General features: G+C 46.5%; 1 protein-coding gene and 1 long non-coding RNA gene across 5 annotated transcripts; one reads left to right on the top strand and one right to left on the bottom strand.

Moving 5' to 3' along the window:
* Positions 1–18,559: 18,559 nt before the first annotated feature.
* LOC125551257 (3-oxoacyl-[acyl-carrier-protein] synthase II, chloroplastic) lies at positions 18,560–32,681 on the bottom strand. Of its 4 annotated transcripts, XR_015600728.1 has the most exons (14): positions 32,177–32,681; positions 31,306–31,511; positions 31,005–31,208; positions 30,804–30,914; positions 30,624–30,719; positions 30,508–30,553; positions 30,306–30,385; positions 30,012–30,080; positions 29,813–29,897; positions 29,557–29,711; positions 29,388–29,468; positions 24,824–25,088; positions 20,067–20,126; positions 18,887–18,973 (listed from the first exon to the last, which is right to left on the bottom strand). XR_015600728.1 is itself a non-coding variant. In XM_048714430.2 (13 exons), exons 1-13 carry the CDS (start codon positions 32,337–32,339, stop codon positions 18,860–18,862), a joined length of 1,470 nt encoding a protein of 489 aa, XP_048570387.1. In that variant the 5' UTR covers positions 32,340–32,678; the 3' UTR covers positions 18,560–18,859. The 4 variants fall into 4 exon arrangements, 3 of the variants coding, with proteins under 3 accessions (XP_048570387.1, XP_048570389.1, XP_087374267.1); XM_048714430.2 differs by lacking the exon at positions 24,824–25,088 and having other exon boundaries at positions 18,560–18,973; positions 32,177–32,678; XM_048714432.2 differs by lacking the exons at positions 20,067–20,126; positions 24,824–25,088 and having other exon boundaries at positions 18,560–18,973; positions 32,177–32,680.
* Positions 32,682–32,830: 149 nt separating this feature from the next.
* LOC147975397 (uncharacterized) lies at positions 32,831–37,823 on the top strand. Its single transcript, XR_015600729.1, has 3 exons — positions 32,831–33,576; positions 33,815–33,891; positions 34,136–37,823. It is a non-coding gene; the product is annotated as an uncharacterized LOC147975397 (long non-coding RNA).
* Positions 37,824–72,089: the final 34,266 nt, after the last annotated feature.

The following is a 72,089-nucleotide window of genomic DNA, read 5'->3' as shown; positions in this document are numbered from 1 at the left end:
AAGGCGTCATACCAGGTGTAGAGGCCCATTGCACAGGCTCAGTCACACTGGAAGTGGTCTTCGGATCCCCGGATAACTTTCGAAGCAAAGAGTTAATCTTCGACATAGTCCCATTCCGCAGTGGCTACCATGCACTACTCGGGCGAACCGCATTTGTGAGATTCAATGCGGTACCGCATTACGCATATCTCAAGCTCAAGATGCCAGGACCTTGGGGGGTCATCACAGTCAATGGAAACACATAACGCTCTCTCCGAACGGAGGAGCACACTGCGGCCCTCGCAGCAGAAGCGCAAAGCAGCCTCTTAAGGCAATCCACTAGTTCGGCGATTAAGGACCCGGACACCTTCAAGCGCGCCCGGAGTAATCGGCAACAGGACCGCCTTGCACGTTCCGAGCTCGCATAGCAATGCGGCCCCCACCCCGGTCCCAGCCAAACGGCGAAATCCGTGCCACGCGTACATAATTACGCATTAAAAATACCATGGGCACATACAGGGAGGGGGGCACGACTGCGGCATGCTCCAAGTCGCGGCTTAAACTGCACTAGGGGCTTCCCGCTTTGTTATTTTTCTCTTTCAGGACTTTACTCTCTGGAAACCCTGTCCGGCAGCATGATTGCCGAACACATGATGCAGCAACCAAGGAGGCAGAAAGCTACGTCACACCACGGAACTCCCAGGTGGATTACGATAACGAGTGAAATATTTGCTTTAATACTATTCCTCAACTTGCCCTTGGAAGGGACATGTCAACAGTCCTACTTTTTTCTTATCGCACTACTTGTATCATTCTGATTTAACGCATCTTTTTGAATAAACAATGCATAGCATTAAGACTATTATTGCATTCTTCCTTTATATATATATATATATATATGTTCATTCATGACATCTAGCATCCGTACACTCTGGTACGGCCAATATGCTAGGGGCTTAAGCATACCCCATAATGCGGCGTGAGAAGTCCGAACACTTTCGACAGTGCGGCACCCCGAACTTATAGCATTATATGCATCAGCTCCGAATCATGTCTTGGGTCAATAGTTGGGTTTGCCCGGCTCCCATGTTTTGGTACCTTACGTTCTGCTATATCGGCTAAGGTAGCACTGGGAGAACTACTGCGATTGTGCCCCGGTTCTGCTGGGCTAAGCACCTCAGTAGAGAAAGCTAAAACTCACTGTCATGATAAGGCGAGAGACTGGTCGCTATTCGAGAGGTTTCGAGTCCCTAAAGACTTATGCCGCTTAGAGCGAGGAGTTGGCCCTGTCCGGCTTAAGGCGTGTATTGCGCCCCGAATTCGGCCTTCCGAATACTAGGGGTTTCGCCGAAATTTAAAATTATAGAATTCTATGGCTAAGTGAGAGTGATAACGCATTATAGTCTGATTGCCTTGTTCGTTGTGCTGAGCACCTCCCTCAAAGGACCAAAAAATGGGAACAAGAGTGCTCAGGTTTATCCCGAACACCCCAGCACTCGTGGTGTAGGGGCAGAAGCCGACGACTAGCCATCTCTCAGATTTGATAAACAGCCGAATAGAAGGTAATATTTTAAATTCAAACAAGCGTTGCATAGCGCATATGAACAAGTTTTCATAATACAGGATTACACGAGCAAGTTTACTCAAATATTACATCTTTCGTACACTCGTCCGCTACGAGACGGGCACCCTTCAGGACACCCTCATAGTACATCTCGGGGTGGCGATGCTCCTTGCCCTGCGGCGGCCCTTCCTTCACCAGCTTCACGGCGTCCATCTTGGCCCAGTGCACCTTCGCACGGGCGAAAGCACGGCGTGCACCTTCGATGCAGATGGACCGCTTGATGACTTCCAATCGTGGGCAGGCATCCACAAGCCGCCTCACCAGGCCGAAGTAGCTATTGGGAAGGGCGTCGCCAGGTCACATCTGAACTATAAAGCCCTTCATGGCCTGTTCGGCCGCCTTGTGCAGCTCGACCGTTGCTTCAACTGGTCACTCAGAGGCATCGGGTGTTCGGTCCCAGTATACTGAGACCAGAACAGATTCTCCGTTGAGCTTCCCTCCTCGGCCTGGTAAAACTGTGCGGCATCCGACACGCTGCGGGGCAAATCTGCGAATGCTCCTAGAGAGCTCCGGGTTCGGGTAAGTAACAAGTAATTTACTTTCACATGCTTGCTTTGCATATAGAATGCCTTACCCGCCGCTATCTTCTTCATCGCATCAATCTCCTGGAGGGCCTTTTGGGCTTCGGCCTTGGCACTCTTTGCACTCGGCCGCGGCAAGCTCGGACTCTCGCGTCTTCAAGTCAAGCTCCAATGCCTCGTGCTTCGTCATGAGAGCGTGGAGCTCTTGCTGCACCTCGCCCACCCGTGCCTCTTATTTTTCCCGCTCGGTGTGCTCCTGGGCCGCTTTGTTTTCGGCTTTAGGGTCGCCACCTCGGTCGTGACCCCTGGAAAATTTACGATGATCCTGTCATTTTGCAATCGCATTCTTTATATATATATATATATCCATAGACTAGGTACTACTTACCTTTGTTCTCCTCGAGCTGCCTCTTGGCAAGGCCGGGCTCTTCCTTGGACCCTTCGAGGTCCTGCTTCAGTGCGGTGACCTCCGCGGTCAGTGCGGCAGAGGCCAGCAGCGAAGCCTGCATACGCATATAGACATACTTATATTAGACTCCTGCGATATTGTTTGATCCTCTGTTCGGGTTTTCTTTGCGAACACCAAACAGAGCATCAGGGGCTACTGTCTATGCGGTAATATTTTTCCTATATTTCAAATACTTACCTCAAAGCCTGTTAGAAGGCTGGCACAGGCTTCAGTCAGTCCGGTCTTGGCGGACTGAACCTTCTGGATCACCGCACTCATAATAGTGCGGTGCTCTTCGTCGATGGAAGCGTTGCGAAGCGCTCCCAACAGATTGTCCGGTGCCCCTGGATGGGCAGAGGTCACCGGCACAGGCGTCTTGCCCCTTTTGGAAGGAGGCCGTCTGCCCGAGTCCGGAACCACTGGGGGTTCCGGCGCGGTGTTCGGCTGAGGGCCGAACTCGGAGCCCTCGGGAGCCTTACTCCCTCTGCTCCTAGAGTCTGGAAGGTCGCCTTGAGGCACCTCCGGGATTGTCTCCCCTCGACCCGGCGCCTCTTGAGACAATACCTAGTCATTTTCCGTAGGGCACGGGGAGGTGGCGATCGTAAGTGGATCGCTATCCATATCCGACGAGTCCAAGGAGCCGCCCGACGAAGACATGTCGATACGGGCTTGGGGCGGTCTGCATAATCATATTCGACGTTAGGGGAAGCAGTGCGACGAAGGTATGCTATGAGTTACTCTGGTATCCGAATATTTACAACTTCGCCAGGGGCTTGGCCCTGAGCAGCCACTCGTCTCCGCCTTCGGCGGTGGTGGTGGAGTAGTCCGGAAGGAGAGTCCTTCCCTTCTTGGACCCTTCGCCCCCTCCCCCCCCCCCCCCCCGGTTGGGGCAGCCTTCCTTTTCTTGTCTCCCCCGACTGGAGGGGGAGCATCTTCATCTTCCTCCTCATCCTCGGGGGAGGAGTGCGTCGCGGAGTCATCAAACGATGAGTCCGATAACACCTGGCATCGGGAACTCTTTCGGGTTCCCTTGGCCTTCTTGGTCTTCTCCGGCACCTTGTAAGGAGCTGGAGTCAGCATCTCCGTCAGGAGAGCGTCCGCGGTGTCTTCGGGCAGAGGGGCCGGACAGTGGAGCTCAGACCCGGGCAGATGGACTGAAGTCCTGGCGGCCGAGGAATATAAACTCGAACGCCCCTCCAAGAGTTACCCAAAGTGCAGGCTGCTACCCCGACTAGAGGAGGAAGCACCGAAACCTACATCCCCGGCGTATGACGCGGCTGATCGGCCACCTCGTGGCCGCGACAAAGAGGCATTCCAGCCAAAAGCTCAGCATGCACCCCAACGCCATTCAAATAAAAAGGCATGGGGAAATACGCCAGACCTGCGAGATGTATTGGAGGACAAAGCAAAACATGCAAGATCAATCTACGGATCACGAGGGTGCGCCACTATGAGAGACGATAATCGTCACGCCGGATACAGTAAAAGTAAGTCCGGCCGGGCCGAACACAGCGGGCAAGACTCATTCGAGCTGCGTCGCGACATAGCCCAGTACAGAGGCGCCACACACCCCCTATGCTTCACAGACGAAGTAATGGATCATCAAATCCCAGAGGGTTTCAAACCCGTAAATATAGAATCATACGACAGCACAACAGATCCTGCGGTATGGACCGAGGATTTCCTCCTGCATATCCACATGGCCCGCGGTGATGATCTACACGCCATTAAATACCTCCCACTCAAGCTCAAAGGACCAGCTCGGCATTGGCTCAATAGCTTGCCAGCAGAGTCCATTGGCTGTTGGGAGGATCTGGAAGCCGCATTCCTCGACAACTTCCAGGGCACTTACGTGCGACCCCCAGATGCCGATGACTTGAGCCACATAATTCAGCAGCCAGAGGAATCGGCCAGGCAATTCTAGACACGGTCCCTAACAAAGAAAAATCAAATCGTCGACTGTCCGGATGCAGAGGCCCTAGCAGCTTTTAAGCACAACATCCGCGATGAGTGGCTCGCCCGGCACCTTGGCCAGGAAAAGCCGAAATCTATGGCAGCCCTCACGACACTCATGACCCGCTTTTGTGCGGGAGAAGACAGCTGGCTGGCTCGCAACAATAACATATCAAAGAACCATGGTACTTCAGATACCAAGGATGGCAATGGCAGGTCATGTCGCAACAAACATAAGCGTCGCATTAACAGCAAGGATACGGCAGTCAATGCCGGATTCAAAGGCTCTAAACCCGGTCAGTGGAAAAAGCCATTCAAAAGAAGCACTCCGGACCCGTCCAGTTTGGACCGTATACTCGATCGCTCGTGCCAAATACACGTCACCCCCGACAAGCCAGCCAACCACACCAATAGGGATTGTTGGGTGTTCAAGTAGGCCGGCAAGTTAAATGCCGAAAACAAAGATAAGGGGTCACATAGCAATGACGAGGAGGAGCCCCGGCAGCAGAACACCGGAGGACAGAAGAGGTTCCCCCCACAAGTGCGGACGGTGAACATGATATACGCAACCCACATCCCCAAGAGGGAGCGGAAGCGTGCGCTCAGGGACGTATATGTGTTGGAGCCAGTCGCCCCAAAGTTCAACACATGGTCCTCCTGTCCAATCACCTTCGATCGCAGGGACCACCCCACTAGTATCCGTCATGGCGAATTCGCCGCACTGGTCCTAGACCCAATCATTGACGGATTTCACCTCACTCAAGTCCTAATGGACGGCGACAGCAGCCTGAACCTGCTTTATCAGGACACAGTGCGCAAAATGGGTATAGACCCCTCAAGGATCAAACCCACTAAAACGACCTTTAAAGGCGTCATACCAGGTGTAGAGGCCCATTGCACAGGCTCAGTCACACTGGAAGTGGTCTTCGGATCCCCGGATAACTTTCGAAGCAAAGAGTTAATCTTCGACATAGTCCCATTCCGCAGTGGCTACCATGCACTACTCGGGCGAACCGCATTTGTGAGATTCAATGCGGTACCGCATTACGCATATCTCAAGCTCAAGATGCCAGGACCTTGGGGGGTCATCACAGTCAATGGAAACACATAACGCTCTCTCCGAACGGAGGAGCACACTGCGGCCCTCGCAGCAGAAGCGCAAAGCAGCCTCTTAAGGCAATCCACTAGTTCGGCGATTAAGGACCCGGACACCTTCAAGCGCGCCCGGAGTAATCGGCAACAGGACCGCCTTGCACGTTCCGAGCTCGCATAGCAATGCGGCCCCCACCCCGGTCCCAGCCAAACGGCGAAATCCGTGCCACGCGTACATAATTACGCATTAAAAATACCATGGGCACATACAGGGAGGGGGGCACGACTGCGGCATGCTCCAAGTCGCGGCTTAAACTGCACTAGGGGCTTCCCGCTTTGTTATTTTTCTCTTTCAGGACTTTACTCTCTGGAAACCCTGTCCGGCAGCATGATTGCCGAACACATGATGCAGCAACCAAGGAGGCAGAAAGCTACGTCACACCACGGAACTCCCAGGTGGATTACGATAACGAGTGAAATATTTGCTTTAATACTATTCCTCAACTTGCCCTTGGAAGGGACATGTCAACAGTCCTACTTTTTTCTTATCGCACTACTTGTATCATTCTGATTTAACGCATCTTTTTGAATAAACAATGCATAGCATTAAGACTATTATTGCATTCTTCCTTTATATATATATATATGTTCATTCACGACATCTAGCATCCGTACACTCTGGTACGGCCAATATGCTAGGGGCTTAAGCATACCCCATAATGCGGCGTGAGAAGTCCGAACACTTTCGACAGTGCGGCACCCCGAACTTATAGCATTATATGCATCAGCTCCGAATCATGTCTTGGGTCAATAGTTGGGTTTGCCCGGCTCCCATGTTTTGGTACCTTACGTTCTGCTATATCGGCTAAGGTAGCACTGGGAGAACTACTGCGATTGTGCCCCGGTTCTGCTGGGCTAAGCACCTCAGTAGAGAAAGCTAAAACTCACTGTCATGATAAGGCGAGAGACTGGTCGCTGTTCGAGAGGTTTCGAGTCCCTAAAGACTTATGCCGCTTAGAGCGAGGAGTTGGCCCTGTCCGGCTTAAGGCGTGTATTGCGCCCCGAATTCGGCCTTCCGAATACTAGGGGTTTCGCCGAAATTTAAAATTATAGAATTCTATGGCTAAGTGAGAGTGATAACGCATTATAGTCTGATTGCCTTGTTCGTTGTGCTGAGCACCTCCCTCAAAGGACCAAAAAATGGGAACAAGAGTGCTCAGGTTTATCCCGAACACCCCAGCACTCGTGGTGTAGGGGCAGAAGCCGACGACTAGCCATCTCTCAGATTTGATAAACAGCCGAATAGAAGGTAATATTTTAAATTCAAACAAGCGTTGCATAGCGCATATGAACAAGTTTTCATAATACAGGATTACACGAGCAAGTTTACTCAAATATTACATCTTTCGTACACTCGTCCGCTACGAGACGGGCACCCTTCAGGACACCCTCATAGTACATCTCGGGGTGGCGATGCTCCTTGCCCTGCGGCGGCCCTTCCTTCACCAGCTTCACGGCGTCCATCTTGGCCCAGTGCACCTTCGCACGGGCGAAAGCACGGCGTGCACCTTCGATGCAGATGGACCGCTTGATGACTTCCAGTCATGGGCAGGCATCCACAAGCCGCCTCACCAGGACGAAGTAGCTATTGGGAAGGGCGTCGCCAGGTCACATCCGAACTATAAAGCCCTTCATGGCCTGTTCAGCCGCCTTGTGCAGCTCGACCAGTTGCTTCAACTGGTCGCTCAGAGGCATCGGGTGTTCGGTCCCAGTATACTGAGACCAGAACAGCTTCTCCGTTGAGCTTCCCTCCTCGGCCTGGTAAAACTGTGCGGCATCCGACACGCTGCAGGGCAAATCTGCGAATGCTCCTAGAGAGCTCCGGGTTCGGGTAAGTAACAAGTAATTTACTTTCACATGCTTGCTTTGCATATAGAATGCCTTACCCGCCGCTATCTTCTTCATCGCATCAATCTCCTGGAGGGCCTTTTGGGCTTCGGCCTTGGCACTCTTTGCACTCGGCCGCGGCAAGCTCGGACTCTCGCGTCTTCAAGTTAAGCTCCAATGCCTCGTGCTTCGTCATGAGAGCGTGGAGCTCTTGCTGCACCTCGCCCACCCGTGCCTCTTATTTTTCCCGCTCGGTGTGCTCCTGGGCCGCTTTGTTTTCGGCTTCAGGGTCGCCACCTCGGTCGTGACCCCTGGAAAATTTACGATGATCCTGTCATTTTGCAATCGCATTCTTTATATATATATATATATCCATAGACTAGGTACTACTTACCTTTGTTCTCCTCGAGCTGCCTCTTGGCAAGGCCGGGCTCTTCCTTGGACCCTTCGAGGTCCTGCTTCAGTGTGGTGACCTCCGCGGTCAGTGCGGCAGAGGCCAGCAGCGAAGCCTGCATACGCATATAGACATACTTATATTAGACTCATGCGATATTGTTTGATCCTCTGTTCGGGTTTTCTTTGCGAACACCAAACAGAGCATCAGGGGCTACTGTCTATGCGGTAATATTTTTCCTATATTTCAAATACTTACCTCAAAGCCTGTTAGAAGGCTGGCACAGGCTTCAGTCAGTCCGGTCTTGGCGGACTGAACCTTCTGGATCACCGCACTCATAATAGTGTGGTGCTCTTCGTCGATGGAAGCGCTGCGAAGCGCTCCCAACAGATTGTCCGGTGCCCCTGGATGGGCAGAGGTCACCGGCACAGGCGTCTTGCCCCTTTTGGAAGGAGGCCGTCTGCCCGAGTCCGGAACCACTGGGGACGCTCTGCCCCGACGTCTCCACCCAGTCCTATCAAAGGCATGGAGCTTAGACCCCGCACATGGTTAAGCTAGGGGAAATAAATATCCTACCGGATGTATAGAACTCACTGAATGCGCTAGGCGCTTCGCGCTTAGCCCACGGTCCTCGGTGAGAGAGGGAGGGACCTCGGCGCCCTTGAACAGCACCCACCAGACGTCCTTGTGCGTCGTGTCCAAGAGCTCGCTCAGAGTCTGGTGCTGGGCCAGGTCGAACTCCCACAAGTTGAAATCCCGTTGTTGACACGGGAGGATCCGACGGATGAGCATGACCTGGACTATGTTGACAAGCTTGAGCTTCTTGCTTGCCATATTCCGGATACATTTCTGGAGTTCGTCCAGCTCCACCGATGAACCCCAGGATAGGCCCTTCTCTTTCCAGGAGGTGAGCCGCGTGGGGATTCCGGATCGAAACTCGGGGGCAGCCACCCAGTTGGTGTCGCGTGGCTCGGTGATATAGAACCACGCCGATTGCCACCCCTTTATGGTCTCCACGAAGGAGCCTTCAAGCCATGTAACATTGGGCATCTTGCCCACCATGGCTCCGCCGCATTCCGCTTGTTGGCCTCCCACCACCTTCGGCTTGATATTGAAGGTCTTTAACCACAGGCCAAAGTGGGGCCAGATGCGGAGGAAAGCCTCACACACGATGATGAATGCCGAAATGTTGAGGATGAAGTTCGGGGCCAGATCATGGAAGTCCAGCCCGTAGTAGAACATGAGACCACGGACGAATGGATGGAGGGGAGACCCCAGTCCGCGGAGGAAGTGGTGGAGGAAAACTACCCTCTCGTGAGGTTCCGGGGTAGGAATGATCTGCCCCGCAGCGGGCAGCCGATGTGCGATACTCGCGGCTAAGTATCCAGCTCCGCGCAGCTTCTTGATGTGTCCCTCCGTAACGGAGGAAGCCATCCATTTGCCTCCCGCTCCGGACATGTTTGGAGAAGGTTGAGGGGAAGGATGTGGACTTGGGCGTTGGTGCTCGAGTGCGCAAGAATGGATGAGCAAGGAGGAAGAAGGCGTGGGTAGAGAAAGGTTAAACCTTATCCCCTTATAGGGGCGGCCGAAACTATGCGCCCCCACTAGCCTGGTAAAACTCGCTTATCCCCCAAGCACCGTAATCGATGGCGCGGTTGGGTTACCCACGCCCATATTGATGAGAATCCCGTAATAAGGGAGACATGATCTCTGCTTTGACAAGACGTGTCAAGAAACTGCCTCGCGTTATGTGCGGGGCTAGTTAAAGGAAACTGTACGAATAATCACCGGGCCATGGCATAATGTCATGTTGCCAAAACGTGTCAGCAGATTAGATTTGTGGAAATAGTATTCTGTCTACGGTGGTATGTGGAACTTATTTTGCAGGGTCGGACACTATCCTTTTATTCGAACTCTTCAGTGGTGTATCCGGAGGAGGAACCCGCCTTGCAATGCAAAAGACAACACTGCGCGCCGGACTCATCGTCATTGAAGCCTGGTTCAGGGGCTACTGAGGGAGTCCTGGATTAGGGGGTCTCCGGACAGCCGGACTATATCCTTTGGCCGGACAGTTGGACTATGAAGATACAAGATTAAAGACTTCGTCTCGTGTCCGGATGGGACTCTACTTGGCGTGGAAGGCAATCTAGGCAGTACGGATATGGATATCTCCTCCTTTGTAACCGACCTTGTGTAACCCTAACCCCCTTCGGTGTCTATATAAACCGGAGGGTTTTAGTCCGTAGGACAACATACAATCATACCATAGGCTAGCTTCTAGGGTTTAGCCTCTCCGATCTCGTGGTAGATCAACTCTTGTAATACTCATATCATCAAGAATAAATCAAGCAGGACGTAGGGTTTTACCTCCATCAAGAGGGCCCGAACCTGGGTAAAACATCGTGTCCCCTGCCTCCTGTTACCATCCGCTTTGGACGCACAGTTCGGGACCCCCTACCCGAGATCCGCTGGTTTTGACACCAACAGAGGTCGACGGTGGAAGAACAGTAGCCCGTGGAGGCTAGAGGAGGTCGACGGTGTAGATGAACAGTATCCTATGGAGTCCCGTATTGCGGTACGCCACACCCCTCCCGATGAACAGGACCCCCGTTCCGACCGTAGCGCTCCAACACAAGTCTGCTTCCTCCGTTTTGCGATACGCCACACCCCTCCCAATCAACAGGACCTCGTTTTAACCGTAGAAGGTCCAAGAGAAGTCTGTTTCCTCCGTTTTGCGGTACGACAGACCCCTCCCGATGAACAGGATCCTGTTTCAACCGTGGCCGGTCGAACACAAGGCTGTTTCCTCTGTTCTGTGGTACGCCATGCCTCGTTTCGATCGGCTGTTCCATCCAAGCCGGTTGGCTCCCGATGAACACGACGCATTTTGTTGCCTCCCGATGAACACAACGACGCAGTTTCTCCGTTCCGACCCAGCCATGTACACGAGACCTGCTCGTACGTATGCACGAGTAGGCGTTCGAAACCCCGCCCATAGTACGTGGTCGTGTTTACTTTCTTGCATCCTGGCCGCTGTACGTACATGTACACGATATTAACGGGACTGCATGACATGCTACGTGCGCGCCTATACTATGACACGTGCCCTTCCTTACATGGCCATGGTTCATCGCTACAGCCTGCAGACAGACCGATCAACCAGTATGTACGTACACGTTCGCGACCAGAATGACAACGCTACGTACGCTTCAACCAGGTGGGTCCCAACTATCAGGCACTTCCTTGCGTGCAAAGATGTAGCTGGTGGGTCCCAGTAGTCAGGGGGAAACATTTTTTTCACGAAATATGGTGGCCCGTCCGGTGGGTCCCTGCTGTCAGGTGGAGGATTAATTATTTTGCGCATAATAAGGAGGCACTTCCTTGCTGTTGCCGTGGACCCAACTGTCAGCCTCTCCACGTATGGTACTCTTCCGATGGAAGTCGTTCCTTGACCACGTTGACCACGCCGCACCGAGAGCACCAGGGCAGTGGACGACGGCGAGGCCTAGGAAGGGGACGACGCGGAGCCGGGGAAGACGCGGTAGTGGATGCCCACGCGGAGGGGAGTATGTGGGTTGACTGCTTCGGCTGCGGTATGAGGCTGCCATCGCCGGAGAATAACAGGAGGTGTGGGTGAGTATAAAGGGATGGCATGGCCAGTGGTGGTAGCACAGCCGGACACGGGAGGAAGGAGTAGGCGACATGGCCGACGCTGGTTTGGGCGGCTGGAGCAAGAAGGCCAGAGGTTGAAGAAGCACTACGGCCGTTGGATTGACATCGTACGGTCACTAGAGCTAGAATCGTTCATATTGACTAAGTTGACAAAGTCCTCCGTCCCCGTCATCTTAGTAGGCCCACAAGTCAGCCTTCCACTATGGTGGGTCTCATCTAGCAGGGGGAGTATTCATTTTTTTGTGCGTAATAAGGAGGCACTTGCTTGCGTGCGTAGATATAGCTGGTGGGCCCGACATGTCAGCAGGGGGAACGTTTTTTCGTGAAATAAAGAGGCCCTTCTGGTGGGTCCCAGCTGTCAGGTGAAGGAATCATTATTTTGCGCGTAATAAGGAGGCATTTTCTTGCATGCGGCCGTGGACCCAATTGTCAGCCTCTCCACATACAGTCCACTTCCGATGCATGTCGTTCGTTGACCACGCCGCACCGAGAGCACCAGGACGGTGGACGACGGCGAGGCCTAGGAAGGGGATGACACGGAGCCAGGGAAGACTCAGCAGTTGTTTCCCACGCAAAGGGGAGTACGAGGGTTTACTGGTTCGTCTGCAGTCGCCGGAGAATAACAGCAGGTGTGGGTGAGTAGAAGGATGGCTAGGCCAGCGATGGGAGTACAGTGGGGAGGTGAGGCCTGCGCGGCAGCACAGCCAGCCGCGGGAGGAGGGAGCAGGCAGTCCTGCTGGCGCTTGTTTGAGCGGCTGGAGCAGGAAGAGAAGATATTGAAGAAGCACGACGGTCGTTGGATGGACATCCAACAGTCACTACTTGTGCGTCAACCTTTTTTTTGGAAAGCCTCAAATCTGTGGAAAACATCATACAGCCCATCTGCCATTATTTCTAATAATTTATAGCCCATTTGCTAATTCTTAAGGGTTTTTTGGAGTCCATATTCTCTTTGTTAGCATTACAGCCCATATTGTGGCCACGGTTAAAAAATTATACGAAATTTTGCATATTTTGGTGCGGTCCAAACTATTTTTAATCCTGAAATTTTGAGTCACATTCAAACTGATTTTAAAAATAAATGTATATCAATATAAAATCCAAAAAAATGTCCACGCATAAAAATCAATGGAATTTAAAATCTTGAAATGAAAAATAATTGAAACTAATTGCCAGTTTGATGTGTTTTAAAAATGTACAGTCCATTTCTCATTACTGATAGGCCATTTTCTGGGCCAGCCGAATGAAGCTCTCCTCGTCTTGAAAGATTTGCAGCCCAACAGGCCTGATAAAGCGACTTATTTGACAAAGCACAAAAAAACTGGGCTAGCCATTTTCAGAAAGAAAAAAAAACTATTGGGCTGGTCTGTGGTAAATATAAAAAGGAAAGATTGTCTAGACAGGCCAGAGTGCCCCGCACAGCCCAGTTGACACCCTGCTTCTATCTCAAAAACAAATTAGATAAATACCACTCCAATTATGGCGATTTATAAAAATACCACTGCAATTTCCAAATTTTGAAAAATGCCACTGCAATTTTTGCAAACTTTGAAAAATGCCACTACAATTTTTGCAAACTTTGAAAAACGCCACTCCAGACTTCGAAAAATGCCACTGGGAATGGCATGAAATGGCATTTTTCAAAGTTTGGAAATTACAGTGGCATTTCTCGGAATCACCAGATTTGGAGTGGCATTTGTCAAATTAACCCAAAACAAAAATAACTGGGCGGGCTGCTGGGTCCCTGGTGTCAGCCGCTCGTTGTGCAATTCTCTCATTTATTGACTACGTTAACAATGGCATGGGACCCAGATGTCAGAGATCCATTAGGAGGAGCCATTTTTTATTGGCTAGAAATAAGGAGGCACTTGCTTGCGTACTGCCATGACCTTGGTGGGTCCCTTCTGTCATCCTCTCCACGTACAATCATCTCCTGATTGTGTACGCGTCAACCTGATAGGCCCAGAAGTCAGCCTCTAAACCCGTGGTGGACAAATACAACCCATTTAAAAAATAAAATCTCATTCCATATGTTCAAAGGGAAAATTCAACATTCAGAGCAAAGTAACAGGTCTGATCCAGATATAGAGTACTGAACTTCCACATTGACAACCATCATAGCCAAGTTAACTATCTACTCCCACTAATACTCTAGTAGTGTACAAGTACTAACTTACTCTTAGCTAACTAGACGATGCTGGCCGCCATCTGCGGTACACGCTAAACGCCGGCACTGGCGTCCTCCACCTCGCCTCGTACTTGCTAGAGGTGCGATAGGGCGCGTTGCTCGCGGGCGTTGGCCCTTTCCATGCCGGCGTGGTCCACTGAAGTTTTGGCTTCTAAGCGGGAAACCCACTTGACGAGCTGGTAGTAAAATTCAGCGTCGCGAACGCGTGCGTGCCCGACAGCCTCCGAGGCTATTTGCCGGGTGCCGACCTCCACGTAGTCGGCCCAGTTGCGGGCGCTCTGCTCGCGACTCGAAGTGTCGGTGCGCTGCTACTCCATGTCCCTCTTACGGCGCAAATCGGCGATACGCTGCTCCTCCACCAGGCGGTCGTGCTCCAACAACTCCTCATACTCCGCATTGCCATCTAAAGACCGATAGAATGCTTCCTCCCTCCGTCTGCCTTCCGGTGAAAAACCGAACACTAGTTCCGGCGGTGACCACCTCCGGCGTCGCCTATCACGGATGGGCGGGGACATGGCGGACGTGGCGAGAGCGAGGATAAGTGGCGAGCAGCGTCGGGCCGGTGGGGGCTTATGAGGATAGGGCGAGTTAGGTGATGGTGCCACCAGAGAAGGCCGGGAAACAGTAATTATAGGCAGAAGGTAGGCGAACCAGCGTGTCGCGGGAAACGCGACAGTCATCGTGGTCATCGGAATTCAATGCATAAGCAGGCAAGGCTTAGCGCGTCAGCTTGCCATGGAAAACTAGAAAAACTAAAATTATGACGGTGTCGTCCCGTCCCGTCAGTGGTGCGTCCCGTCCATGTTGGGTCACACGTCGGCATGACGGTCAAACGAGTGCACTCGAATCATCCAGGTGAGGTACTCCCTCCTTGTCAAAAATGATTCCACCACTCATCATCTACCTTGGTTGGTGAGATTTTTGAATTAAGCCCTGCAAATCGAAAAGGAGGTAGTACGTGTGTGATCCTCTATTTATTCGTGTAGGATCGAGTAGGTCGGATAGTGTACATGTAGGATCGAGTAGGTTGGATGGTGTACGTGTAGGATCGCATTAGCTGATGAACGTTCGCTGGGAGATAAGGCATTTGTGAACGTTTTTGCTGGCAGTTTCCTCAGATTCGCATGGCATTTTCTTCAGAGCAGCTTGTCAGTTTCTTCAGAGGTAGGCATTTTTATTCAAAAAACTGCCACTTCGGATCTTGTATCGCAACTAAAACTGCGAGGAGCGCATTAGTAGGCTAGCTAGTGATCAACCAGTGACCCCTCACCTTGTCCCTGTTGCCCCCGCTTTATTACCGATGACTCGACCAATGTGATCGACGTCCAGATCCCGACACATCGCCTCACACCCCCTTAGTTATACGACTGCAGAACTACTATCGAGTGCCGAGGGTGATACCTCGTAACGCACTCCTGATGATAACTCTGTAGTGTAGCTAATCGGTCGTGGTATATGAAGGGTGATTCCTCCTTCACCATTCACGATAACGACTCTGTCGTGCAACACCTCAAGTGTGAACCTCGAGGGTGATTCCTCCAAGTTTACCTTAACGGTTACATCGAGTGGGAATCCATCAAGGGTGATTTCTCGGGTTCCCCCCTTCCTGTTTTGGACACACACACGGTTACTTTGACTTTACCCCAGAACCATATTGGAGTCGGGTCGGCCCCGAGGGGTGCCCGCGAGAGAAATGTGAAGTCCGGTTGACCGTGAGGGTACGCGCGAGTGATGTGGAGTCGGGTTGATCTGGAGGATACCACGAGTTAATTATGCGGCACGGCCAGGCATTCTTAGCCCTTGCCGTAAGTCCGTGAGACGGGACGATGGGACCACAGATCATGGATTATTGATCGTCTCCGCGCGCTCCCAAGACACTAACGGTTTGGATATGTGATTCGAGTAGGCCTCTGGCCTTTCGCACTGACCACCACGCGGGAATAAGTATGGGCACTCTGTGTCATACGATCCTTCAAAAGCTCTTTGGACGTCAGCAGAGCGGCACGCGCCTGGGTGGTCCACATAAGCACTTGCTTTGCATAAAGAGGTAGCCAGGACTGATCTCGGCCGCCCACGCAATGCTCAGGAGTGCAAAGGGCGATGGGCCCAAGACCCCTGAGCGCTTAGGATGTAAACCAGCGTGTTGGCCTCTCTGTTGAGCCTACGTAGGACTACGGTGTGTTGATCAGCCCAAGCCGGGCATGACCCAGGAACGTGTGTTCGGCCGGAGTTAATCGAGCGTGTTGGGTAAGTTTGTGCACCCCTACAGGGAAGTTAATCTATTCAAATAGTTGTGTCCACGGTAACGGACGCTCGGAGTTGTATCCCGGTCTATAGAACTAGAACTGGATATTGGAGATGTGAAATGGATATGATGGCTCCGGGGTTGCTTTCTCTCAGGGAGATGAGAAAGGATCTCTAGGCGTTACTACAACATACTTGCTACTTATATTATGCTAATCTGCACTCTTCTAATGCTGCAAGATGCTTCAAGATGCTAGTCTTCAATAGGCTAGGCTTTCCCTTCACTTCTGTCATTTCTGCAGTTCAGTCCAAAGATATAGCCCCATTCCTTTGATACTGATGCATACTGAGTATAGTTCTGATGTAAATCTTGCGAGTACTTTAGATGAGTACTCACGGTTGTTTTTGCTACTTCTTTTCCCCTATACTCGATTGATGCGATCAGATGACGAATCCCAGGAAGCAGATGCCACCACCGACTACTACTACCCCGAGGGTGCCTACTGCTATGTGGAGGCCGCCGCCGACCAGGAGCAGTTAGGAGGCTCCCGGATAGGAGGCCTTTCCTTTTCGATCGTTGTTATCGTTTGTGCTAGCCTTCTTAAGGCAGACTTGTTTACCTTATATCTGTACTCAAATATTGTTGCTTCGCTGACTCGTTTGCATTCGAGCTTATGTATTCAAGCCATTGAGACCCCTGACTTGTAATATAAAGCTTGTATGACTTTAATATGTGTTTAGAGTTGTGTTGTGATATCTTCCCGTGAGTCTCTGATCTTGATCGTACGCATTTGCGTGTATGATTAGTGCACGATTAAGTCAGGGCACCACATCAACATCACCGGGGTGCATGCCCCAAAAATCACTGCAACATCACGAGCACGGCCTCCCCGCTACGGGCGCGACGAGAACACTACGGCCGTGGCCTCCCCGCTACGGACGCGAGGGAACAGTATGAGTGCGGGGAGAACGAGCGAGCGAATGAGCGGCTTGAGACGGCCATACCTGAGCCGGCGACGAGCAGCGGATGCCTCCCCGCTACGGCCACGGCGAGAACGATACGGGCACGGGGAGAACGAACGAGGGGATGAGCGGTTAAAGACGGTGAATGACGACAATACCTGAGCCAGCGACGAGCAGCGGATGCCTCCCCACTATGCCCTCCGCCTCCTGTGCAAGCTTCAACGATGGATGCGATGCACGGGACCCGATGAGGAGAGGAGATGTGGCGAAGATACGAGAGAAATGGAAGGCGTTTGTGGGCGACCCTACGCGTCCGCCGGCGGATTATTTTCAAAGATCCGCCACCTTCACAGTCGTTTGATCCGGCGCATCCATCGGCCCGACTCTTTCCTCACAATTGCAACAAAGACAGTGTTGCGGAACCGTTTGCACATATCTCTTGTTGCGGAAACTTCTGCAACAAAGATTTTGTTGTAGACTTTTTTCGCATTAACTTTTTTGAAACATGTGTGGCCTTCGAACGGACTTGTGCAACACAGATGATGATGTAGAATTTCTTTCTCATCTTAATGCTTTTGTAACATAGACGTTGTTGCGGGATGACTTTCTGCAACCCAGATGATGTTGCAGAAAATTGACAGAGGCACGCGTCCAGTGATGTAGGTCTTGGGCGGCTGATAGAGGTTGCATGTCGTCCGATTAAACTTGTATCTAACGGTTGTACGTGTGGCGCAATTATAGTCGTGATCAATCGGGTGATTCTAATCATTGTTGTTTTTGCAACAAGGCCTTAGTTGCAAAACGTTCTATTCTCTAATTTTCTGCAACAAAACCCTTGATTCAAAACCTTTTCTTCTCTAATCTCCTGCAGCAATACCCATAATGCTGCACAATTTCTTCTTCCTTATTTTTCTGCAACAAGACTTTTGTTGCCAAAATTGCAACAACATCTCCGTCACACCTAATTTTCTGCAACAAGGCGCGTGTTGCGAAAAGTGTAACACATCTTCAGCTGCATCATGCACTGGTGCAGTCATCATTCGCTGGCCACTGTTCTGCAATAGTTGTTGCAAAAAAGATGAGGAAGAGAAACGTGTGTGGTCAAGCAGGACACATGTCAAGCAAAGGAGGCGACAGAAGGCCCGTGCTACATCTGCCGGCTGATTAAAATCATTTCCCTTGGAGAGTGGCACGAAATTTCTACCACCCGCACCTACACAGTCTGACATGATGGACCCACCAGAGTTATGTGCGCCGCACGCCTCAACTCAACCGAGCCAGGTGTGCGGGAGATGTGGGCGGAGGCAAGACCGACCAGGTGGCAACGCGGGCCGTGCGATACAAGTGGATCGAGCGGTCCGTGGCCGGCCGCTCAAGACGCTTAGTGAGCGCGCGCACGATTATGTATTCCCGTTTTATTTTCTTATTAGAAACTGACGCCGGATTAAAAATTAAAACAGCTACTGTGGCTGCTTATTACAGTAATTAACACATCAAGATACAGCAGCAATTTGCAGCCCTTTGGACAAAAAACAGTTCACCACAAAGTCAGCTTTACGTCAGCAAGCATTCTCTGCCTGGTAAAACAGCGAGATGAAAACATACCGGGCCCAGTAAAGTCCCATAGGACGAATCAAATAACATCTGGTACAAAAATTGGATGGACCAAAGTGCATGTGCAACGTCTTGATTAACTTCTGAATGGGATATATTTGCTTTTGCAATACAAAAGAAACTTAATTGCTTTCTTTGCTCACCTATGTAGCAATATATTCTACTGAGTTGGATTCCCATTACAAATTTGTGGCTTGTGAAATGTTGCTGTCTTGCTGAGCTTTGTGAAAATTCCAGTTCCGCGACACAATCGTACCATAAGCTACCACACCAACAGAGCTCAAAAGGGCGCAAATAAAATTGATGAATTGTGCCCACCGAATCCAAATGAATTCGACAATGCGACTTTCACATCACATCTCTCCTTTTGTGATCCCACCAGCAAGTTGACATCCTACAAAATTAAAATGTAAGCATATTCGATGAAAACATGGCAAAAAGATCATACACCGTTAAAAAGATGAAACTCCGTGTTCAAAATATGCTATGTTGATGAATTTGTAGGCCAGGGGCGGAGTTAGAGCATGACCACTGTGAGGTGAGTCTAAGAAAATTACTAGAGCCGGGTCTAGCAGAGCAAAATATTGTGCAATATCTTAGCCTCCCTGGTGAAATCCATTCAACCAGGAAAAAGGGACCAGAACCGTAATAGTGGTAGTTGTGTGGCCTGACTTAGTGCCCCATGTGTTCACCTTATTCTCTAGGACTCACTCTTGAACTAGACTTGACACCAGAATCTAGCCCCAAAATCTTTCTTAGCCTCGACTTTTTCTGAACGCTACACAGGGAGGGAGGGGGAGGGGGAGAGGGAGAGGGAGAGGGAGGGGGAGGGGGAGGGGGAGGGAGAGGGAGAGGGAGAGGGAGAGGGAGAGAGAGAGAGATTCAGCACAGCAATGGAACGGGGGTAGGGCTCTGCATGCAACCCCGGGTGGCGTGAGGGAGTAGAGGTTCCGCAGGGAGAAGTGAGATCCACAGAAGCATGCAGTAGCTTGAGCGAGAGATGACAAACTCCAGTGCTTTCACCTTGTTGTTCCAACAGGTGGCGGTGATGATGTGTCAGCAATGAATCTGGCAATGCTGCGACGGCTCACTTAACTGATATGGCAGCTTACCCAGAGGAAGTCAAATCCACCTGACCCAGGATTTGGATTCATATGAAGACTTCTGGCAGCTTACCCAGAGGAACTTAGGAGGTTAAAATCTGAGCTCAGGGCAATTGTTCAAGGTTGCAATAAAGAGTTCTCCGAGGGGTTGAACACACTAGGAGCAAAATTATGGCATCCTGTTAAACGAACCACTGCTCATTAGATTCACTAGTTTTTTCTTTTCATTTCAAACTTCTTCAGTAAACAATAGCACAGCAGAAAAAAAAAATCATAACTGGCCTCGCATAACTATTCTTTATACCAGCATTGGCTCAATCTGATGTGAAGTGCTATAAGACTCATGCAAGAGAAAAAAAGACTTGTGTGTCAACAAAAGATTACCACATTTTTCTCCGGATTGTCTAGATTGATATTCGGATGGATCCAACCAGTTCTTATAGCCTGCATAGAAACAAAGGATACATGATGAAGAATACAATCATGAAGTATGATATTAACATTTGCATGATTACACAGGGACGCCCGCGAACAGAAATGGAGTAGGCATCTTGATCAAAACGAGCCTCAACTATGGAGTGGTAGACGTCAAGAGACATGGGGACCGGATTATACTGGTCCAAATGGTAGTTGGGGCCTTAGTTCTCAATGTTATCAGCGCGTATGCCCCGCAAGTAGGCCACAATGAGAACACCAAGAGGGAGTTCTGGGAAGGCCTGGATGACATGGTTAGGAGTGTACCGATTGGCGAGAAGCTCTTCATAGGAGACCTCAATGGCCACATGGGTACATCTAACACAGGTTTTGAAGGGGTGCATGGGGCTTTGGCTATGGCATCAGGAATCAAGAAGAAGATGTCTTAAGCTTTGCTCTAGCCTATGACATGATCGTAGCTAATACCCTCTTTAAAAAGAGAGAATCACATCTAGTGACTTTTAATAGTGGTCAACACTCTAGCCAGATTGATTTCATCCTCTCGAGAAGAGAAGACAAGCGTGCGTGCCTAGATTGTAAGGTGATACCTGGAAAGAGTGTTTTCCCTCAGCATAAGCTTGTGGTGGCTAACTCTCGCTTTCAGATTCGTGTCCAGCGGGATAAGCGTACCAAAGACGCTCGAACGAAGTGGTGGAAGCTCAAGGGGGAGGTAGCTCAGGCGTTCAAGGAGAGGGTCATTAAGGAGGGCCCTTGGGAGGAAGGAGGTGATGCAAACAATATGTGGACGAAGATAGCGACTTGCATTCATAAGGTGGGATCAGAGGAGTTTGGAGTGTACAGGGGAAGTAGAAGCGAAGTTAAAGATACCTGGTGGTGGAATAATGATGTCCAGAATGCTATTAGGGAGAAGAAAGATTGTTTGAGACGCCTGTACCTGGATAGGAGTGCAGACAACATAGAAAAGTACAAGATGGCAAAGAAGGCCACAAAACGAGTTGTGAGTGAAGCAAGGGGTCGGGCGTATGAGGACCTCTACGAGCGGTTAGACACGAAGGAAGGCGAAAGGGACATCTATAATGTCGGTGTATTGAACATAGGTGTTCATACCCTTGACTACGCACAGACAGTTGTAGCCTCCTTGCCGAGAAGGGCTTGACGAAAGATAGTTCCATCACAAAGCACTCAAGACATGGTAGATAAAACCATGGAGAAGACCTTGAGGTAGGTCATCAAGAAGTACTAAAGGAAGTACTGAAGATCAAGACTCGGGCTGCCAAGAAGCAACCTTTACGACAAGGCATTCTCCACATAGCCGGCAAGCTCCGCACCATTAAGCCCAAACCTCTTCCACCGCTCTACCGCACCTACCTTTCAAGATCTTGCCGACAGGTGGCGAGCGCACAGGCGGTTAGGTGAAGCTTGTCGGGGCACGTGTCGATCCACCGTCTGAAGATCAACTTTATTGACACCCGTCCAAAGGGCATGTCGCGGTAATAAAAGGTAGATGGGCTGACGATACAGGTGGAGTGGCGCTCCCTTGCCAATATTTGTCCCAGCATGACACATCACGGCACATTTAATGCGTTTGTCCTACAGCGTCAGTGTTAGGTATGATAGCACTGTAGCCACTATTTACCCTCTGTAATTACTATTTTGCCATTGTGGTGACCCCTTTCATCTATAAAAGCAAGGCCATGGCAACCTTTACAAAGGTCGAAACCCTGCCCATTTGCAGTAGCTTAGCAGCACCTCCCGAGCTCCTTGCCGACAAGGTCGCGCTCTCTGTAATCACAGGGCTCATATGCACATAATCCACTAAGCAGGAGTATGGTTTTAACTTCACAGTGGCCCAAAGCTGGGTAAACGCTCGAGTGCTTTCATGGTTGTTACTGCTCTTTGTGTGTTGTGAGCCCTCACCGAACATAAGGGGCTCTCTGGTCCCATAGATTGTCGTACGCCGACATATAAGATGGCCAAGATTTGAGAGAGGAAGACAAGGGATGTTGACCAACTCAAATGCATCAAGGACAGAGTAGACCAACTCCTGGTGAAGGACAAGGATATTAAGCATAGATGGCAGGAGTACTTCGTCAAGCTGTTCAATGGGAGAATGAGAGCTCTACCATTGAACTGGACGACTCCTCTAATGATACTAGCCATAGTTAAAAAAGGCGCGCCTAAGCGAGCGCTTAAGCGCGCCCAGGCTCTAGGCGTTGGCAAAACGCATTGCGCATAACTACACTTAATCTGCGCATAAGCATGCGCTTTGGTCTGTAAAGTGCAAGGCGGTGGCAAAACGCACAACTAACGCCTAGCGCTTTTTTGAACTATGTAACCAGTAGGCGTGTTGTGCGGCGAATCCATGAGTCTAAGGTCAAGGAGGCCTTAAAAAGGATGAAAGGACGCAAGGCGATGGGCCCTGGTTGTATCCCCATTGAGGTGTGGAGAGGCCTCGGAGACATAGCTATAGTATGGCTAACTAAGCTTTAAAACCTCATTTTTTGGGCAAAAAGATGCCAGAAGAATGGAACGGAGTATATTAGTACCAATCTTCAAGAAGGGGATATTCAGAGTTGTACTCCTTCCGTCCCAAAACAAGTGTCACAACTTTGTACTAACTACTAATTACCGTGGAATTCAGCTGATGAGCCATACAATGAAGCTATGAGAGAGTCATTGAGCACCCCACATAAGAAGAATGACAAGTGTGACAAAAAATCAGTTTGGTTTCATGCCTGGGAGGTCTACCATGGAAGGCATTATCTTGGTACGACAACTCATGGAGAGATATAAGGAGCAAAAGAAGGACCTGCATATGGTGTTCATTGACTTGGAGAAGGCTACAACAAGATACTGCGGAATGTCATGTGGCGGGCCTTGGAGAAACACAAAGTCCCAGCAAAGTACATTACCCTCATCAAGGACATGTACGATAATGTTGTGACAAGTGTTCGAACAACTGATCGTGACACTGATGACTTCCCGATTAAAATAGGACTGCACCAGGGGTTAGCTTTGAGCCCTTATCTTTTTTGCTTTGGTGATGGATGAGGTCACAAGGAATATACAAGGAGATATCCCATGGTGTATGCTCTTTGCGGATGATGTGGTGCTAGTCGATGATAGTCGGACAGGGGTCAGTGGGAAGTTAGAGCTATGGAGACAAAACTTGAAATCGAAAGGTTTTAGACTTAGTAGAACAAAAACCGAGTACATGAGATGCCGTTTCAGTACTACTAGGCACGAGGAGGAGGAGGTTAGCCTTGATGGGTGGGTGGTGCCTTAGAAGGACACCTTTCATTATTTGAGGTCAATGTTGTAGAAGGATGGGGATATCAATGAAGATGTGAACCATCGAATCAAAGCCGGATGGATGAAGTGGCGCCAAAGCTTCTGGAATTCTCTGTGACAAAGAGAGTGCCACAAAAGCTAAAAGGCAAGTTCTATAGGACAACGGTTCGACCCGCAATGTTGTATGGCACTGAGTGCTAGCCGACTAAAAAGCGACATGTTCAACAGTTAGGTGCGGCGGAGATGTGCATGTTGAGATGGATGTGTGGCCACACAAGGACCGAGTCTGGAATAATGATATACGAGGGGTAGCACCGATTGAAGAGAAGCTTGTCCAACATCGTCTAAGATGGTTTGGGCATATTCAAGGCCTCCAGAAGCGCCAGTGCATAGCGGACGGCTAAAGCATTCTGATAATGTCAAGAGAGGCCGGGTAGACCGAACTTAACATGGGAGTCCATAATCAGGGCCGGTCCTGAGATTTCAAGGGCCCGAAGCAGAACCAAACCTAAGGGCCCTTAACATAAACATAATTAAGTATTGCAAAAAAATATTTTGAATCAGAAATACTACAATATTTTTCTCTTATAAGTCTCTTCTTTACTTATATGTGCATTAGCTTTATTATTAAGTTTATCCTAATTTCTTATCCTAATTAGCTATAGTAAAAATTGGTACCTGGTCAAGACTAATGGATGATTTAAGTGGAGAATGACATTTTGGATCTCGGCCTCTTTTAAAAAAAGTCAAAATTCAAAAATTTGGCTTTTAAAAAATCTGAAATTTTTTGTACAAGTAAACAAGGATGTGAGGCGTATGTATGTAAAATTTCAGGATGAAATACGTTGAAATGTGACCTGTACAAAAAAGACAAATTCATGGTCTTGGAGGATGAACAGTATCATGTGCTAAAAAGCCTCAGATTTGTCTTTTGCACAACCCTCATTTGAACGTATTTCGTCCTGAAAATTTACCCACTTGTGCATTATGCCTTCATCTATCTCTGTATTTTTTTCAATTTTTTTTAAATGTAAAAATATGATTTTTCATGAATTCTGAATTTTGCATTTGGAGGCCTCCATGGAGCTCGGCCTCCAAAAGCAATTTCCGAATTTAAATGCCATTCATCACCCACGTTGTCATCCATTTAGATGTTATATTGTATTATGTATTGCCCTTACCTTACGGATTAGTCTATTCCTCTCCATAGCAATTACCGGCAAGTCCCCAAATATAAAAATTAATAACCACAATGATCTATATCCATTAACAATACTCATAAATCGATTATTAGTGTCCAATTGTAATGACACAGAGGCCATGCATGTCGATAATCATTCATACTTTTAATCAACCATCATGATAAAATTTCCTAGGCCAAAGACTACCTATACAAGTAGAGATTAGAGACATACCTTCTCTTCTGTAATTCTACTTGTGCCCTAACAATACAATCTAGCCTCCCGGCAAGTCAGTGTGGTCTCGTGCCAGACAGTGCGACAGGCTATCTCCGGCAATCCAGCCTTCCTCCGACTTAGATCTGCTCCGACCCGAGGCAGCACCATGCACGCATAGTAGATTGATATCTTTTTTTTAACTCATAGTAGATGGATAGCAAGCCTCACGATCTTGATCTATTGTCGCCCGTGTGTTGTGGTATTGTCGCTTCCCATTGTCCTGCTTTTCTCACAAAATTGGGCACACAACTTACAGCTTGCGGATTAATGAATGATTTTTTTTCAAGAAGACTAACTGACTAAGGAAATTAAGAGAGGATTTTTTTTTCATATAACTATGCCTAATTAATCGCATGCAATAAACGCTCTATTAATCAATCGAAAGGGCCCTCAATGATACTGGTAGCATGAAGGAAAGCAAGGAAATCAAGGAAAAGTTTGTAGGAGTAGGACACCCATTTTCTTGCGTTGGAGTATGTAACCCATTTTCTCGCGTTGGAGTATGTAAATACATCAGCAATCTGGACCAGGGCGCAGGCCAATTAAGACAAGATGACGGCAATAGTGGAAACACATTGTTGGCAGAACAATGGTGTTGGATAGACCCAAATTATGATATACTGCAAGATCCCATTGTCACTATGTTGGATAAATAGCAAAAGCCGGGACTTGAACTCAAGACCTTAGGCCCTGATACCATGACAAGCTTCATGCACTAGCCAACGCAATCAAAAGTCCAAACTAATGGAAAGGGCTAGGCAATCCATATATACACTTCAAGACCCCCTCTCACGTGTGACGCGGGAAGTCAACACGTGAACTGACTCAGATGTATGGCTCAAGAGGCATATACTTGCTAGATAACCAACACATAGGGGGCAACAACCATTTTTGAATAAATTGCGTAAGCCAGGACTTGAACTCAAGACCTTAGGCCCTGATACCATGTTAAGCTTCATGCACTAGCCAATGCAACCAAAAAGTCTGAACTGGTGGAAAGGGCTAGGCAATCCACATATACACTTCAACACCCCTTCTCACGTGTGACCCGGGAAGTCAACATGTGAATAGACTCAGAGATATGGCTCAGGAGGCCTATAGATGGACAGGGGTAACAACAATTTTTGAATAGATTGCGAAAGCCAGGACTTGAACTCAAGACCTTAGGCCCTAATACCATGTTAAGCTTCATGCATTAGTCAACGCAACCAAAAAGTCTGAACTGGCGGAAAGGGCTAGGCAATCCACACATACACTTCAACACCCCCTCTCACGTTTGATGCGGGAAGTCAACACGTGAATAGACTAGGTATGGCTCAAGAGGCTTATACATGGACATAGAGGGGGGTAACAACAATTTTTGGATAAATTGCGAAGCCCAGACTTGAACTCAAGACCTTAGGCCTTGATACCATGTTAAGTTTCATGCACTAGCCAGTACAACCAAAATTCGAACTGATGGAAAGGGCTAGGCAATCCACATATACACTTCAACAACCGACATGCCTATTTACTACAAATAGTCCTCACGCAGCAATACTAGCTACAGCTTCAGAAAACCACTTTCCTGTGTTCAGCCCCAGCTCTATTCTTGCTCCTCTACTTCAGTCTATTTCTAACATACGCCAACTTATACTCGACCACCATGCCGGTCTGCTTCAGCTGCAAGATCTTGGACATTTGGTCATCAAACTCATCGCCACCGAACTCAGCAACAACCACCGCAATGGTCGTGTCCCAGTGGATGCGGCGATGCAGTCGTTTGTACAATTGCTGCCACAATGCCGCATCCCAATGATGCCCAGGAACGTTGTACATCTCAAAATAGTTATAGCAGGGATCAACCTAGAGAAGGGGAAACTCACCTTTGAAGGTGGGGAACCAGTGTTTGGGTGGCTTCAAATGAAACTGGCCATATGGAACAGAATCGGCAGCTGGCAGATCCAATAACCCCCCCCCCCCCCCCCCCCCCACGTGATCCCGCTCATCGGACAGGGCGTACTGCCGACGCTGGAGCAGGGGAGGACCGTTCTTGGCGAGCAATGGTGCCTTGTCGGTGTACGGCAGAAATCATGGGCATGGCAAAGTCACCACCGCAGGCGTCACTTGGGCCTGCTTGACGATGTCAGGGTCCTTGCCGGTCGTCCACCTGCTTCGTGATTTTCGTGAATCCCTGTCGTTGGAATCGACATTGGCAGAGATGGATTCCACTTCCTCGGTGACCACTTTCAACAAGGTGACCACACTTCCATCTTCTCCACAACAATTCGAGTTTGAGCGGACAGCTTGGAATTGTGTGCCAGCGCAGCTCCCTCCAAATCAGTCAAACGCCAACTTCAGTTTTACAGGAGATTAAGCCATAGAGCAATCTCTCAACCAGTTGGTCGCTGTTACCGGTCAATCGAGAGATTGTGGAGCACCGCTAGATTAAGACCTTACTATAAATACTAAATTGTGATGTCCCGAAGAACAACGAAATTGAGATGAGAGTTCAGGATGAGATTTCAGAACAATTATAATTCACTTTTCCGATCATTTGGAACAGGAGTTAGAGATGCCTTTTAATGGAATCTCATAATAGGCTTTAACATGGTCCCTGCTCACTCCAGCACACAGGCAACACATGCCACCTCAGCTCAATCTGTATGTGTCCTAGCTCGATAATTATCCACATCAAAATGGACCAATTCTTCAGTGTGTGGCTTCTGCATTGCTAAAGTCGTGACAGCTTAGCGGGAGTTATGCACAACGAGTTGAGTGCCTGGCAACACCATGACCATGATTGGAAGCAAAAAAATTAAGGGGGCAGGTACCACATGAGTGAGGAGAGAAAAAAACAGATATGGCACTTGATGAGTTTTGAGTTAGGCTGCAGGTGAGTGAGAAAGCCACCAGTGCCACTGTCGGGAGAAAGAGACCACCTGCCAGCATTCTAGCAGGCTTGCCAACATCCAAATCTTAGTTGCCTTCTCATCCTGCCGCCTCCGCAAAACTTTGAGATCAGCTCAGCTCAGGTTAGTTTCCTTCTCTCTCCTCCCTATGATTTGATCTGCTCTTGATCTCTTCTATATATTGCTGCCTCTTGCTCTGTTGCACCGTATTTTTGCATGTTTGCTTGTTTTGTGTTTTTCTCAGTAACCCCTCTTCTTAATATGTTGCTCCCTCTAGAGAAATTGCTTAATTTGGAATGATATTGTGCTGATATACCTCCTAATCTCCAGCCATGTACTACATAAATATTTATCTTTTCGTGACATATGAAGCATGCTTAATTATGATTGTTTGCACCTTCAAACTCTAGACTAGGCACCTAGGCATCCCTGCGTTTTGGGGTTGCCGCAACTCACTAAAACAACGTACCTTAACAGTCCACCAAATTAAACTCTAGGCTGTAGATTTCATTTACTGTCACTTGTTAATTTTGCATAACATGCTCATATGAATACACCAAATACAAAGCCGACACTGCTACTTTTCTGGCCTTATATACTACTCCTATTAAACTGATTGCTGGTAAAACATTGCAAAGTATACTAAATCTGGAATACATGGGTGCCCTATAAAAGGGACGGGAGAATTTAGATATATTCCACTTTTGAGAAATGCCACTACCAAACTTGATATTTAAATAAGCAATTATTACGTTACAGAAACTTGAAGGATGGCATCATGTTATGCTTCTTCCTTCCACATCCCCCATTTGTTCCCATTCCTCGCCACTTCCATTGCTTCCCATCCCAGCAACGGAGCTAGGGATAAGATCTCCAAGCTAAGAGTGGAAGTCCAATTCTCCACTCCACATTCATGGCCAAGCTTGGTGTTCCATGGCCTCCTCCACCTCCAGATATGTGCATCTTGTTGCTCACCAGCATCCACCATAAACCCTAACCTCTAGGACACGCTCCCATGGGAAGTCACGGTACTCGCCCTACGTGGAGAGGTCAATGTCACAAAGGCATCAGTGGGATGCAGGGAGGGCTCGGGCCATCGCAGCTGGTCACCAGCACAAGGCAAGGTAAGCTGGCAGGAGGTAGTGGGGCGGATTGGGGATGGGTGGAAAGGGGGGAGAATGAATAACAGAAGAGCTCTGTTTTCCAGTTCTTGACATAGTGGGATTCTTCAGAATTCAGTGACTGAACAATGGCATGCTAAAAAATTTAAGATTATGTAGTGGCATTTCTCGAACTGTCCACTTAGCAGTAGCATGTATTCCCCCTGAAAATAGAGAGAGTAGTAAGATATTCTGTTAATTTGAACATTTCTTACCCTTAACAAAGGATCTCTTAGGGGAAGACTCGTATTTACGGACTTGGGGTGAGATGACGCTGCTAGATTATAAAGGCTCCATGCATGGAGTTTTAAACATAGGTATTCATAAACCGCATGGGAGTTCAGAATTCAAGAAATCGCACAAAGGTAATATAGCCAGGAACCAAAATGACAGTTCATAAACAAAAGCATAAGATTAGCTAACAGGAAATATTATATTCAGATAAAAAAAGAAAACTGCAGTAAGACCTACTTGTATAACAGCTACAGCTTCTATTCCACCTGCAGCACCTAGCAAGTGGCCAGTCATCGACTTTGTTGAGTTTACTCTTAGCTGCAATGCATAAAATGCATATCATTCCTGAGTTTAATTTACACGCCAAAGAAGAGAGAGAAGATTGTTTCTGAATCAGGAGGTATGCCTGAGGATTCTGCCCAAAACAGCGGCAAAGAGCTTGGAATTCCTTCAAATCACCCAACTGTGTAGATGTAGCATGGGCATTTACATAGTTAATGTCTTGCCTTGTTACTCCTGCATCAGCTAGTGCATTTTCAACACAAAGAATAACCCCCTTCCCTGATATTACATAAACATAATATTAGTACAAAAATTGTTCTAATTTCAGTTGGGAAGTATCACAAAATAGATACACCACAAGGTTAAAGAATATTTTTCACCTTCAGGATGTGGTTCCGTCATATGATATGCATCACACGTAAAGCTTCCACCCAGAAATTCTGCATATATTTCTGCACCTCTTTGCTATAGAATGGAAATTCCATTCAGACATTTGAAAAGAAATCACCATGGAAGAACTACACAAATGGAGAAAAAAAGCACGAACAAAAAATATCTAAGGAATCTCATTAACACAACCTTTGCATGCTCAAGTTCTTCCAAAAGAAGCACACCAGCCCCTTCTCCCATGACAAACCCATCACGATCCTGTTGCAAAAAAAATAGACAACACAAACTGTTAGAACAGTACATGTTCTGCTAATTTCAAGCATGCGACTAGTGCAGAATCATCACCGCTACGAAAATATGTGCACCAAGCCAGTAAACATGAAGTCAAATGTATCAGTGGTATAAACATGAAGCGTAGACTGTACATTCATATGATTTGGCTACTAGGTAGTGGTTATGTTAAACAAATCTTGGAGGACTAACCATGTCCCAAGGCCGAGAAGCTTTTGTTGGATCACTATTTCTCTGTGAAAGAGCTCTACATGCCACAAAACCTCCCAATCCTGCATGTAACAGTAGAAATGATCACCATAATATTCATGCAAAGACAAGATGTTCAAGTAAAACAAAACAATAAGCCAATAACAATTGGGATGATGACATCTCAAATAATGAGTTTCCGTACCAATTGGTATAATTGGAGCATCAGAACCACCACACAGCATCAAATCCTGCATGTTTAGGACATGTCAACAAGTAGGGCATTCCTCACAGGATATCACGAAAAATCAAGTTACTTACAGTTTCCCCCCTCATGATATGATTGGCTGCACTCAGGATGCAGAAGTTACTAGTGGCACAAGCAGTAGAGATAGAGTAGTTTGGGCCCATCCAGCCCTGCATAGGCATACAACTTAAAATTAATAATCATTAACCACTGAGAAAATTAAAAAAACTAATAATCCAGATCATATAATGCACCAGATCCATCGCAAGTATTGCAGAACCCATGTTTGTAGTTGCAAAAGGTACACAAAATGGGTTCATCTTCCTGTAGGAGACCCTCAATGCTTCAATTGCATCACTAAAAACCTGCTTAAAATAGCATCATAAGCATTAGGCAAACAGTGTAATAAACACTGCCTTCTTTACAAGTAAATATATACACTGTGAGATCCGGACCTTCATGCCACCCATACCAGATCCAATTAGAACTCCACATCTCGATTTGTCCAACTCGTTCATGATATCTTCAGTGACTCCACCATTTTCCAATGCTTTCTTACCAGCAACTATCAAATATTGCATGAACTTATCCATTCGCTTAGCTAACTTTGGTGCAACCCAACCATCTGTTGAAAAGGATTTGATTTCTCCAGCAATTCTCTGTATGAAAGATAGCATGTCAAGCAGACTGCAAAGGATATTTCAGCTACATTGCAAAATAAACCCCACACTCAAGTTAGGTAGAATAAAATAATACCGTGGGATAGCTGGAACAGTCAAATGCTTCTATCTCACTTATTCCACTGAGACCCTGTAGAAGGTTGTTGTAAAACTCATCAGGCTCATGGCCTAACGGAGTCACGACACCCATGCCAGTGACAACTACCCTCCGTTGTTTGGTTTCAGATTTGTTGTTTTCCACAGCTCCTCTTTCAGGATGAAAGGAAACAGCAATGGGCACTCCTGCAGTCCATAAGGCATCTCATTTAGGTGATGGATAACTAATTTGATTCGGCATATGCTACAAATAAACTCACAAAAAAGAAAAGTAGCATCACTCGCAAAAAAGTGTTAATAAGTTATGTTTCTTTAATCAATCAAAACCGATGAACAATATTGGAAGGTTTATTCGCATGAAATGAAACAAATGGCCATGGAAGTTGCACATTAGCGATAATTCCAATCATATGTTTTCCCCAAAAACACCAGTTTTTAATAGTACAATCTTCAACGCCGAATTCCCATATTGCCACTTAGTTTCCTCGTGTATAAATCAATTCTGATAAAAATCCCACGTTTATGATAAAGTATACTTTTATTTTAATGACGGACTCATGGTGAAGTCACTTATTCACTCGAGCATGCATCACACATATAAGAACAAGATTTACACATACAGAATTATGCACAAGGCAGTGAATAATAGTCTCTCGCCTGAAACCCCAAATACACACGAGCCATTTGACAACTGAAACTCTATAAATCCCGGACGTTTACCCCGCACCGAACACCCTGTGATACGACCTACATGGTTACAGGCTTACAGCCGACCGCAATTTTACAGTTGACATTCGGATAAGGACCAAGAAACCATGAAAGGGCGGAGAAGGCAACGGAAATGGCCTCACCAGAGCGTGTCCCGCCTCGGCGGCGCGCAGCAGGGTGGCGGCGCGTGCCGAAAAGCCCGCCGCCGATGTAGTTGCGCTGCTTCCTTTCATCGTCTGCGACGCAGGTTGCAGACAAGCAGGCGGCGACGATCCAAGTGCGCAGCGGTGGCGCCACTGCCGACATTGCGCACGAACTGGATCCTGACGACGCGAAGGTGATGCGAATCACCTGGATTCGCGGGAGGGGAAGGGCAGGGGCATCCACTAGCCACGAAACGGCAGAGGCAAGGACCGGAACGGGGGTCTGTGTCCGCGAGAGATGCGGGCAGTTCGGGCGCAAGCGAGCGAACGCGCGCGGGGTAGGTAGGGATTTGCGGGAGTTGGATAGAAGGAAAGCGGCGGCGGCGGTGGTCTTTAATAAGGACGGAGAGGGCTTAGGCGCATCTGAGAGGTGGCGGACGGGGAGGAAGCCGCCATTGCCAGGTGCTCGACGAAAGGTGCGCTGGGAACGGAGTTGTAGGAGCTGAGCCGCTCAAGCCAAACACTAGTGTATTGAGGGATCTCCCGGACATATCAACATGGCAAAAAACACCTATTGTTTGAGAAAAAAAATACACATCTACTATCTACTACCCCTATAAAAAAAAGAGAGGACGGAGAACCAAACCATCTCACCCATCCATGAGCAAAATCCAATGGCCCTTAATCCTTCGGTGTTTAACACTGCAAACACGCATCACGCCAACAATCCATCCATCGCTAACCCAGCCCCTGCCGCCATTAAGAAAAAAACGCCCACACGACCCCTCTCCCACACGACCTCTCGCCCCGACCTTTCTCCCGCACGACCTCTCGCCCCCGACCTGTCGCCCCCTCCTCCTCCCGCGCCGTTCGCCGCCCCGCCCCGCCCCGCGCCGTTCGCCGCCGGAGCCGCTCCGTCCCGTGCCCTTCGTCGAGCCACTACAGGTCGCGCCAGAGCCGCCCGCAGCTTGAGCCGCCGCCGGTCGCGCGCCGAAGCCGCCCGGAGCTGGAGCCGCCGCAGGTCGCATCGGAGCCGCTTCACCAACGCTCGCGGCCGCTTCACCGGGCAACAACGTCGCCCACCCATCCCCGTGTGTGCGACGGCTGAAATTTCCGATCTGCGACGGCGCTGCCCTAAGATGGAGTAGGCATTATTGCCTAGGCCGATCAACCACGGTGGGCATGCTGCTCAGTGGATAAAAGTAGTCATCGCGGCCTCTGCTTCCCGGCCAAGATGGAGTAGGCATTATTGCCTAGGCCGATCAACCACGGTGGGCATGCTGCTCAGTGGATAAAAGTAGTCATCACGGCCTCTGCTTCCCGGCCAAGGAAGTGAAAGGAGGAACTGCAGCTCATCTCTGTCTCCGCTCCAGGTCGCCTCCATGTGGGCTGTTGTGGTTGTAAGCAGATTACTCTTTCTTGACGACCCCATCTCCTCGAATACAACGATAGTGATGATTGATGCCTATGTCAGATCAGTCTCTATTTTTGTAGGAATGTGCTTGGTATTTCTGCAACATTTTTTTATTGTGGGTGTTTCTGCAACATTATGAAAAATACTATCAGTTTGTATAATTTTTGTCAGTGCTTGACAGGTGCTTGTGGAAATGCCTTAACGTTCTCATGATTTTGATATAGGGGATGATGAAGCACATCAAGGAATAAGAGGCATATGAGGTTCTGATGTAGCCGGGTTCGCCGTTACTGCCGAATGGGTACGTCGGATAAGTTCTCCTTCACATACGATCTATCGTCTCAACAATTTTGTTGCAATTTAAATCAGACTCTTGCAACAGAAAATAGGATCCCTTATTCTGGTTGTTTAATCAAGTCAACTAATTGAATGGTTCGAATCCGCATAACTTTAAGTTATTAACATGTCAGCATGCTAGGGTATTTTCCATGCAAGAAAGAAGCAAGAAAGGGGATATGTCTTAGTGTGGTCTTTGATACTTGCAGGTTGCAACCTGCCAAAACACTGATGATATATCCAGAGGCAGAATTTTGGATTCGTTTCATTTCCTCATTTATGACTTCCTGGTCAAATGGTTTCTTCTTATTGGATTTGAATCTAATAGAGTTATATCACATATCTAAAACTCTTGCTAAAGCATGTCTATTTGATTTGTTCCCACTAATTTGTTTGGTTCCCAATTTATGCAGACATGTGCAGATGTTTTTGCGGTAAACCATGCATGCCTGTGGTTCGTATGTTACGAACTAATAAATGCATCCATTCATGCTATATTAAGTGGGCTCTCCTTGAATATAGTGCAACTGTAGTGAGATGCATAACTAAGGAATCATGACTTAAAATGGACATAAAATAGTGTTTTTTGTATTTTGTTTGCTTGAACTGCTTTCATGCCGTTGATGGAAGTTTGGATATTTAGATATATGTTATCTAGGTAGTCCAAACAAGTTGAGTCTGCATACTTATATAAGCCTTTTTTAACTTAACTTGTACCAGCATCAGGTCCATAGGATATTATGAGTCTCTTCTCAAACAAATATTACCTGACAATAATTTAATATTGTTGCTGTACCAATCTTAGTATGAGGTGATATATGTGGGTTGTCTTAGGTTTATATATTGCATCAATTGTCCGCCCTAATTTTGTTGTTATTAGTTCGTACTTCTACTTTGCTACAAGCTACTGAATAAAATTCTTATATTCCCTATTGGAACCAGAAAAGGTAAGAGATGATGTGCCTTATGGGCACCTTGGAGTAATTAGTAAGATACTCTCTCCTTCCCAAAATATAAGGCGCGATTGACTTTTTATGGTCTTTGATGCATGACTTTGACCACTAATATATATCAAAGTATAAAGATTGAACATGTATAAATGGCATTGTCGTATTTGTCTTGCAAAACAATATTATTTCATATTTATGTATACTGATTTTATAGACATATAATACATAAAAATCATAGTCAAAGTTGTGCAACGAAGACCGAAAAAGTCAAACCGCGCCTTATATTTTGGGAAGGAGGGAGTACCATTTATTGGGCACTTGACATCTCTGTTCATATTCATGTTTGTTGCTGACATATTGTACTGGTGATGGTTAATGTTTCATGTTCCACACTGTTTCTTCTTTTTAAAAATCCAGCGCAACCTTTTATATCATACACCGCCTTTCAAATTTCAGTTTTTTTTACAGAAGCTACTTCCTATCTCACAATGAGGTTCGATCTAATTTAATTGTCCTGATTCATTTATGTATTTTGTTGAGGTTTCATCTCTTTGAGCGGAGACCATATCTGACATTTTTTGACTGCTAATATATCTGACAGCAGTTTATAACTTCATTCTGAATCAGTAACTCAAAAGTTAAAATGCAAACTGATATATTATAATACTGTCTTTGTTGTGTTGCCGAAGTAACCATGTCCAACATAGAACCTCACCTGATTAATTCCTACCTCAGAGCATTGGCTGTTTCATTCCTTGTTTTTATGCCGCTTCAGACATATCCATTTGAGCTTCCATGTTTGCAGGCTTGATTGTTTCCTTCCCTTCGTTTCATTTAGTCAATGCATGGTTAAGAAAAACCTGATTTTTGATTTTCCATACTGTTGATGCATGATTTAGAAAGATACTGAAACTCAGCCAAAAAAGAGTGATGGTTCCCCTCTCATGTTTCTAAGAGGTAAAGCAAGCTACATGGATTAGTTTGTTGGTAATATCAGCCTAATTTAGCGATGATGTGATTCTTAGCTTGAAAATATTACTTTCATAATGCACTTGTGGTTCAAACTGCATAATGAAAATAAGACATTTTTCATTCAGAAGTGCTCTATGGACTTGATGCATTTTCTTAGATATGGAATAAATTTTGGGTTGATTCCATAGTTAGAGGGTGATTTTTCAGAGATCATATTTTATTTCATAACGTAAAATAAATTTGAGTGCATGAGGAATCCCATTTTTAACCATGTAATAGTTAGAAATACATCTATTTGGAATAGATAAATATGTGGATGGATTGTGAACCACTAGAAATTATGGTAGAAGCACAATTCATTCACTCTAAGAAAGTGAATTGTTCTCATGCTCTTGTTGGATTTGATTGGAAGTGTGGATGGGTTGGTGATGTAGAAACTTGTCTTGCTACAATATCATGAAACTTACTAATACCTATGTCCCACAATATAAGATGTTATTACAACCGATATACTCGCATATTGAATGTAATAACATTCAAACGGAGGGAGTACTTATGATGTTCTTCTTACAATCTTATATGTTTGTTAATGTTTTTTTGTAGATTTACGTCTCCCATTTTTCTAGGATGTGCCATGCTTCCACATGTTGAGATCTTTTCATTTTTCGTCCACTTATATTATTTTCTCCTAGCCTAAGGATCTAGGCTATCCATGAGTTATTGGACATGATACAGTCTCACTATGAGAAGCTTCTTGATCCACGATGCTTGTTATTGTGAGATGATTGTTTGCTCCATTTATTAATTCCTTGTGATTTATGTTCTCACTAAAGTTGCACAGGCTCGCTAAATGTCGTATTTCCTAATGATACTGTAAAAAGATATATCGATTCTTTTCCTTTGTGTCTATCATTAAGTGGCTTGTAATGTGTTTATATTTATATTAGTCAAGACACCCATTGCATGCCTAATTTTATTATCTTGGTAATTAATTGATGACAGTCTATACGTGCACTTGCACGTGCAAGCTTACTAGTGGGTTTATAAATGGAAAAAGATTATGCCCATGAGGTAAGCTGGATACGGGTATCATGTGTCATCCCTAAAGAACAAAAACTAGCCGATTTGCCCTAGGCTAACGCAGCTGCTAGTGCGTTGATCTTGTCTTGTGAACTTATGATTTTTGTCTCTGATTTTGTTGATCTTATTATATAGTCTCCTTCATTTGATCATTTCAAAGTAGGAGTTGCATAAGTGTCTTCAATAAAAATAGAGAAAATTGTGTCCCTTTTATTTGTCTTGCTACATGCTACTCATTTAGATACATTATAACTCAGCATGCTAGGAAGCCTCTCAGGCCATCAACAATTTTGGTCACTAGTGGTTGGGGCGCCACCCGGTGGCGCCGCCTGAGACAAAGCTGGGCGGTGCCAGGTAGGAGGCGCCCCTTTCACGTTGTTGGGTGTAGTTCACAATGTTATTACATGGTCAGCAATAAGAGAACGGTGGAAATGCAACACACTCATACCATGAATCAGCCTTAGGAGTCATAGATATTAATATGTCCTTGTAGTTTACATGAATGGCGGCATAAAAGACAATTGTTCAAAAGCAACACACGCAACATAAAAGCGAAGGTACAATAGGAGCATTTTCATCTCTTGTTGTGAAAAGGATGTCCTGCCTAAAGATAGAAATGCACAAGTATCACATATTATTGATACCACTTATGTTGCTTAGAAAACAGAACATAGAGAAAGAAAATGGGGGATAAAATTGCTTCCACCAATTCCAAGCGAAGATAAACCTGAATGGACAAGCACATATATTAAGAAAGGGTATAATTTAAAGTATAGAATCACTTTGTAAGCCAATTCCCATAAGGCTATGATGGGAAGGAGGTCGGGAGGACGGTGCCGCATGACGAGCCCTATCCATGCCGAACGACCTCATGATACACAGCCTCCGTCGCTCACTATTCAATGCCCATAGAAAAATCAGGATTGTAGTAGACATGTCTTAGGTAAGATACATATGTGTAAATGTAAAGTTTTCCTAATCAAGCATGCACTTAATGAAAGTACCTACTATACATAAAAGGGAAGTAACTGAGATAGATGCTGGGTTTTTTTTCTTAGAAGGAAGTTTGGTCATCAAATATGCATAGATAATCAAATTTGGAATATCTCTAGGAACATCTAATTTTTGAAACTCATGGCAATATGTAGTACACGTGTGTTAGGTCAGATAGAAGATATGCACAAATGTAGAGATTTAGTAATGAAGCATTCAGTGAACAAAAGAAAAAATTATACATGAAAAGAAACTATGTGGGCTATGCATGTTTCAGTGTCATGTAACTTATGTTACAGAACAAAACCAAGGTAGTAAGCAATCCATTGTGAAATCTTCATGTGGTAAAGAACATTTGTAGATTAACATGAAATAAATATTATTGTCTGAGCACAGGCAATCATGCTGATACATTTAGTGATTTATTTAAGCAGTAATAATCAGTCTATATTTATGTTCAATTAGTGGTTAAGAGGTATTGAGTAGAATCGATTTGTTTAACGCATGACATGAATGAATTATGCAGCTACCTGGGGGCTTAAGCCATTGCATTGACAGAGCAACAGAGGCAATAGGTAGAAACAGAGAAATAGTTGAATTTTAAGTAACAAATTAGAGGCATTGAGAGCAGAGAAGGAGACAGTCACCTTGTCAGATCCATGAGGATGAATTGAGGGAGAGGGGACAGGAGCAGCACGCGGTAGATCCACTTTCAGGCTAGCTACCTCATCACAGATACTTCTAGATATGCATTGTAATAGTCAGACCACACAACATGTAATACTAATGGCCTAATGCCATAGCCTGCAGCAGTACAGAAGTGAACACATTGGTATATAATGGATGGTATCTGTGCAAATCTAGAACAATAATTTACCTTTCACAACAAACAAATCTCAAGAGCGCATTATTTCTTTATTTCTCAATAATTCACAATAAATGATCAAGCATCTATATGCATGTACCAAAGCATTTACCTTTGTAGGAGCTTCCCAACTTTGCCTTCTGAGTTGTACGGGCTCTTCCATGGTCAAAACTCCATACCACCTTCACCGCCAGCAACGATGACCGATCCCAATCACTGAGCCGAGCCCGGAGGCCGTCAAAGGGACCGCCATCTCCCTAGAGCGACGGGTTGCCCTAAGATGGTTGAGACCAAGTCGATGGCACACGCTAGTGAAACCTAGCCCATCTTAAAACTTTGAACCTAGCCCGTCTTCAAACCTAGCAGAAGACAAAAGCAACAAATTTAGAATGAGGGACTGGTTAATTGTATTTTTTAAACTTCGCGCAGAGAACTGAATATTTCTTCTTCTTTGCGGGAACATAAACCAAAGCACATAAACGCATGATATAAAATCAAGAAGATCTGCATGTAAAACTTCTATACTGCATATTCTCTTCACATGTATAATTAGTATTTAAAAAAATGACAATGTAAAGCAAAGAAATTGGCAGCAAGAGAAAGAGCTAGCTAGCAAATAATAAGATACAGACCAGGTTATCAGTTAGACACAGACCAGGTTATCAGTTAGACAAAGAACAGAAAATAGAACAAAGGATCATAAAGCAATCCTTCGTGGTGAGATACCCCTTATTTTTTATCGAATTTGTAATGAACTTCTTTACACACAGCAACTGAGTATATTTGCATGTAATGTTGTACCAAGGATGGACAAGTGATGAACATGAACTGAATCATAAAATCCGTATAATTTGCATTGTTTGCTTTCTAGGACAAAGCAGAATCACGAGCAACTAAAATACAGTCAAGTAAGTCGAAAGCACTTAATAAGAGGTCTGACATCGGGCATATGCCATGGAAATATATTAGTAAGCCAAAATGGACATTTTTGTTGATTCCTACCTTTTACATCCTGTAAGAAAGAGCATGGAATCTCAGTGGTGTGCGGCTAACACATAATATTTATCAGAGCATGCCACTGTCAGACAATAACCAGCTGAGACATGTAGGATATAAAGAAATTTACCACACCTCAGCATCAACAAGTGATTGATCATCGTCAGTGTAGACCATGTTTGACACCAAAGTCTAGGAAATAAATACAAAAGGCAGATGTTAAAACTGTAAATAGGGGAAAGATTAAGCAGCATTAGCTTGGACGAGGAAAATCATATACTTGTATTAAGCGTGGCAAGAACTCCCGCAGTCCTTCAGGGGGCATGCTAACATCACAATACACTGACCTGAAAAGGTTTACTTATAGTTAGTCCTATAATACAACACAGACAGTCAGTAATGTCATCAATGACTCATAGTTTATTTTGAACTTGAAGGATGTCAAGCAAATAAAATGTTAGAATACATAGACATGAGCACCAATCAGATGTAAAATATTATAGTATGAAGTTTAAAATTGACAATTTAAATTTACCATATCATGCCTGATAATCTTGGTTAGTTTTCTGTTGAAGTTCGAACAGAAAGGGGAGACTCAAAAGGGCCATCACGATAAACTCCATGCACTACAACAAACACCCGCAGCTCAAATATACAACTTCATACAACCAAATTAGTTAGCCAGTTAGGATAGCATCGTCATATGTTATGAGCTGACATTTATTTGTTTAAAGGGAAAAATAACCTTCTGCACAGAAGTTCCAAGTGATTCGGTTAGATAACAACATTTAATCATTTAGCACACCAAAGGGCTTGCCCTGTAATTGAACATGTCCATAATTACTTGATTAGAACTGTATAATGCATCTTATACAAGGCCTGTCTACTTCTCATTTAAGAATGTCACAGCCAGCCACAGTAATTGGCAGATTCATAAACTATTGCTTAAGGTGCATCATCAAACCTAGCTCATCTTAAAAAATTGAACCTAGCCCGCCTTCAAACCTAGCAGTATAGCAAAGCAACCAATTTAAAAGGAGGGACTGGTTCATTGTTTTTTTTAAATCGGCATGAAGAATTGAGTACTTTTTACTGGGTTATCTTCGTACTGCATCTTTAGCTGATGGGTACTGTTCTCTTGGTTGTCAGATCTGAACTTTATAAGAAAAGAACATGTATAGTTCTTTTAGCAAGTATGCATATAAGCATCCTGAAACAACACATAGAAGAGGGTATGTTGTCTCAGGATCCATACATGTGCCGCATCCTACCTCATGCATTAACACAATCTTCGCTGCACACTTTTCAAGAAAAGCTAATTTCACATTAGCTCCGTCTCAATCCGGTACTACTTCAGAATTCGAAGAAATTTAGAGAGGCAGATCACACTTTGTTTTGTCTAATGCCAAATTTTAATCATACACCATGAAGCTGCAAAGTTGAGAGCCATCCAACAGATTTTTGAATTTAATTAGTGTGACTACTTGTTGGAAAGAGATCATCATCATATGACAAAACAAATACCCAATATATGTTCCCATCACATCACACAACCAAGATGTGCAGTCAAGCATGAGGTTGCAATGCAATGCAAGAACAAAGAATTACGGTCGGTTGGGTGGGTTGTGGTCACTTGTGATGAGGACGGTGATCCCGGCAGCATTCTCTGCTCCGCCATGGACAGACTGACGCCTGACTTGCCGGAGATGAGCGACAAGATACCCATTTGGTCCTCAATCAACTCCCTAACAAAAGTGAGTCCATAAATAGGAGGTAAAAAAAACGGAACAGAGTTTGAGTCCCCAAGAACCACATAACAACCAATTCAAAAAAAGAAAGAGCCACGAATCAATTCTCACCTAATAACTTGATTGTTCACAAGGGCATAGCGCAAAATCAAATCCATGAGTATGTATGTGTGGGCTTCAGCCATAAATATGTGGACAAAATTTAAGCACCGGCTAGAACCACACAAAATCAGATCAAACCATGCAACGGTGAGCTCGTGAGACAGCCATGCTGCAGGTTGGCCTTAGAACACACCAAGGGACCACACAGACCAGCATAATAATTGAATAAAACATGACAACGAGAGCACACCTTGACGTGACATAACAACGAACAGGCTATAAGCGGGTTAACATCAACAACAAATCCATGAACATCAGCACAACAAGAACAACCATCTATACAGCCGCACATGACCAAGCGGCCAACCTGAACTGGAGATGCCGGCCATCTCATTTGTAAAGCCGAAGAGACCGGAAACACACGAGGTAATGACGCTGAGAAACACGCACTTCACATAAAGAGTACCAGAGAATCTTTGTTAACTACCCAGCTAGCACATATCACCAATTTGATCAACACAGAAAGAGCTGTTAGGAATTTCATAACCTGCTTATTCCTTTTCCAGTACCTAGTTGTCTTACTGTACCTACCACATGTGCACACTGTTATTCTGGGCAGGCACCAAAGTAATTACAAGATCAGGTCTAAAAACAGGACTTCCTTCCTTGGCATGCACCAAATTGGGTAACACCACGGCCATGTCATTAATCTTTGTGGGTGGTTTATTTTCCTCTCGGGGCAACACTAACCTGATTTTTACTGGACAAATAAAAATTACACAGGAACCAAATCTAACAAATTTTGCATCATAGGCCGACGCTAAACACTGGGTCACCAGCTGATTAATTCCTTGAAGGAACCTAACGGATGTAGCTTGCTCCAACGATCTAGCACTATTTCAATTAGGCTCAACGGTTCTTGCTTACAAAAAAACAGGGGCCGTGCTGAAATTTAACCCAGCTTAGAGCCCTACCACTAGCATAACCAACCCCAAAGTAGCACCAGCATGGTGACAACACTCGTGAAATTGGCAGCCAACAAGGGAAACCTGATCGACCCCCAAAACGAAAGAAGCATGTGTTGGGAGTAATACCTGACGGATGAAGAAATTCTCTCGGTGTCGACACAGCAGTCACGAACACGGAGGACCCGTAGCAGACAAACGTGGCAGCAACCAGAAGGAGGGATCTGCGATGGCGGTGAAGCCCTAGGCGGAATATGGAATAAATGAGCTGGAGGCGGCAGCTCAGATGTACGGCTTTGAGTCACCGGAACCCACGACTGGAAGCCGCGCCAGTTCCCCGCCATGTGGTCCCCAGAGAACTCGCCGGAGCACTGGACACCACAGAGGCTGCGAGAGCCCGGGCCTCCATGCCTCCGACGTGGGTCTGCGCCAAGGGCCGAGCCTCCTCATCGTCGCCGTTTTACGAGTGGCTGCGGTGTGGCTAGCATCGCATAGGGGGAGGGGACACGAGGCAGGGTATGGAGAAGCAGTGGCCGCGGCGGCGGCGGCGGCGGCGAGGGAGAGGAGAGACGAGAAGAGGAGGAGAGGTTGCATGGAGTGCGGGGCTGGGCCACATGTGTGAGGCCTTTTTACCGTGACCATAAAAAATTACTGATCGATACTCCCTTCGGTCCTTTTTTAATTCGCATATAAGATTTGACTGAAGTCAAGCCTCGTAAAGTTTGACCAACTTTATAGAAAAAAATACCAATATTCAAAATCTGAAATCAATATCAATAGATGTCATGACTTAAAGTTTCATATTGTATAACTTTAGTATGACAGATGTTTATATTTTTTCATATAAATACGGTCAAAGTTTGTGAAGTTTGACTTTAGAGAATTCTAATATGTAGAGTAAAAAGGACCGGAGGGAGTAAGACAGTACCGCTAATGCCCACGTGGACACGCTCATTGCTCGCTCCTTCTGCGTTTGTCTTCTAGCTAGTCCGACGTGGACATCGCCAACGCTCGCCTTTGATGCGCAGCTGAATGGTTTTAATTACATCGCACCTCCAAATCATTTTTGGCCGTCCGATGCACATTTCCCTCCCGCGTGGGCCGCTACTCCAGAAACAAAATCAATGCCCTCTCGTTCGATGCCAGATAGACGGTCGTGATGAGGCTGTCTATTGACCCCGCACCGCACCCAGCCCCTCCTGATCTCTCGATCTAGGGTGAAACCAACGAGCCAGCTCTACTGCCGCTGCGAGAGAGAGGGGGGAGAGACGTGCCGCCGTGATAGAGGAGAGAGATGCGTCACCGCCGCGAGAGGAAGCAGCCTGTTGTTAGATGCACGAAGAGGAAGGCCAAGACTACGAGCCAGTGACGGCTCGAGAGTTTGACGTTGTCGTCAGTCAACGATGGCGTTGCCTGAGTCTTGGTGGCACTCCATCTCTCCCTCTCGATGGGTGCAAATCCTAAAGCAACAACTTCTCTCATTGATCCTCTCTATTCGTCTGTCCTTGTACTTCCTGATCTTTCAATCTCTAACCCTGTATTTGTTCTCAAGTCCTAGCTCAGTGACCGATCAGCTTCAATGCGATGAGTTGCGGCTAGACCCTCTTATCAATCTGTAATCTTGTATTTGTCCCCAAGTCGTAGCTCAGTGATCTGTACCACCTTGGTGCGGTTCCTGGTGGTTGATATCCATGGAGGGGATGGGACTGCAAAAGCTGGCACTAGGTAAGTTAAGTTATTATGTCTGCATATTCGTTTGGTGAAGTGCGCATAGGTACTTCAACATATGCTTTATTTTGAGTGATATACAATGCTTACCCCTTCTTGATGTTTCAATGCTCCCAACTGGCGCTATTCAGTTTTGTATTGGGTGCCAATTTAGCAAACTGAAATCTTCTTGGTCATGAAACAAACTGGAAATCGTGATCTACTCGAACACGTGTTATGCTCCTTTGGACAAAATAAAAGGAGTTGTCTACGGATTTCTACATTCCATGTGTTTTCTTCATCAAGTTATTGAGATCATGAATGGATTGTCAATTTAGAGAAATATCACATATGTATTAGTTGTTGTCATCCTTATCCTTTATCTGTTTGCTTCAACCAAAAGGAAAATTCGGCGCATGGAATAAAATATGTACGCTTCCATTATGAAATCGAAGTATATCTAGAAACAGTTCCATTTGACCATTTTTACATATTCTCTTCTCATGAACATGATATTGGGAAATAAAAAATAAAGCATTTATGTGAATGAGGATCAGTTCTTCCATGCCCTGCTTAAGTCAAGGTGAAACTTCCTCCCCAAATTCTTCATGATTGTTTCTCAATTTATTACATATACAGTTATATGTTGGTTCGATTTGTTGTATTTGGTGGAACGAGCTCTCCTCATTTGCATGTACAAATGGTTATTATAAATTTACTAGTTGACCCGTTGCGCCAAATGGCGCATGAGGGAGTCCTGGATTAGGGGGTGTCCGGATGGCCGGACTATACCTTCAGCCGGACTCCTGGATTATGAAGATACAAGATTTAAGACTTCGTCCCGTGTCCGGAAGGGACTTTCCTTGGCGTGGAAGGCAAGCTTGGCGATACGGATATGTAGATCTCCTACCATTGTAACCGACTTTGTGTAACCCGAACCCTCTCCGGTGTCTATATAAACCGGAGGGTTTAGTCCGTAGGACAACATACAGAACAACAATCATACCATAGGCTAGCTTCTAGGGTTTAGCCTCTCTGATCTCGTGATAGATCTACTCTTGTACTACCCATATCATCAATATTAATCAAGCAGGACGTAGGGTTTTACCTCCATCGAGAGGGCCCGAACCTGGGTAAAACTTCGTGTCCCTTGCCTCATGTTACCATCCGGCCTAGATGCACAGTTCGGACCCCCTACCCGAGATCCGCCGGTTTTGACACCGACATTGGTGCTTTCATTGAGAGTTCCCCTGTGTCGTCGCCATCAGGAAGGATGCCTCACCCCGTCTTTAAAGACGACACCGTTGCTAAGGGAGCTTTGGCTGTCGGCCAAACCCTCCGGCTAGGTGGTTTTCTTATGACCGCCTATTCGGCTTCTACGCCGACGATGACTGTTGGAAATATGCCCTAGAGGCAATAATAAATTGGTTATTATTATATTTCCTTGTTCATGATAATCGTTTATTATCCATGCTAGAATTGTATTGATAGGAAACTCAGATACATGTGTGGATACATAGACAACACCATGTCCCTAGTAAGCCTCTAGTTGACTGGCTCGTTGATCAATAGATGGTTACGGTTTCCTGACCATGGACATTGGATGTTGTTGATAACGGGATCACATCATTAGGAGAATGATGTGATGGACAAGACCCAATCCTAAGCCTAGCACAAAGATCGTGTAGTTCGTATGCTAAAGCTTTTCTAATGTCAAGTATCATTTCCTTAGACCATGAGATTGTGCAACTCCCGGATACCATAGGAATACTTTAGGTGTGCCAAACGTCACAACGTAGCTGGGTGGCTATAAAGGTACACTACAGGTATCTCCGAAAGTGTCTGTTGGGTTGGCACGAATCGAGACTGGGATTTGTCACTCCGTGTAAACGGAGAAGTATCTCTGGGCCCACTCGGTAGGACATCATCATAATGTGCACAATGTGACCAAGGAGTTGATCACGGGATGATGTGTTACGGAACGAGTAAATAGACTTGCCGGTAACGAGATTGAACAAGGTATCGGGATACCGACGATTGAATCTCGGGCAAGTATCGTACCACTAGACAAAGGGAATTGTATACGGGATTGATTGAATCCTCGACATCGTGGTTCATCCGATGAGATCATCATGGAACATGTGGGAGCCAACATGGGTATCCAGATCCCGCTGTTGGTTATTGGCCGGAGAGTTATCTCGGCCATGTCTGCATGACTCCCGAACCCGTAGGGTCTACACACTTAAGGTTCGATGACGCTAGGGTTATAGGGAATAGATATACGTGGTTAACGAATGTTGTTCGGAGTCCCGGATGAGATCCCGGACATCACGAGGAGTTCCGGAATGGTCCGGAGGTAAAGAATTATATATGGGAAGTCCTGTTTTGGTCACCGGAAAAGTTTCGGGTTTTATCGGTAACGTACCGGGACCACCGGGAGGGTCCCGGGGGTCCACCAAGTGGGGCCACAAGCCCCGGAGGGCTGCATGGGCCAAGTGTGGGAGGGGACCAGCCCTAGGTGGGCTGGTGCGCCCCCCCACAAGGGCCCAAGGCGCCCAAGGGGAGGAAGGGGGGCAAACCCTAAGGGTAGATGGGCCTTAGGGCCCATGCCTGGTGCGCCTCCCTCTCCCCCTCCACTTGGCCGCCACCCTAGATGGGATTGGGGCTGGCCGCCGCCCCTAGGGTGGAACCCTAGGTGGGGCGCACCCCTCCCTCTCCCCTATATATACTTGAGGACTTGGGGCTGCCAACAGAGGAGTTTCTGACCTCTCCCTGGCGCAGCCCTACCTCTCTTTCTCCTCATATCTCGCGGTGCTTGGCGAAGCCCTGCTGGATCACCACGCTCCTCCACCACCACCACGCCGTTGTGCTGCTGCTGGATGGAGTCTTCCTCAACCTCTCCCTCTCTCCTTGCTGGATCAAGGCATGGGAGACATCACCGGGTTGTACGTGTGTTGAACGCGGAGGTGCCGTCCGTTCGGCACTAGGATCTCCGGTGATTTGGATCACGACGAGTACGACTCCTTCAACCCCGTTCTCTTGAACGCTTCCGCTTAGCGATCTACAAGGGTATGTAGATGCACTCTCCTTCCCCTCGTTACTGGTTTCTCCATAGATAGATCTTGGTGACACGTAGGAAATTTTTGAATTTCTGCTACGTTCCCCAACAGTGGCATCATGAGCTAGGTCTATGCGTAGTTTCTATGCATGAGTAGAACACAAAGTAGTTGTGGGCGTTGATTTTGTTCAATATGCTTACCGTTACTAGTCCAATCTTGATTCGGCGGCATTGTGGGATGAAGCGGCCCGGACCAACCTTACACGTACTCTTACGTGAGACTGGTTCCACCAACTGACATGCACTAGTTGCATAAGGTGGCTAGCGGGTGTCTGTCTCTCCCACTTTAGTCGGACCGGATTCGATGAAAGGGTCCTTATGAAGGGTAAATAGCAATTGGCATATCACGTTGTGGTTTTTGCGTAGGTAAGAAACGTTCTTGCTAGAAACCCATAGCAGCCACGTAAAACATGCAAACAACAATTAGAGGACGTCTAACTTGTTTTTGCAGGGTATGCTATGTGATGTGATATGGCCAAAAAGAATGTGATGAATGATATGTGATGTATGAGATTGATCATGTTCTTGTAATAGGAATCACGACTTGCATGTCGATGAGTATGACAACCGGCAGGAGCCATAGGAGTTGTCTTTACTTATTGTATGACCTGCGTGTCATTGAACAACGCCATGTAATTACTTTACTTTATTGCTAACCAGTAGCCATAGTAGTAGAAGTAATAGTTGGCGAGCAACTTCATGGAGACACGATGATGGAGATCATGATGATGGAGATCATGGTGTCATGCCGGTGACAAGATGATCATGGAGCCCCAAGATGGAGATCAAAGGAGCTATATGATATTGGCCATATCATGTCACTATTATTTGATTGCATGTGATGTTTATCATGTTTTTGCATCTTGTTTACTTAGAACGACGGTAGTAAATAAGATGATCCCTCATAATAATTTCAAGAAAGTGTTCCCCCTAACTGTGCACCGTTGTGACAGTTCGTTGTTTCGAAGCACCACGTGATGATCGGGTGTGATAGATTCTAACGTTCACATACAACGGGTGTAAGACAGATTTACACACGCGAAATACTTAGGTTGACTTGACGAGCCTAGCATGTACAGACATGGCCTCGGAACACAAGAGACCGAAAGGTCGAGCATGAGTCGTATGGTAGATATGATCAACATGAAGATGTTTACCGATGATGACTAGTCCGTCTCACGTGATGATCGGACACGGCCTAGTTGACTCGGATCATGTAATCACTTAGATGACTAGAGGGATGTCTATCTGAGTGGGAGTTCATAAGATGAACTTAATTATCCTGAACATAGTCAAAAGGTCTTCGCAAATTATGTCATGGCTCGCGCTTTAGTTCTACTGTTTAGATATGTTCCTAGAGAAAATTTAGTTGGAAGTTGATAGTAGAAATTATGCGGACTAGGTCCGTAAACTGAGGATTGTCCTCATTGCTTCATAGAAGGCTTATGTCCTTAATGCACCGCTCAGTGTGCTGAACCTCGAACGTCGTCTGTGGATGTTGCGAACATCTGACATACACATTTTGATAACTATGTGATAGTTCAGTTAAACGGTTTAGAGTTGAGGCACCGAAGACGTTTTGAAACATCGCAAAACATATGAGATGTTTCGAGGGCTGAAATTGGGATTTCAGGATCGTGCCCACGTCAAGAGGTATAAGACCTCCGACGATTTTCTTAGCCTGCAAACTAAGGGAGAAAAGCTCAATTGTTGAGCTTGTGCTTAGATTGTCTGAGTACAACAATCATTTGAATCGAGTGGGAGTTGATCTTCCAGATGAGATAGTGATGTTTCTCCGAACTCATTACCACCAAGCTGCTAGAACTTCGTGATGAACTATAATATATCAGGGACATATATGATGATCCTTGAGATATTCGCGATGTTTGACACCACAAAAGTAGAAATCAAGAAGGAGCATCAATTGTTGATGGTTGGTGAAACCACTAGTTTCAAGAAGGGCAAGGGCAAGAAGGGATACTTCATGAAACGGCAAATCAGCTGCTGCTCTAGTGAAGAAACCCAAGGTTGAACCCAAACCCGAGACTAAGTGCTTCTGTAATAAGGGGAACAGCCACTGGAGCAGAATTACCCTAGATACTTGGTAGATGAGAAGGCTGGCAAGGTCGATAGAAGTATATTGGATATACATTGTGTTAATGTGTACTTTACTAGTACTCCTAGTAGCACCATGGTATTAGATACCGGTTCGGTTGCTAAATGTTAGTAAACTCGAAATAAAAGGCTGCGGAGTAAACGGAGACTAGCTAAAGGTGAGCTGGCAATATGTGTTGGAAGTTTTTCCAAGCTTGATGTGATCAAGCATCGCACGCTCCCTCTACCATCGAGATTGGTGTTTGCGTTGAGCATAGACATGATTGGATCATGTCTATCGCAATAGGTTATTCATTTAAGGAGAATAATGGTTACTCTGTTTATTTGAATAATACCTTCAATGGTCTTGCACCTGAAATGAATGGTTTATAGAATCTCGATCGTAGTGATACACATGTTCATGCCAAAAGATATAAGATAGTAATGATAGTACCACCTACTTGTGGCATTACCGCGTAAGTCACATCGGAATAAAACGCATGAAGAAGCTCCATGTTGATGGATCTTTGGGCTCACTCGTTTTTTGAAAAGTTTGAGACATACGAACCATGTCTATTGGTGTATATGCATGAAGAAACTCCATGCAAATGGACCGTTTGGACTCACTTGATTTTGAATCACTTGAGACAAGCAAATCATACCACATGGGCAAGATGACTGAATGCCTCGTTTTCAGTAAAATGGAACTAGAAAGCAACTTGTTGGAAGTAATACATTTTGATGTGTGCAGTCCAATGAGTGCTGAGGCGTGTAGTGGATATCATTATGTTCTTACTTCACAGATGATTTGAGTAGATGTTGAGTACATTTACTTGATGAATCACAAGTCTGAATTATTGAAAGGTTCAAGTAATTTCAGGGTGAAGTTGAAAGATCGTTGTGACAAGAGGATAAAATATCTATGATATGATCATAGAGATGAATATCTGAATTACGAGTTTGGCACAGAATTAAGAAATTGTGGAAATTGTTTCACAACTAATACAGCCTGGAACACCATAGTGTGATGGTGTGTCCGAACATCATAACCGCACCCTATTGGATATGATGCATACCATGATGTCTCTTATCGAATTACCACGATAGTTTATGGGTTAGGCATTAGAGACAACCACATTCACTTTAAATAGGGCACCACGTAATTCCGATGAGATGACACCGTATGAACTATGGTTTAGAGAAACCTAAGCTGTCATTTCTTAAAAGTTTGGGGCTGCGACGCTTATGTGAAAAAGTTTCAGGCTGATAAGCTCGAACCCAAAGCGGATAAATGCATCTTCATAGGACACCCAAAACAGTTGGGTATACCTCCTGTCTCAGATCCGAAAGCAATAAGGGATTGTTTCTAGAATCGGGTCATTTCTCGAGGAAAAGTTTCTCTCAAAAGAATTGAGTGGGAGGATGGTGGAGACTTGATGAGGTTATTGAACCGTCTCTTCAACTAGTGTGTGGCAGGGCACAGTGAGTTGTTCCTGTGGCACCTACACCAATTGAAGTGGAAGCTTATGATAGTGATCATGAAACTTCAGATCAAGTCACTACCAAACCTTGTGGGATGACAAGGATGCGTACTACTTCAGAGTGGTACGTAATCCTGTCTTAGAAGTCATGTTGCTAGACAACAATGAACCTACGAGCTATGGAGAAGCGATGGTGGGCCTGGATTCCAAAATGGCTCGAGGCCATATAATCCGAGAGAGGATCCATATATGAAAACAAAGTGTAGACTTTGGAAGAACTACTTGATGGTCATAAGGCTGTTAGGTACATATGGATTTTAAAAGGAAGACGTACAATGATGGTAAGTATCACCATTAAGAAAGCTCGACTTGTCGTTAAGATGTTTTCCGACAAGTTCAAGGAGTTGACTACGATGAGACTTTCTCACTCGTAGCGATGCTAAGAGTCTGTTGGAATTATATTAGCATTATTTATGAAATCTTGCAGATAGGATGTCAAAACATTGTTTCCTCGACGATTTTCTTGAGGAAAGGTTGTATGTGATACAACCGGAAGGTTTCGTCAATCCTGAAAGATGCTAATAAGTATGCAAAGCTTCAGCAATCCTTCTAAGGACTGGAGTAAGCATCTCGGAGTTGGAATGTATGCTTTGATGAGATGATCAAAGATTTTGGGTGTATACAAAGTTTATGAGAAACTTGTATTTCCAAAGAAGTGAGTGGGAGCACTATAGAATTTCTGATGAATATATGTTGTTGATCAGAAATGACGTAGAATTTCTGGAAAGCATATAGGGTTATTTGGAAAGTGTTTTTCAATGGAAAGCCTGGAATAAGCTACTTGAACATTGAGCATCAAGATCTATAAGGATAGATCAAAACGCTTAATGGTACTTTCAAATGAGCACATACGTTGACATGATCTTGAAGGTGTTCAAGATGGATCAAGTCAAAGAAGGAGTTCTTGCCTGAGTTGTAAGGTATGAATTTAAGACTTAAAGCTCGACCACGATAGAAGAAAGAGGAAGGACGAAGGTCGTCCCCTATGCTTTTGTCATAGGCTCCATACAGTATGCCATGCTGAGTACCACACCTGATGTGTGCCTTGCCACATATTTGGCAAGAGGGTACAAAGGTGATCTAGGAGTAGATCACCAGATAGCGGTCTAAATTATCCTTAGAGGAATAAGGATATGTTTCTCGGTTATGGAGGTGATAAAGAGTTCGACGTAAAGAGTTACGTCGATGCAAGCTTAACACCTATCCGGATAGCTCCGAGTAGAGATACCGGATACGTATAATGGAGCAACAATTTAGAATAGCTCCAAGTAGAACAGTTATTTGAAATGGCTCCAAATGTAGCGTAGTAGTTGCATCTACAAGATGACATAGAAATTTGCGAAGTACATATGGATCTGAATGCTGCAGACCCATTGACTGAAACCTCTCTCACAAGCATAACATGATCAAACCCAGAACTCTTTGGGTGTTAGTCACATGGGGATGTGACCTTGAGTGTTAATCACATATCGATGTGAATTGGATTATTGACTCTAGTGCAAGTGGGAGACTGTTGGAAATATGCCCTAGAGGAAATAATAAATTGGTTATTATTATATTTCCTTGTTCATGATAATCGTTTATTATCCATGCTAGAATTGTATTGATAGGAAACTCAGATACATGTGTGGATACATAGACAACACCATGTCCCTAGTAAGCCTCTAGTTGACTGGCTCGTTGATCAATAGATGGTTACGGTTTCCTGACCATGGACGTTGGATGTCGTTGATAACGGGATCACATCATTAGGAGAATGATGTGATGGACAAGACCCAATCCTAAGCCTAGCACAAAGATCGTGTAGTTCGTATGCTAAAGCTTTTCTAATGTCAAGTATCATTTCCTTAGACCATGAGATTGTGCAACTCCCAGATACCGTAGGAATACTTTGGGTGTGCCAAACGTCACAACGTAACTGGGTGGCTATAAAGGTACACTACAGGTATCTCCGAAAGTGTCTGTTGGGTTGGCACGAATCGAGACTGGGATTTGTCACTCCGTGTAAACGGAGAGGTATCTCTGGGCCCACTCGGTAGGACATCTTCATAATGTGCACAATGTGACCAAGGAGTTGATCATGGGATGATGTGTTACAGAACGAGTAAAGAGACTTGCCAGTAACGAGATTGAACAAGGTATCGGGATACCGACGATCGAATCTCGGGCAAGTATCGTACCACTAGACAAAGGGAATTGTATACGGGATTGATTGAATCCTCGACATCGTGGTTCATCCGATGAGATCATCGTGGAACATGTGGGAGCCAACATGGGTATCCAGATCCCGTTGTTGGTTATTGGCCAGAGAGTTATCTCGGCCATGTCTGCATGACTCCCGAACCCGTAGGGTCTACACACTTAAGGTTCGATGACGCTAGGGTTATAGGGAATAGATATACGTGGTTACCGAATGTTGTTCGGAGTCCCAGATGAGATTCCGGATGTCACGAGGAGTTCCGTAATGGTCCGGAGGCAAAGATTTATATATGGGAAGTCCTGTTTTGGTCACGGGAAAAGTTTCGGGTTTTATCGGTAACGTACCGGGACCACCGGGAGGGTCCCGGGGGTCCACCAAGTGGGGCCACAAGCCCCGGAGGGCTGCATGAGCCAAGTGTGGGAGGGGACCAGCCCCAGGTGGGCTGGTGCTCCCCCCCACAAGGCCCCAAGGCGCCTAAGGGGAGGAAGGGGGGCAAACCCTAAGGGTAGATGGGCCTTAGGGCCCATGCCTGGTGCGCCTCCCTCTCCCCCTCCACTTGGCCGCCACCCTAGATGGGATTGGGGCTGGCCGCCGCACCTAGGGTGGAACCCTAGGTGGGGCGCACCCCTCCCTCTCCCCTATATATACTTGAGGACTTGCGGCTGCCAACAGAGGAGTTTCTGACCTCTCCCTGGCGCAGCCCTACCTCTCTTTCTCCTCATATCTCGCGGTGCTTGGCGAAGCCCTGCTGGATCACCACGCTCCGCCACCACCACCACGCCGTTGTGCTGCTGCTGGATGGAGTCTTCCTCAACCTCTCCCTCTCTCCTTGCTGGATCAAGGCATGGGAGACGTCACCGGGCTGTACGTGTGTTGAACGCGGAGGTGCCGTCCGTTCGGCACTAGGATCTCCGGTGATTTGGATCACGACGAGTACGACTCCTTCAACCCCGTTCTCTTGAACGCTTCTGCTTAGCGATCTACAAGGGTATGTAGATGCAGTCTCCTTCCCCTCGTTGCTGGTTTCTCCATAGATAGATCTTGGTGACACGTAGGAAAATTTTGAATTTCTGCTACGTTCCCCAACAATGACCTCTCGAGCCATCGAAAACAATCTTCAAGTCAGCTCGGAACTTGCCGAGTAGTTAGATCCAATGGAGCTCTCCTCCATAAACGAGCTCTTGGATCGCATCGCCGCCCTGGGAGTCGCTACGGATTACGACCAGATTGGGCCTAAGCCCGATCTGAGAGAGATTAACTCTCCCCAAGTCACCCATCACGTTGCCGTGGTAGAGGGACAGTGCGGCGACCCTTCATCTATCTTAAGGACTAGCTACGTCCGGATTCCCGATCCCTCCAAGCCGGATATCAGCGGAGGGGAGGATATCACTCAAGACCTGAACTCAGAGTCAGGCGACGGGTTGGATTCATTGGACAACATCCAGGAATCCAAATTTTTGAGTTCGGAAATTCCTCGGCCTCTGAGCCTCAGATGGGGTGAGGCTTCGGATCTAATTCCACCCACCCACCCGAACATAAGCGATCTATCCCAAATCAGGCAAGAGCCCGAAGAAACAGTACATCATTACTGGGCCAGATTCCTCCTGGTTAGGAACAGGATAAGGGACTGCCGCGAGGAAGAAGCAATCTCAATCTTCTGCAATAATTGCACGGACAAGGGAATCCTCAACGCCATAAGTCGCCATGATATTATACGCTTCACTGACTTGGCGTCCATTGTACGAAAATACTGTGCGATGGAAAGCGCCTGGAAAACCAAAATAAAATTTTGGGACGATCCGGCCCTGAATACAAACCCAGTCCGAAATAAAAGGGTGCATCATCGCCAGACACCCGGGTCAAACACCAAAAAGCAAAAACCCTCTACAGGGCATGGAACCGTACTGGAAGGATGGCTTAATGGACCCTGTAAAATTCACAGTACAGAGGACGCCACACCAACTCACAGCCTTAGAGCATGTTGGATACTCCGGCAGGTGGCCAAAATTGGCGAAGATCTCCTAATTCCGGAGGCCACAGAAAGCCACCCCAGAGACACCAATACGGTATTAACAGTCTTCGAGACTTTCGCATCAAATAATATGCGAAAAAGGACACTCCGCAGCCTTGCCGAAGTCTACCAAGTAGCAACAATAAACCCATGGAGTGACACGGCTATTACCTTTAACACCAGTGATGAACCTAAATTCTGAACAGCCCGAGCACCAGCTGCATTGGTCCTCAGTCCAATAGTGGACGACTTTCGTCTTACCAAGGTACTCATGGACGGCGGCAGCGGATTGAACCTCATTTATGAGGAAACCCTTCAAAAAATGGAAATAGACTGGAACCGCGTTGAGCGAAGCAGCACAACCTTTAGAGGAATAATCCCCAGTTGAGAAGCGCGCTGTACAGGAAAAATCACACTAGATGTGGTGTTCGGCACGCCGGATAATTGCAGGTCCGAAGAGGTCACGTTCCATGTGGCTCCGTTCAGCAGCGGTTATCACGCTCTGTTAGGGCGGGAAGCGTTTACAATCTTCCAAGCAATACCCCATTATGGGTACATGAAGCTCAAGATGCCCGGGCCTAAAGGGATCATCACTCTCGCTAGTGATCCGGACATAGCACTCCGCACCGAAAACAAGACAGCCGCACTAGCCCTCGAGGCACTATCCGAAGCCCTAGCGGCTGAGGAACTGACTGCGCTGCACTCCATGGTGAATAGGGACGATGTGGTACTCGACAAAAGATCCAAGTCCACCTCCTTTAAACCGGCGGACGAAATAGTCAAATTCCAGGTCCATCCAACGGACCCCAATAAAACAGCTTCCATCGGGGCACAGTTAAACCCTGATGTAGACGCCGCACTGCGAGAGTTCCTACGAGAGAACTGGGACATTTTCGCCTGGCACCCTTCAGACATGCCAGGAATCCCACGCAGACTGGCCGAGCACAGCCTAAATATCCTAAAAGGATTCAAACCTGTCAAACAAGCTCTTCGGCGTTTTTCCGAACCTAAGAGACAGGCTATGGGAGAGGAGCTAGCAAAGCTATTGGAGGCCGGATTCATCAAAGATATAAAACATTCGGACTGGCTAGCAAACCTGGTGATGGTACCAAAGAAGGAAAAATCCTGGCGCCTGTGCGTTGATTTTAAAGACCTTAACAAGGCTTGCCCAAAAGACCCCTTCCCCCTCCCCCACATTGATCAAATTATCGACGCTACCGCATGACACGATTCATTGTGTTTCCTCGACGCATACTCCGGCTACCATCAAATCAAGATGGCAGAATCGGACCAAGCCGCAACGACATTTATTACACCATACGGCCCATTCTGCTTCAACACAATGCCCTCTGGGCTCAAAAACGCCGGCGCAACATATCAGCGCATGATTCAGACATGTCTGGCAAACCAGATCGGCAAAATAGTGGAGGCATATGTAGATGATGTGGTCGTCAAAACAAGACATGTCGAATCTCTAGTAGACGACTTGAGGCTCACATTTGATAACCTCCGAACATACGACATCAAGCTCAACCCGGAAAAATGCATTTTCAGCGTCCCAGCCAGAAAGCTCTTGGGCTTCATTGTATTCGGTAGAGGAATTGAAGCAAATCCAGCCAAGATCCGAGCTCTGTCACAATTGGATATCCCAAAGGACCTCAAACAAATACAAAAGTTAACCGGATGCGTGGCGGCTCTAAGCCGCTTTATCTCCTGCTTGGGAGAAAAGGCCCTACCCCTTTACCGCCTCCTTCGGTGCACTGAACACTTCGAATGGACGGATGCAGCCATGGCCGGACTCGACGAAATAAAAGCCATATTGGCAACAAACCCAGTCCTGGCCGCGCCAAACATTGGCGAACCAATGCTATTGTACATTGCAGCAACACATCAGGTTGTAAGCGCAATGCTCGTCGTCGAACGAGAAACGGACGGACACAAACTCCCCCTTCAAAAGCCGGTCTATTATGTGTCCACTGTCCTCACTCCGTGCAAATCACGGTACCCACATTATCAAAAGATTGCGTATGCGGTATTCATGGCATCCCGGAAGCTACGAGACTACTTTCAAGAGTGTTCAATAACAGTAGCCTCGGAAGTACCACTTAACGATATTATAAACAACCGTGACGCAACGGGTCGGATTGCAAAATGGGCCATTGAGCTCCTCCCGTTCGACATAACTTATAAGCCACGGCGAGCCATCAAGTCGCAAGTTTTGGCTGACTTTGTGCAGAATGGACGGAGGCCGAACTCCCTAAAGAGTACGACACATATTCAAATAGGATCATGCATTTCGATGGGTCCAAGATGTTGCCCGGACTAGGGGCTAGCGTCGTTTTGACGTCCCCCACAGGAGACTGTAGGATCGAAAGTATGTCTAGAGGGGGGGTGATTAGACTACTTGACCAAATAAAAACTTAACCTTTTCCCAATTTTAGTTCTTGGCAGATTTTAGCTATTGTAGGACAAGTCAAGCAATCATCACACAATTCAAGCAAGCATGCAAAGAGTATATTGGCAGCGGAAAGTAAAGCATGCAACTTGCAAGAATGTAAAGGGAAGAGTTTAGAGAATTCAAACGCAATTGGAGACACGGATGTTTTTCCCGTGGTTCGGATAGGTGGTGCTATCCTACATCCACGTTGATGGAGACTTCAACCCACAAAGGGTAACGGTTGCGCGAGTCCACGGAGGGCTCCACCCACGAAGGGTAATGGTTGCGCGAGTCCACGGAGGGCTCCACCCACGAAGGGTCCACGAAGAAGCAACCACCCACGAAGGGTCCACGAAGAAGCAACCTTGTCTATCCCACCATGGCCATCGCCCACGAAGGAATTGCCTCACTAGCGGTAGATCTTCACGAAGTAGGCGATCTCCTTGCCCTTACAAACTCCTTGGTTCAACTCCACAATCTTGTCGGAGGCTCCCAAGTGACACCTAGCCAATCTAGGAGACACCACTCTCCAAGAAGTAACAAATGGTGTGTTGATGATGAACTCCTTGCTCTTGTGCTTCAAATGATAGTCTCCCCAACACTCAACTCTCTCTCATAGGATTTGGATTTTGTGGAAAGAAGATTTGAGTGGAAAGCAACTTGGGGAAGGCTAGAGATCAAGATTCATATGGTAGGAATGGAATATCTTGGTCTCAACACATGAGTAGGTGGTTCTCTCTCAGAACATATGAGTTGGAATTGTGTATGTGTTCTGATGGCTCTCTCCACGAATGAAGAGGAGGTGGAGGGGTATATATAGCCTCCACACAAAATCCAACCGTTACACACAGTTTTCCAATCTCGGTGGGACCGAATCAACAAACTCGGTCGGACCGAAGAGGTAAACGTAGTGACCGTTAGAGATTTTCGGTGGTACTGACATGCAACTCGGTAGGACCGATATGGTTAGGGTTTGGGCATAACATAATCTCGGTGAGACCGATTACACAAACTCGGTGAGACCGAGTTTGGTAATAAGCTAACCAGAGAGTTGGTCAGGCAAACTCGGTGGGACCGATTTGCTCTTTCGGTGAGACCGAAAAGTTACAAAAAGGAAACGAAGAGTTTACACTGCAATCTCGGTGGGACTGTTTCGCTCTTTCGGTGAGACCGAAAAGTTACGAAAGGGAAACAGAGAGTTTGCAATCCCATCTCGGTGAGACCGAGATACCTATCGGTAGAACCGAATTGCTAGGGTTTGGCAGTGGCTTATGACAAGTGAAACTCGGTGGCGCCGGATAGAAAGAATCGGTAGGACCGAGTTTGGCTTAGGGTTTAGGTCATATGTGGATATGGGAAAGTAGTTGAGGGTTTTGGAGCATATCACTAAGCACATGAAGCAAGAGGCTCATTAAGCAACACCTCATCCCTCCTTGATAGTATTGGCTTTTCCTAAAGACTCAATGTGATCTTGGATCACTAAAATATAAAATGAAGAGTCTTGAGCTTTTGAGCTTGAGCCAATCCTTTGTCCTTAGCATTTTGAGGGTTCCACTTTCACATCCATGCCATGCCAATCATTGAGCTTTCCTGAAATAGTCATCTTGGAATAGCATTAGCTCAATGAGCTATATGTTGTTATGAATTACCAAAACCACCTAGGGATAGTTGCACTTTCAATCTCCCCCTTTTTGGTAATTGATAACAACATATAGATCAAAGCTTCGACAAATGATAATAAGCATGAAATATATCGTCGCTTTGAGAAGTATGTGACAAGTAAGAGCTCCCCCTAAATTTGTGCATATTTAAAATTTGCTTTGGACTGCAAATGCACAAAGAGTTAGAGTCATGGGTTACTCTTCCATGTCACATACATCTTGGTGGAGCGCTTAAAATGATAAGAATGAAATACATGCACTCATCACCAAGAATAGTGAATGATCACATAAGATAGATAAGATGATAATATTAAGCAAACATTAAGTGTAGCTTATGATCAAACACATGATCATCAATGTCTCACGAGCAATGACATAGTATCTCACACAAAAGCAAACAAAGTTCGAAAAACCACCAAATAAAACAAGAGAGAATAAAAGCAACACACTCTCTCGAAGCCTATGATCTACACATTTTCTCCCCCTTTGGCAACAAGTTACCAAAAAGTTCCTAGAAAATGCATAGTGCTAAGTCGACACTCAGGCTTGATCTTCAGGTGGTGGTGGAGTCCGGAGCACTCCAAGGACGAAGCCTTCTGTAGACGTGGTCGGAGTCGAGGCTGAAGTGGACGCTGGAGCTGGTGGAACTGAGGCTGTAGCTGGTGCAGACGTGGTGGCTCTGGGGTCAGCAACTGGCACTGCAGACGACCTCGGACCTCGTGGCACTCTGGCAAAGGCATCAGTTGTAGTCTTGCCTCTCCTCTCCTGCATGTCATCCTGGAGCTGCTCCACTGCAGTCTGAATCTCTGTCACTTTGACATCCAAGTCATAGAACTTTTCTTCCATGATCCTCTCTAAGCTTGCCTGGTTCTGAGTTAGGGTGGCTAGTCCTTGCTTAATCCGCAGGGTGGATGCAATCAAGTAACCAAGCTGCTCTTGTTTGGTTTTCAGGAAATATTCAGATGCCTCCTCTTGAGTAGGCATCTTGGCAGCTTTCTCCTTCCTCGCCTTCTCCTTCTTGGCTTGTGCTTGGGCAGATGATGGCTCATTCTCAGTCATGACCACTTGATTATCTTCAAAGTCTGGACGGATGGGCAGGTGTTCCTTGTCCAATAAGTATATGCCCGTGCCCATCTTAGAGTTGATGAGCTCCTGAATCTGTGGGGCATATCCACAGCTCCTCTTCTGGTCTGCTGCTGTCCTCTTGATTGTTTCAATCATAAGGCTCATGACTTTGAATTTCTGTGCCACGTCAAAGATATGAAGCAAGTTGATCGCGTGGCCCCTGATCATCTTGTGATCTCCAGACTTGGGCAATAGGGTGTGCCTAAGAATCCAGTTGATGGTTGGCAGCCCTGACAGAAGATAGTGTACTGAGCCAAACTTGAACGTATCAAGTGCTTCATTTGGAATCTCCTTGTACATGTTTGACATTGAGTTGTGGTCCATCTTCTTCTTAGCATAAATGTCCAAGTCATCGTCATGCTCTTCTGGGGCATTAATCAGCTGAGCCCATTCAGCAACTGTAGACTAGTACCTCGTACCCTCTGACATCCATACAATCCTGCCATCTGGATAGAAATGGGCTGTGGAGTAGAACTGCATGATGAGTTCCTCGTTCCACTTTGTGAGCTTCTGCCCAACAAAGTCCTCTACTCCACATGCCTTGAAGCTGTCCTGCACTCCAGGGTAGTACTCTTCGTTGTCCTTGATGTATTGCCAATCAACCCATCTCATATCACAGACAATTGGCTTCTTGTCTAGCAGCACTGTCTCATAAAAGTCTTGCTGCTCCTTGGTGTGAAACCTGTAGTCAACTGCAGTCCTTCTCCTTGAAGCATACAGGTCTGCTTCTCTCCACTTCCGGAGCCCTGAATCTCTCCCGAGTTTCATATCCTCAGCCATAGGATGAGCATCGTTGTGGTCTGGGATCTTGGGCTTGAGCTTTCTAAGAACATTCTCTTCTTCTTCTTCTGCAGCTTCAGGCACTGGGGCCTTGTTCTTCTCAGTAGCTGGGATGATTCTTGTGTTCCTCTTTGGCTTTGGCTTTGGAGCTGGCTTGGCCTTGGAAGCAGCTGCCGCTGTTCTTATGGCATCACCCATCAGCTTGGGTGCCTTAGGTGCTGGTGCAGCTACCTCTTCTTCTTCCTCCTCATCTTCCATGATGGAAGCCTTGCCAAGCACTCTGGCTACAGTTTTCTTCACCCTTTCTTTCCTCTTCTTGCCTTCAGCAGCAACTGGCTCAATGGGAGTGGGCTTCTCAGTTGAAGCTCTGGCCTTTGACATAGGCTGCCTGCCTGCTGGCCTTTTGATCTTCATCCCTGGTTTTATGCCCTGTGCTGGCTCAACTCTCTTGGAAGTTGCTTCCTCTTCTGCCACATAATCCTCATCTTCTGAGTTTGAGGTTCTCTTCTTTCTCTGTCTTGTGGCAGCTTTAGGTAGATTGCTAGGGGTGCTCCTGCTGCCATCATCTGAGGAACTTGAGGGACTAGTGCCCTCACTCATCTGCACTTGCTGCTCTGACATGTTCTGGCTATCACTTTGGTCTGACATGATGCAAACTCTGACTGCTGACCCTGTGAATAGGTTATAGATGAGATAGAGTGGATAAGCATCACAAAATGCAGAGATTTTTGCAAAAGAATAATTCAAAAACTTAGTTTTAGTTTCCCACTGAAAGCATCTCGGATCTACCGATTTCTAAACTCGGTGATACCGAAGCAGTTTTGGCACCTAAACTAGTGAACTCGGTTAGACCGAGTCACAGTTCGGTGGCACCGAGACTGCTAGGGTTTCACAGAGTTCCAAAATCGGTCACACCGATAAGTAATTCTCGGTCAGACTAAGTCTCACTTGTGCAATGGCATAAGCCAAATCGGTGGGACCGAGTTTTTCAACTCGGTGGGTCCGAGATGGTTTCGGCGGAAACCTAACCCTAAAATTTTTGAATTAAACCTAATCTACGAGTTCATTGACTGGATAGAAGTTTAACAAACGTGGCAAGAATCATGATGATCACAATGTGCTAAGAATCGGATTGGGGAATAGCACAAAGATCGAGTCCATACCCTAGTTCGGCGGAGACTCGCTACGGCGGCAACGGCGGGGTTGAATTTCCGTTGACGGCGATGGAGACCAGCGACTGGAGGCGGCTGGAGGCGAGGAGACGATCCGGAGACCAAGTTGGCAGAGCAGGCTATCGCGCGGGCGATGGGGTTCGGAGAAATTTCCAAATTTTTGCCCGTGACTATATATAGCCCGACCATGTCGATGTGACCGAGTGGAACAACTCGGTGGCACCAAGATGCAAAACTGTATATAGTTGTTGCAACTTGGTGTGACCGAATGGTTCAAATCGGTTGCACCAAGATCGAAAACCTAGATCAACTTAATGATCTCGGTAGGACCGAAAGTGGGGTATCGGTCAGACCGAGAATCATAAAGAGGTTTTGGAAGTTTAAGTCTCTGACGAATCGGGGACTCCGAGCGCTCCTCACACAGAGTGGTTCGAATCTGACTTGATCAAATTTTGTGATGTAGCATGAATAGAGTTTGAGACGAGAAAAACATAGATAGCTAGAGGAGGTTCTTAGGCATTCTTGTCCATCCACTTGGCAAAAGGAAATAAAACCAAACAATCAAAACAACAAGTGGATGTCCTCGAATGAGTAAAGTATGCAACCAACATGCTCACACAATAAGATGGCAAATGAAATATGTGACAAGGCATGCACAACCAATTCTAGCATCTATCAAGCAATTTGCGATGACAAGGTCATCTATATATGAGTATATTGACTTAGGAGTCAAGTGAGAACACTTGATCATAGGTCATACTCATCGTTTAAGCTCAAGTGGGGTTACCACTTTTACATAAAGCATTGTTGTGTTCACATCTTTAGAGTTGCTTTAGCTCAAGTCTTAGAGTAAATCTCCCCCTAGATGTGATATCCCCCCTTAGAGGGATGAACTAACCTCGGGTTTTGTCGATGATGACTTCATGTAGATGTTGAAGATGTGGATGCTCAATGTTGATGTAGATCACTTGGAGCTATCCATTTGAGTGAATTGCACTTTCAATACCTACATGGGTTAGTCCCACAAGGAACAAACAAGGATATCCATAGACATAGAGTGATGCACACACAAGATGATGTCCATGAAAACTTTTAGGTTACCTTGTCCCTTGTCTTACCAACAAGAGGGTTTGTGACTCCTTGAACTAGTGCAAGATGTGGAAGTTGATTGCACTTGTTCTTGCCAAAATGATAAGAGTGAAGTATGTTGGCGGAGTCACCCTCAACAACTCTCTAGTTCTTCTTCTTTTGGATCCACACCATCTTGATGGGAATCCTTGGAGTTGTAGTCGTACTTGATGAAGTGGAACTTGAAGTAGTCTTGGGAATCCACTTGACTAAGGTCTTAGGAGCTTCTTCAAATGCATCAATTTCCTCTTGAAGCTTGTCCTCGCCTTTTTTGCTTGTAGTCTTGTGGTGGAAGATCATCTTGAGCTTGTGTCCCCTTGAAAGAAGTATCATACTTCTCTTGTTGAGGAACAAACTTTGTCTTGGGGTATTGATCTTCTTCCCACTCAACTCCATTGGCATTGAACTTTCATTCAAAACCAACACCTTGATTCTTCCGGTGCATTCCTTGCTTGCGCACAATTTCCTCGAATTGCTTACTCCCGGCAAGGCTTTTGTACACTCCTTTCTCTATAATTCCCTTCAATAAGCTATTTTCTTGCTCAAGTGTAACTTGGCTAAGAGAATCATTAGTGGAATCAAGAGAACTACTAGAAGCAACAATATTGGATTTAGCATGATCATTGTTACTGCTAGAGGAAGAATCTTTCTTGTTCTTATTACTAGACTTGACTTGAGGCATGTAAGTGGATAAGAGTAAACGCTTGGCAATGTAAGAAGAACCTTTCTTGCGGAGATCATCATTGATTGCTTTTAAGAACTCATGCTCTTGCTCAAGATTGAGCTTTTCAAAGCGTAATTTCTCATGAGCTCTTAAAAGTTCTCGATGATCTCCGAAGATAGTTTCATGAGCTAACTTAAGAGTGTTTAATTCTTTAGTTAGAGCCTCAATCTTATCCTTATCATTGTCATTCGTTTTATCTTGATTAGCATGATTAATTGACGTTTCATCATAGTATTCATCACTAGAGTTGTCAACAAGCAAATCATCACCTAACAAGTCATCTTCATCACTATTGAAATCAACATACTCGGGGTGTGTTACCTTAGGACCTTTGGCCATGAAGCATCTTCCAATTCCTTCATTTGGTGAGTCAAATATGTCGTAGGAGTTGGTTGACACAAGTGCTAGACCGTCAACACCTTCATCTTGAGTATCTTCGGAGTCGGAGTGATAACTTCTCTCGGAGTGGCTGTCGGAGTCGGAGCCGGATACCCATTCACCAACATGAGCTTGATGTCTTCGTTTTGTGTAGCTCCTTGATGATTTTTCCTTCCTTTCCGAATCCTTGCTTCTCCGTGAGTATCTTCGTTCATAACGATCATCTCTACTCCTTCTCTCTCTTGGTGGTGATTCTTTGCTTCTTCTTTTTGGAGAATCTTCTCTTCTCTTGTAGGGAGCCGTACACTCATTGGAATAGTGTCCGGGTCTTCCACAACTGTAGCAGTTTCGCTCTCGACTAGAAGATCTTTTGTCATTGTAGGACCTTGACTTGAAGCTTCTATCTTTGCTTCTACTCTTGTAGAACTTGTTGAAGTTCTTCACCATTAAGCTCAATTCTTCATTGAAGTTTTGTTTCTCACTTGATGATGTAGGGGCTTCACATGAGGCTTTGTAGGCACCACTTGATTTGTTGTGAAGTTCCTCTTTATCCTTAAGTGACATCTCATGAGCAACAATTCTTCCAATCACCTCCGTTGGCTTGAGATATTTGTAATTGGGCATCATTTGGATCAATGTGCACACGGTATCATATTTTCCATCCAAGGCTCTTAGAATCTTCTTGATGATGAATCTATCGGTCATCTCTTCACTTCCTAAGCCGGCAATCTCATTTGTGATGAGAGCAAGCCTAGAGTACATTTCAGCGACACCTTCACCATCCTTCATTTTGAACTTGTCAAGTTGACTTTGAAGCACATCCAACTTGGATTCCTTGACGGAGTCGGTACCTTCATGCATATCAATCAAAGTGTCCCAAATTTCCTTTGCATTCTCAAGACGGATGATTTTGTTGAATTCTTCGGGGCACAATCCGTTGAAGAGAATATCACAAGCTTGAGCATTGTATTGCAACATCTTCAACTCATCCGCAGTAGCTTCACGGTTGGTTCTTTCCCATCAAAGAAGTCACCTTGCAAACCAACACACACAATAGCCCAAACGGCGGGGTTATGTCCAAGAATATGCATTTTCATTTTATGCTTCCAACTAGCAAAATTAGTACCATCAAAGTAAGGACCTCTACGGTGATAATTTCCCTCGCTAGACGCCATACTCTCCTAGGTTGTGAAACCAAGGCTATGACCACCAAAAGCTATGGAGAAGCAAATGGAGACCAAAGCTCTGATACCACTTGTAGGATCGAAAGTATGTCTAGAGGGGGGTGATTAGACTACTTGACCAAATAAAAACTTAACCTTTTCCCAATTTTAGTTCTTGGCAGATTTTAGCTATTGTAGGACAAGTCAAGCAATCATCACACAATTCAAGCAAGCATGCAAAGAGTATATTGGCAGCGGAAAGTAAAGCATGCAACTTGCAAGAATGTAAAGGGAAGAGTTTAGAGAATTCAAACGCAATTGGAGACACGGATGTTTTTCCCGTGGTTCGGATAGGTGGTGCTATCCTACATCCACGTTGATGGAGACTTCAACCCACGAAGGGTAACGGTTGCGCGAGTCCACGGAGGGCTCCACCCACGAATGGTAATGGTTGCGCGAGTCCACGGAGGGCTCCACCCACGAAGGGTCCACGAAGAAGCAACCACCCACGAAGGGTCCACGAAGAAGCAACCTTGTCTATCCCACCATGGCCATCGCCCACGAAGGACTTGCCTCACTAGCGGTAGATCTTCATGAAGTAGGCGATCTCCTTGCCCTTACAAACTCCTTGGTTCAACTCCACAATCTTGTCGGAGGCTCCCAAGTGACACCTAGCCAATCTAGGAGACACCACTCTCCAAGAAGTAACAAATGGTGTGTTGATGATGAACTCCTTGCTCTTGTGCTTCAAATGATAGTCTCCCCAACACTCAACTCTCTCTCATAGGATTTGGATTTTGTGGAAAGAAGATTTGAGTGGAAAGCAACTTGGGGAAGGCTAGAGATCAAGATTCATATGGTAGGAATGGAATATCTTGGTCTCAACACATGAGTAGGTGGTTCTCTCTCAGAACATATGAGTTGGAATTTTGTATGTGTTCTGATGGCTCTCTCCACGAATGAAGAGGAGGTGGAGGGGTATATATAGCCTCCACACAAAATCCAACCGTTACACACAGTTTTCCAATCTCGGTGGGACCGAATCAACAAACTCGGTCGGACCGAAGAGGTAAACGTAGTGACCGTTAGAGATTTTCGGTGGTACTGACATGCAACTCGGTAGGACCGATATGGTTAGGGTTTGGGCATAACGTAATCTCGGTGAGACCGATTACACAAACTCGGTGAGACCGAGTTTGGTAATAAGCTAACCAGAGAGTTGGTCAGGCAAACTCGGTGGGACCGATTTGCTCTTTTGGTGAGACCGAAAAGTTACAAAAAGGAAACGAAGAGTTTACGCTGCAATCTCGGTGGGACCGTTTCGCTCTTTCGGTGAGACCGAAAAGTTACGAAAGGGAAACAGAGAGTTTGCAATCCCATCTCGGTGAGACCGAGATACCTATCGGTAGAACCGAATTGCTAGGGTTTGGCAGTGGCTTATGACAAGTGAAACTCGGTGGCGCCGGATAGAAAGAATCGGTAGGACCGAGTTTGGCTTAGGGTTTAGGTCATATGTGGATATGGGAAAGTAGTTGAGGGTTTTGGAGCATATCACTAAGCACATGAAGCAAGAGGCTCATTAAGCAACACCTCATCCCTCCTTGATAGTATTGGCTTTTCCTAAAGACTCAATGTGATCTTGGATCACTAAAATATAAAATGAAGAGTCTTGAGCTTTTGAGCTTGAGCCAATCCTTTGTCATTAGCATTTTGAGGGTTCCACTTTCACCATCCATGCCATGCCAATCATTGAGCTTTCCTGAAATAATCATCTTGGAATAGCATTAGCTCAATGAGCTATATGTTGTTATGAATTACCAAAACCACCTAGGGATAGTTGCACTTTCAGTCGCCCACCCCCAGTCGAATGGACAAGCAGAAAGGGCAAATGGTCTGATTCTCAAAGGACTAAAGCCTCGGCTGATGCGTGATCTGAAGCACGCAGCAGGTGCTTGGGTCGACGAGCTTCCATCAGTTCCGTGGGGATTGAGGACCACCCCGAATCGGTCGACTGGAAGAACTCCGTTCTTTCTGGTTTACAGAGCGGAAGCAGTCCTGCCGAGTGATCTACTTCACAATGCACCCCGAGTCGAGCTTTATACCAAAGATGAAGCAGAACAAGCCCGGCAAGACGCAGTCGACCTCCTGGAAGAAGAAAGAGAAATGACTATGATCCGATCGACCATTTATCAGCAAGACTTGGGTCGATTCCATGCCAGAAATGTGAAGAGTCGAGCCTTCCAAGAAGGAGATTTGGTCCTCCGAGTGGATCAACAGAAACCACACAAGCTCGCTCCTACTTGGGAAGGTCCCTTCATCGTCACCAGAGTCCTCCATAATGGAGCGTATCACCTTTACAATGTCGATTGCCAGATCGATGAGCCACGAGCTTGGAATGCAGAACTGCTCCGCCCCTTTCACACTTGAATTCTCACTCGGATGAGATGTAATAAGAAAAACTTCTGTAGTCTATTTATCAAAGACAAGAGTGTTACAAATTTTCCTATAATTGTTGTTGCTTTTGTTTGCGTGTGAAATTCCCCAGTGGGTGGCTTAGCTGCGAATCCGTTTCGCCTAAGTTTGTAAAAGAAAAATCCTACCGAGTGGTGAGCCAGACTCCCACTCGGAGGCTTAGCTGCAGCTCAGTGCTCGCCTAAGTGTTTAAAAATCCTACCGAGTGGCGAGCCAGACTCCTACTAGGAGGCTTAGCTGCAGCCCAGTGCTCGCCTAAGTGTTTAAAAATCCTACCGAGTGGTGAGCCAGACTCCCACTCGGAGGCTTAGCTGCAACCCAGTGCTCGCCTAAGTGTTTAAAAATCCTACCGAGTGGAGAGCAAACCTCCCACTCGGAGGCTTAGCTGCAGCCCAGTGCTCACCTAAGTGTTTAAAAATCCTATCGAGTGGAGAGAAAACCTCCCACTCGGAGGCTTAGCTACAACCCAGTGCTCGCCTAAGTGTTTAAAAATCCTACCGAGTGGTGAGCCAGACTCCCACTTGGAGGCTTAGCTGCAGCCCAGTGCTTGCCTAAGTGTTTAAAAATCCTACCGAGTGGTGAGCCAGACTCCCACTCGGAGGCTTAGCTGCAGCCCAGTGCTTGCCTAAGTGTTTAAAAATCCTACCGAGTGGTGAGCCAGACTCCCACTCGGAGGCTTAGCTGCAGCCCAGTGCTCGCCTAAGTGTTTAAAAATCCTACCGAGTGGAGAGAAAACCTCCCACTCGGAGGCTTAGCTGTAGCCCAGTGCTCGCCTAAGTATTTAAAAATCCTACCGAGTGGTGAGCAGACCTCCCACTCGGGGGGCTTAGCTGCAGTCCAGTACTCGCCTAAGTTTGAAAAAATCCTACCGAGTGGAGAGCAGACCTCCCACTCGGGGGCTTAGCTGCAGTCCAGTACTCGCCTAAGTTTGAAAAAATCCTACCGAGTGGAGAGCAGACCTCCCACTCGGGGGCTTAGCTGCAGTCCAGTGCTCGCCTAAGTTTGAAAAAATCCTACTGAGTGGAGAGCAGACCTCCCACTCGGGGGCTTAGCTGCAGTCCAGTCCTCGCCTAAGTTTGAAAAAAATCCTACTGAGTGGAGAGCAGACCTCCCACTCGGGGGCTTAGCTGCAGTCCAGTACTCGCCTAAGTTTGAAAAAATCCTACCGAGTGGAGAGCAGACCTCCCACTCGGGGGCTTAGCTGCAGTCTAGTACTCGCCTAAGTTTTTAAAATCCTACCGAGTGGAGAGCAGACCTTCCACTCGGAGGCTTAGCTGCAGCCCAGTGCTCGCCTAAGTATGGAGCACATCCCAATCCGCAAGGACGACGAGGTGCAAATCGACTGCTACCTTCTCCTTCGGAGTTGCACCACAAATACAAAGTTATTTCGAGTGAAGAACAAGTTCCACTCGACAGATAATTCATGAAGATATTCAACGATAAATCAAGTTCAGATAAGATCCAAAGGTTCTAGACCGCAGATCAAAGTACTCGAAACTCCAGCTCGACAGAGTTTAACGATTACAAAATCCACTCGGCATTCCGAGGCAAATTTAAAGTGAAGCATAAAAGTTTTTATTCCTCATGCGGAGGACTGGAAGGGGCGACGAACTCATCCAAGTCGATCCCGTCTGCAATGCGAGTGGCAGCAGCAATGAAAGTCTTCATGAAGTCTTGAAAGTTGTGCTTCCTGGTATTGGCAACTTGGATGGCGGCCAACTTTTCTTCTCGCGCCTCCTTGCAGTGGACGCGGACCAGAGACAGAGCGACGTCAGTGCCACATCTAGCAGAAGATTTCTTCCATTCCGCCACTCGACCTGGAACTTCATTCAGTCGAGGCATCAGGGACTCGAGGTCATTCTGAAGCGTCGTCCTAGGCCAGAGCGACGTGTCGATCCGTGACATCGCAACCTTCAACCGAGCAAGATAGTCAACAACGCCGGCAACACGAGATTCCAGTCGGAGCACGTTCATAGCAGCCTCGTCCTTCACTAGAGAATTGATGGGGTCCAAGTCTGTCTCCACTCGACTGGTGTAACGCCCCAGATATACTTTCCATATTTGTATCCAACTCTTGCCGTCTCCGGCGCTAAGTTATATTTATTTCTCGGGTTCGGGTCTTTGTCTCCGTGTGTTGTTTTCTTTTTCGTGCATCTCTTATCATGTCATCTCGTGCATTGCATTTGCATACATATTCATCTCATGCATTTGAGCATTTTCTCCGTTGTCCGTTTTGCATTCCGGCGCTTCCTTCTCCTCCGGTGGCCTTTTCTAGCTTTCTTTCATGTGTGGGGTTCAAACATTTCTGGATTGGACCGAGACTTGCCATGCGGCCTTGGTTTACTACCGGTAGACCGCCTGTCAAGTTTCGTATCATTTGGACTTCATTTGATACTCCAACGGTTAACCGAGGGACCGAAAAGGCCTCGTGTGTGTTGCAGCCCAACACCCCCCAAATTTGTCCCAAAACCCACCAAACTTTGCTCCATGTCCTAGAGCGTTCGATCACGATCGCGTGGGCGAAAACCGCACCTCATTTGGACTCTCCTAGCTCCCTCTATGCCTATTTAAAGGCCCCCCATTTTCGGATCTCGGATTCTCCCCGTCCTCCTCCTAAAAAAAACAGATCAACCCCCCCCCCCCACCGACGGACGTGTCCGGATCCGACCGGACAACGTCCGCCCGATCCGCCTCGCCCAACCAGCGTCCGCCACGTGGCCCGCCGCCGCCGCACCGACGGGCCCGCGCGGAGCCCGAGGCCGCATCACCGCCGCCCGCCTCCTCCTTCGCCCGAGGCCGCCGCCGCCCGCCGCCCTCGTCGCCGGCGCCGCCCCGCCGCCGCCCGCATCGGCGCCGGACGCCGCCGCCTCTCCTCGCCCCCGCACCGCCGGCCCCGCCGCCTCCTCGCCGCGGGACGCCGCCCCGCCGGCGCCGCCGACCGTCGCCGCCCTGGCCTCGCCCCGCCTCGCCGGCCTCCTCCCCAAGCTCCGGCTCCGGCGAGCTCCTCCGGCTGCTACAGTAACTCGGGCGGTGCCTCGGTTTTCGTGCGCTGGATCTGGATCTGGGTTGACCCCCTCTCCCCCGAAACCCTAACTCCCAGATTTTTTATGCATTCTTTGACTGCTTGTATCTCCGCAACCGTAGCTCCGTTTTGGGCATATAATATATCAAAATCTTCGTCTCGACATGTACATCATTTCATTCCATTGCATCATTTGCATTTGAGTTCATCTTGATGCCCAAAATGATGTTAGAAGGAGGCTTCGTGAGTTAAATTGCAGATCCGTTAGTTCATCATGCACTTTTGTCATTTTTGCCATGTTTAATCCGTGCATGATATGTCTGTGCCCCTTTGGGATGAATTGTTAAGCATTTTGTCTTCTTTCCAGAGGTGCCACCCATGCATTTTTAGGATGTGTGTGTTGTCTTGTGCAAGCTTGCGAAGAGAGGTACCTGAGATTGCTTATTTCAGGGACTTAGTGATTTTCACTAAGTCTGGGATATTTTAGTTCGTGATGCTATATGTCCAGCTTGTTTCCTAGTGATCCGTGCCTCTTTTGAGGATGATCAGTAAGGGAGTTTTGATATTTATGTTATGCTCTATTCATCCATGTCTTTGTTTGCATATGTGGAGTGCTCTAGGTTGACTCAATCGAGCTCAACTTTAGCTTCGTTGTTAATCTGGGCAGATCGTCAACTTGTTTGCGATTTTGCCGATGCTACCGTTAGTGTTCCATGCATGCTATGCCTTTGTTCTTGCCATGTGTAGCTAGCATATTGT

This window comes from Triticum urartu, chromosome 4A (assembly GCF_056163025.1).
Source record: "Triticum urartu cultivar PI428250 chromosome 4A, HENAU_Tu73, whole genome shotgun sequence".
Classification (NCBI taxonomy): domain Eukaryota; kingdom Viridiplantae; phylum Streptophyta; class Magnoliopsida; order Poales; family Poaceae; genus Triticum; species Triticum urartu.
Note: the sequence above shows the minus strand (reverse complement) of the source record. Positions and strands in the feature narration are given on the sequence as shown.

Coding starts and splice junctions, on each gene's coding strand:
- LOC125551257 (XM_048714430.2), bottom strand. CDS start 32,339: ATGTCGGCAGTGGCGCCACCGCTGCGCACTTGGATCGTCGCCGCCTGC. Junction 30,554..30,623: donor ATATCATGAGGGGGGAAACT/GTAAGTAACTTG, acceptor CTAAACATGCAG/GATTTGATGCTGTGTGGTGG. Junction 29,712..29,812: donor GACGGAACCACATCCTGAAG/GTGAAAAATATT, acceptor ATGTAATATCAG/GGAAGGGGGTTATTCTTTGT.